We start from the raw sequence: 72,089 nt of genomic DNA on the forward strand, positions 1-72,089 counted from the left end.
AGGCTAAGGATCTACACAGTCGCCCCCCTCCCCCTCCACCCACTATAAAGGGAAAGAATTCAAGGCAAGCAGTCTCCCCAACCTTTTTGTTTCCCAGGGCTCAGTTCTACTTACATAGCAAGCCTCAATTTACGGTTCAGGAAAGCCAGTTGCATCTCAGGACACTCTGGAAAGGTAGGGCAGGGGTCTGGTACCAGGTACTTGAATCTCAAAGATGGCCTCCCACTCTAAACCATAGGACCCAGTCCGCTTTGAGTCCCTCCTAGAAATAGACAGCTCCACCCAGATGCACTCTCAGCAATCTCCTCTGGTGTCTCTTTACAGCTGTCAGATGGTAAGTTTCAGCAGCCTTCCTGATGGTCTGTCTCTTCACTCTGTCCTCCTGTATTTCTCCTTTTTCTGTCTCTCTCTCTCCTAGTGCAGTTACCCTTATATAGCAGGGATGAAACCACCAATTTCACAATCTTGGGGAATCACCCTGCCATAATCCCTGCCACTAGGATGGTCAATTACCCATCTCTCTTCTCCCAAACCCAGCCCCCAAGTCATGATTGGTTTAGGGGTCTGGAGCAACATATGGCAATTCCCACCACTTGTAAATGTCATTTGTTCTCTTCTCAGCTCCTTGGTAAAATCTAGTTATGTATCACAGCTTCATAATTCTACTAGCAACTGCCATAAACATGTTTTCTGTTTCAGCTAATCATGGGGAATTAGATAAACCGACCACTGAATCCGTATTATGTAACTCAGCCATGTGGCCCGTTTCTGCTGTTTCCATAAAAAAGCCCAACAGTTATGAATATGTACATCATTAAGCATATCCCTAATTTCATTTTTCACCCGCTCACCAACTCTCACATTTAGAACATGTTCAGATCAGCCAGAAACCTAGTTCTACTGCCCATTGCAGTTCTCACAGTCCCAAGTAGATATATTTTATATCCCCAAAATTGCTTGGAAATTACAAAAATTGGTACATAGATAATATCCATCCACCTTGTGATGGCTGAGAAAAAGGCCTAAATGATAATAGTCCTTTTACATTAATTGTGAATCTTCATGTGGAACAAATGGCCCTCCTCCTGCCTTTCCAGGCCATTTGTTTTCACTGGGTCAGCCTGTGCCCACAGTTTTTTTTTCCAATCTCCTTTGTGTTGGAAGCTTGCTCTTTAAAGTGAGTGCCCCCATTTGCACACATATTAGCCATGCTCCAGCCAAGGGTAACTTTTGATTTCAGAGCCAGCCAGTCTGGGGAACACTGAATTTAAACGCCTTTAGCAGGACATTGATATGGTGGTTGGTCATTAGATGGGAGATGTGACATCCAGGCTGGGAGTGGGACTTTTCCTTGTGAAGTTTTGCCCACAGCCAGCAAAAGGGTCTGCTTTGGGCTGACATTTTTGTCATGAAGACAAAAGTGGCTCTTCAAATGTCACTGGAATTTTGTGGGTGAAACATAATATACATTGCTCTTTGTCAACCCACACACCATGTTTTGTTTTTCTGACATTGTTCTGTGAGCAGTGTAATTTCTTTCACTTTTACTTTTTCAAATCATGTTTATTTCCACACACATGTGCAAGCCATTTTTGTGTTCAATGTTTAAAAATCCTGTTTTCCATGCGACAGGGATCTTTGATTCCTCCTTCTTTTGTAAATTAACACGCTGCTTATCCATTGGTAATGACTGGCAGGCCCCTTTCCACATGGCTCCTTAATTTTACTTGAAAAACAAAATCAAAGGCCAGGCCATTTTTGTTTCAGTTTTCAAAATCCTGCCATTCATGTGAAAGGGACTTCTATTTGGGGCCTTTAAATGCACACCACACAGACATAAGATCACTGTACATATTTTCACATATTTAGACCACACTTACGATTACACAAAGGTGATATTAGCATTTCTGAATTATTCATAACTGACAGACTCAGAGGGAAGAAAAGAAAAGACACTGGGGAACGGCAGCCGCTCTAGCCCCCATTGATAACATCATGGATGCCCCAGACCAGCCTTGTGTGGAACGTTCTGATATGTAAATAGATAACAAAAAACTGGATGAAATGATGGCCACACCTGGTAGGAAAGCAGGTATTAAGGGCATAAACACCTGGATCAATAACTGTAAGGCAGCAAGAGGCTGCTTAGTGCATTCTTGATTTCCCAGCATGCATTGTGATGGGCAAGCAATGCTTCAACCTACTTTGGGATTTTAAGCGTCTTGCCCAGCTTCTGATTGGTTTTAAGTTCTAGGCTTTAACACTTACTGTCTTAGCATGCTGTGTTTTTGTCACAAACATCCAATGTGGATGGCAGCAGTCACCTATTGTGGACTAGGTGGGGCTCGCACTTTGCCACAATTCATGCTGAACTACATACATTCGTAGTTCTGACCTTACATTCCCTCTGAGAGTCATTAGAAACTTTCTATTTACACTGCACAAACTACATGTGCCATAATGCACTTATTGGTAGTTCGGGAAACTTGGCTATTGTTAGGTAGGATTCTGAGAACTACAATCTCCAGAAGCCCTATAGGTCTACACTGCTTACACTTCCCTGGGTCCAGAGCAGGAGCCAGATTGCTTTCAGGTGTGGTGCTCCAGGCGCTGCTATCAAGCCTGCTTCTGCCCAGGGGGTCTCAGTAATTAAGCGGCTGCCTACAGGAGCATTTTGTATTTGCACTGAGTTTGTGTCCACACCTACTTGCAGTGAACTGGGGCTCAGTGGTGTCCTATTGCTGCTGTTTCCAGACCCGGCTCCTGTTCCAGGGTTGCGCTTTGTGCCCTGGAGGCCTGCACTCTCTGCCCTGGAAGCCTGTGTTCTCTGTCTGCAGTTCCCCAACTGCTCTGCCTGTAGCCCCTTAGTCTTTGTCACCATTTCCCGTATTCTCTGCCTACAGTTTACTGTTTCGGAGCCCATAGTCCATGATCACTGCCCGTAGTCCTTACTTGATGCTCTCTGACTTGAACCTTGCTTACTTCGACCTCCTCTTCATCTGCTCTGTATATTTCTGTGAAGGTTTGTGTAACTCTTCTTGCCCTCACTTGTGCCTTTGTAATCCCTTTGCCCAAAGTTTGGATGCTGGATTATCCAGCATCGTGTCTCATTATCTTCTATCGTCCTGTATTTGTTAAATGTGTGCTGGTTCCTGTTTCAGGGGACTGTCCCTGTTCTGTTCCGGCTGCACCCATACAGGCTTCGGTCTTGTGAATGGCGCTTCCATATTCGTGCCTTAGGGTCCAGACACAGAAGCCACCCCTGCTGCTCATTTCCATGAGTATTCAGAGTGGGCCACTGCAATAAACTGCCCGGGTAGCTAGAGTTTCCCCCGACACTGTGGACATTCCGGCAACCCTTCTGGGTACACCCCAAGCAGGAGCAAAGCACGTTTGTCTTAGTTGTAGTCCCTGCACTTTTCTGTTCACTGCCTATGTTGCTCGTCTATAGTTGTGGCCTATCGTATTGTGTCTACAGGCCGATTCCCCATTTAACTTTGTGAGCACTGCACCCCCTTCAAGCCCCTGCCATCTCTTGCCTGGCATGATACCGGTTCTGGCATTTAAGACTCTCTTTAAAAGCATGAAACAATTTTAAACCAACATCAGTTCTGGGCTTTTGCCACCTCTTCCGACCATGCACGTTCTCAGCCAAACAGCAGCTAAAGCCACTCTGGGCATTAAGACTTTCTTTCCCAGCATGCAGTCTTTTGGGACACTGCTATTTCAGTTCACTCCAGGCTTTGAAGATTCTCTTCCCTGGCATGCAGTGCTTTTAGAAAAAGGACAGGTCTCTTTTTTTTGGTAAAATCATTGGCCCCATTTTTTGGAGCAAATAGGCAGGTGCACAACTTAGCTGAAATCCTTAAACGGGTACCAGACTTAGGAAAGGACACCCGCTGAGATAGCTCAACGAATTGAGTGATTGCTGCAGAAATGTTTGTGCAGCCTGCAGTTGCAGGCTAGAATGCTGTAAATGCCAATGGACTCTTTCATCCTCAATGAGTGCTGATAAATTGGTTAATATCAACACCTTATTAAAGTACTTAGAAGGGGGTGGGGTTCCATGAAACGCTATCTTACCGCACTGTTTGAAAGCAGCACATCTTTGTACTATGTTTGAGCTCCTAGTAGCAAATAATATTGTGGTGTGCTGAAAAGAAGAAATTCCACACAACGCATCATCAGGTAGTTAAAACGAGCAGGAGAAAGCAAAGGTGCTTTAAAGGTAAAAAAAAGAACATTCAAATAGAAAAAAGTGTTGGCATAACCATCGGTGCCTGAGTCCGCATTTACGCGAGGGCGCAGGTTTATTGTCCACCCTGCCCAGTCTTATTCCCATATTATTCAAAGGGACCTACTGCACGTGACACATCTTATGCATTTCTAAAATGTCCCATCAGTGTAGCAACCCCGCGTGGACCCATAGTTCCAGGCCACCGGCATTACTCTCCATCAATATGCTAATCGCGCAGTCTGCGCGAGGCTCTTGCTGGCCATTACGTTCCTATTGCAAAACCAATCCATTCATGCCATGTCACTGGTATCGTCTGGGATTGAAAGAAGGCGTGTGAGCGACTTGCGCGCCTCCTTGGGATGCAGGAACTGCGTGCGCAGCGGCCTCAACCCTCCCAGTGGGTAAGCTTCATGAGTAGGGTCAAAGGGCAGCATTTAATTCATCGGGTAATGATCGTCCTAATCCATATCTGAAGAGGAAGTGGCTGTCGCTTTTGATGAGGCACTGGAAGGACGCCCTACTTCCTTCAATCGAAAATTCACAAAATAAAACTGCGATTTTACCTTCAGGCAATGATCTAATCTAGTGGCCAAGTTGTCGGATGTGAAAGTAATGATATCATACTTGTATATAGCATTTAATGCCCGACTCCGACTCCTCCCAATAGCTAACTATAGGAACTATTACAACACACTTTGATTTCACTCAATTCACGGAAAGATGTAAGGCTGAGCTGCCCTACTAGGGTTTGAACTTCAGAAGTGCATACTGACACCCCATTAGATGAGCACTTATCTGGAAGAGCAATCCATTCAAGCTAGTTTAAGAGACATGAGTTCAAGGCAGAGGTTGCGCATTGCCACAAAATGTGAAAAGTGCAGTTCTTCTCCTGATGAAGTGTTGATTTCTCGGTTTATTTTTCAGACCCCCGTTCGCTTTGGTCTATGGTGGGAAGTCAGACAGAAAAATTGGAATGATTTGGGGAATTTTGGATTTCAGACCCACTTACTGAAAGGCCTGTGTTGGGGTCAGCTGGACAACAATTAATGTATAGGCTATAGTTTACAGCACACACTGGGAATTGAGCTTTGTTAATTTTGAATTTTATCAAAATTCACCCCGTCGTGTTCTTCCAAATGGGGAATTAATTAAATTAATATTGTTGGTTACATAGGCTAAGGATCTACACAGTTGTCTCTCCTCCTCCCCCCCACCCACTATAAAGGGAAAGGATTCAAGGAAAGCAGACTCCCGAACCTTTTTGTTTCCCAGGGATCAGTTCTACTTATATAGCAAGTCTCTGTTTAAGGTTCAGGAAAGCCAGCTGCATCTCAGGACACTCTGGAATGGTAGGGCAGGGGTCTGGTCACTCCACTCTCAAAGATGGCCTCCCACCCTCCACCATAGGACCCAGTCAGCTTTGAGTCCCTCCTAGAAATAGACAGCTCCACCCAGATGCACTCTCAGCAATCTCCTCTGGTGTCTCTTTACAGCTGTCAGATGATACGTTTCAGCAGCCTTCCTGATGGTGTGTCTCTTCAGTCTGTCCTCCTGTATTTTTCATTTTCTGTCTCTCTCTCCTAGTACAGTTCCCCTTAACTAGCAGCGATGACAAAACCACCAATTTTACAATCTTGGGGAATCACCCTGCCATAATCCCTGCCACTAGGATTGTCAATTACCCATCTCTCTTCTCCCAAACCCAGCCACCAAGTCAGGATTGGTTTAGGGGTCTGGAGCAACATATAGCAATTCCCACCACTTGTAAATGTCATTTGTTCTCCTCTCAGCTCCCTGGAAAAATCTAGTTATGTATCACAGCTTCATAATTCTACTAGCAACTGCCATAAACATGTTTTCTGTTTCAGCTAATCATTGGGAATTAGATAAGCCAACCACTTAATCCGTATTATGTAACACAGCTATGTGGCCCGTTTCTGCTGTTTCCATAAAAAAGCACAACAGTTATGAATATGTACATCATTAAGCATATCCCTAATTTCATTTTTCACCCGCTCACCAACTCTCACATTTGGAACATGTTCAGATCAGCCAGAAACCTAGTTTAACTGGCCATTACAGTTCACAGAGTCACAGGTAGATATATTTTATATCCCCAAAATCGCCTGGAAATTACATAAAAAATGGTACATAGATGAAATCCATCCACCTAGTGATGGCTGAGAAAAAGGCCTAAATGATAATAGTCCTTTTAAATTAATTGTGAATCTTCAGGTGGAACAAATGGCCCAACTCCTGCCTCTCCGGGCCATTTGTTTTCACTGGGTCAGCTTGTGTGCACAGTTTTTTTCTAATCTCCTTTGTGTTGGAAGCTTGCTCTTTGAAGTGAGTGCCCCCATTTGCACACATATTAGTCATGCTCCAGCCAAGGGTAACTTCTGCTTTCAGAGCCAGCCAGTCTGGAGAACACTGAATTTCAATGCCTTTAGCAAGACATTATTATTGCGGTTTGTCTTTAGATGGGAGATGTGACATCCAGGCTGGGAGTGGGACTTTTCCTTGTGAAGTTTTGCCCATAGCCAGCAAAAGGGTCTGCTTTGGGCTGACATTTTTTTCATGAAGACAAAAGTGGCTCTTCAAATGTCACTGGAATTTTGTGGGTGAAACATAATATACATTGATCTTTGTCAACCCACACATCATGTTTTGTTTTTCTGACATTTTTCTGTGAGTAGTGTTATTTTTTCACTTTTACTTTTCCAAACCGTTTTTATTTGCACACACATGTGCAGGCCATTTTTGTTTTCAATGTTTAAAAATCCTGTTTTCCATGCGACATGGATCTTTGATTCCTCCTTCTTTTGTAAATTAACATGCTGCTTATCCATTGGTAATGACTGGCAGGCCCCTTTCCAGATGGCTCCTTAATTTTACTTGAAAAACAAAATCAAAGGCCAGGCCATTTTTGTTTCAGTGTTTAAAATCCTGCCATTCATGTCAAAGAGACTTCTATTTGGGCCTTTCAATGCACACCACACAGATATAAGATCACTGTGCATATTTTCCCATATTTAGACCACACTTACGATTCTACAAAGGTGATATTAGCATTTCTGAATAATTCATAACTGACAGACTCGGAGGGAAGAAAAGACAAGACACTGGGGAACAGCAGCTCCTCTAGCCCCCATTGATAACATCTTGGATGCCTCAGACCCGCCTTGTGCGGAACGTTCTGATATGTAAATAAATAACACAAAACTGGATGAAATGATGGCCACACCAGATAGGAAGGTAGGTATTAAGGGCATAAACACCTGGAACAATAATTGTAAGGCAGCAAGAGGCTTTCTAGTGCATTCTTGATTTCCCAGCATGCACTGTGATGGGCAAGCAATGCTCCAACCTACTTTGGGATTTTAAGAGTCTTGCCCAGCATCCGATTGGTTTTAAATTTTAGGCTTTAACACCAACTCTCTTAGCATGCTGTTTTTTTGTCACGACCATCCAACGTGGACAGCAGCAGTCACGCAATGGGGACTAGGTGGGGCTTGCACTTCGTCACAAAACATGCTGAACTATATCCATTCGTAGTTCTGACCTTACATTCCCTCTAGAGCCATTAGAAACTTTCTATTTACACTGCACAAACTGCATGTTCCATAGTTCGGGAAACCTGGCTATTGTTAGGTAAGATTCTGAGAACTACAATCACCAGAAGCCCTTCTAAATGCATTTCTAAAATGTCCCATCAGTGTAGCAACCCCGCGTGGACCCATAGTTCCAGGCCACCGGCATTACTCTCCATCAATATGCTAATCGCGCAGTCTGCGCGAGGCTCTTGCTGGCCATTACGTTCCTATTGCAAAACCAATCCATTCATGCCATGTCACTGGTATCGTCTGGGATTGAAAGAAGGCATGTGAGCGACTTGCGCGCCTCCTTTGGATGCAGGTCTCTACCCTCCCAGTGGGTAAGCTTCCTGAGTAGGGTCAAAGGGCAGCATTTAATTCATCCGGTAATGATCGTCCTAATCCATATCTAAAGAGGAGGTGTCTGTCGCTTTTGATGAGGCACTGGAAGGACACCCTACTTCCTTCAATCGAAAATGCACAAACAAAAACTGTGATTTTACCTTCAGGCAATGATCTAATCTAGTGGCCAAGTTGTCGGATGTGAAAGTAATGATATCATATTTGTATATTGCATTTAATGCCCGACTCCAAATCCTTCCAAGCGCTAACTATAGGAACTATTACAACACACTTTGATTTCACTCTATTCACGGAAAGATGTAAGGCTGAGCTGCCCTACTGGAGTTTGAACTTCTGAAGTGCATACTGACACCCCATTAGGCGAGCACTTAACTGGAAGAGCTATCCATTCAAGCTAGTGTAAGAGACATGAGTTCAAGGCAGAGGTTGCGCATTACCACAAAATGTGAAAAGTGCAGTTCTTCTCCTGATGGAGTGTTGATTTCTCGGTTTGTTTTTCGGACCCCCGCTCGCTTTGGTCTATGGTGGGAAGTCAAACAGAAAAATTTGAATGTTTTGGGGAATTTTGGATTTCAGACCCACTTACTGAAAGGCCTGTGTTGGGGTCAGCTGGACACACTGGGAATTGAGCTTTGTTCATTTAGAATTTTATCCAAATTCACCCCGTCGTGTTCTGCCCAATGGGGAATTAATTAAATTAATATTGTTGGTTACATAGGCTAAGGATCTACACAGTCGCCCCCCTCCCCCTCCACCCACTATAAAGGGAAAGAATTCAAGGCAAGCAGTCTCCCCAACCTTTTTGTTTCCCAGGGCTCAGTTCTACTTACATAGCAAGCCTCAATTTACGGTTCAGGAAAGCCAGTTGCATCTCAGGACACTCTGGAAAGGTAGGGCAGGGGTCTGGTACCAGGTACTTGAATCTCAAAGATGGCCTCCCACTCTAAACCATAGGACCCAGTCCGCTTTGAGTCCCTCCTAGAAATAGACAGCTCCACCCAGATGCACTCTCAGCAATCTCCTCTGGTGTCTCTTTACAGCTGTCAGATGGTAAGTTTCAGCAGCCTTCCTGATGGTCTGTCTCTTCACTCTGTCCTCCTGTATTTCTCCTTTTTCTGTCTCTCTCTCTCCTAGTGCAGTTACCCTTATATAGCAGGGATGAAACCACCAATTTCACAATCTTGGGGAATCACCCTGCCATAATCCCTGCCACTAGGATGGTCAATTACCCATCTCTCTTCTCCCAAACCCAGCCCCCAAGTCATGATTGGTTTAGGGGTCTGGAGCAACATATGGCAATTCCCACCACTTGTAAATGTCATTTGTTCTCTTCTCAGCTCCTTGGTAAAATCTAGTTATGTATCACAGCTTCATAATTCTACTAGCAACTGCCATAAACATGTTTTCTGTTTCAGCTAATCATGGGGAATTAGATAAACCGACCACTGAATCCGTATTATGTAACTCAGCCATGTGGCCCGTTTCTGCTGTTTCCATAAAAAAGCCCAACAGTTATGAATATGTACATCATTAAGCATATCCCTAATTTCATTTTTCACCCGCTCACCAACTCTCACATTTAGAACATGTTCAGATCAGCCAGAAACCTAGTTCTACTGCCCATTGCAGTTCTCACAGTCCCAAGTAGATATATTTTATATCCCCAAAATTGCTTGGAAATTACAAAAATTGGTACATAGATAATATCCATCCACCTTGTGATGGCTGAGAAAAAGGCCTAAATGATAATAGTCCTTTTACATTAATTGTGAATCTTCATGTGGAACAAATGGCCCTCCTCCTGCCTTTCCAGGCCATTTGTTTTCACTGGGTCAGCCTGTGCCCACAGTTTTTTTTTCCAATCTCCTTTGTGTTGGAAGCTTGCTCTTTAAAGTGAGTGCCCCCATTTGCACACATATTAGCCATGCTCCAGCCAAGGGTAACTTTTGATTTCAGAGCCAGCCAGTCTGGGGAACACTGAATTTAAACGCCTTTAGCAGGACATTGATATGGTGGTTGGTCATTAGATGGGAGATGTGACATCCAGGCTGGGAGTGGGACTTTTCCTTGTGAAGTTTTGCCCACAGCCAGCAAAAGGGTCTGCTTTGGGCTGACATTTTTGTCATGAAGACAAAAGTGGCTCTTCAAATGTCACTGGAATTTTGTGGGTGAAACATAATATACATTGCTCTTTGTCAACCCACACACCATGTTTTGTTTTTCTGACATTGTTCTGTGAGCAGTGTAATTTCTTTCACTTTTACTTTTTCAAATCATGTTTATTTCCACACACATGTGCAAGCCATTTTTGTGTTCAATGTTTAAAAATCCTGTTTTCCATGCGACAGGGATCTTTGATTCCTCCTTCTTTTGTAAATTAACACGCTGCTTATCCATTGGTAATGACTGGCAGGCCCCTTTCCACATGGCTCCTTAATTTTACTTGAAAAACAAAATCAAAGGCCAGGCCATTTTTGTTTCAGTTTTCAAAATCCTGCCATTCATGTGAAAGGGACTTCTATTTGGGGCCTTTAAATGCACACCACACAGACATAAGATCACTGTACATATTTTCACATATTTAGACCACACTTACGATTACACAAAGGTGATATTAGCATTTCTGAATTATTCATAACTGACAGACTCAGAGGGAAGAAAAGAAAAGACACTGGGGAACGGCAGCCGCTCTAGCCCCCATTGATAACATCATGGATGCCCCAGACCAGCCTTGTGTGGAACGTTCTGATATGTAAATAGATAACAAAAAACTGGATGAAATGATGGCCACACCTGGTAGGAAAGCAGGTATTAAGGGCATAAACACCTGGATCAATAACTGTAAGGCAGCAAGAGGCTGCTTAGTGCATTCTTGATTTCCCAGCATGCATTGTGATGGGCAAGCAATGCTTCAACCTACTTTGGGATTTTAAGCGTCTTGCCCAGCTTCTGATTGGTTTTAAGTTCTAGGCTTTAACACTTACTGTCTTAGCATGCTGTGTTTTTGTCACAAACATCCAATGTGGATGGCAGCAGTCACCTATTGTGGACTAGGTGGGGCTCGCACTTTGCCACAATTCATGCTGAACTACATACATTCGTAGTTCTGACCTTACATTCCCTCTGAGAGTCATTAGAAACTTTCTATTTACACTGCACAAACTACATGTGCCATAATGCACTTATTGGTAGTTCGGGAAACTTGGCTATTGTTAGGTAGGATTCTGAGAACTACAATCTCCAGAAGCCCTATAGGTCTACACTGCTTACACTTCCCTGGGTCCAGAGCAGGAGCCAGATTGCTTTCAGGTGTGGTGCTCCAGGCGCTGCTATCAAGCCTGCTTCTGCCCAGGGGGTCTCAGTAATTAAGCGGCTGCCTACAGGAGCATTTTGTATTTGCACTGAGTTTGTGTCCACACCTACTTGCAGTGAACTGGGGCTCAGTGGTGTCCTATTGCTGCTGTTTCCAGACCCGGCTCCTGTTCCAGGGTTGCGCTTTGTGCCCTGGAGGCCTGCACTCTCTGCCCTGGAAGCCTGTGTTCTCTGTCTGCAGTTCCCCAACTTCTCTGCCTGTAGCCCCTTAGTCCTTGTCACCATTTCCCGTATTCTCTGCCTACAGTTTACTGTTTCGAATCCCGTATTCCATGATCACTGCCCGTAGTCCTTACTTGCTGCTCTCTGACTTGAACCTTGCTTACTTCGACCTCCTCTTCTTCTGCTCTGTATATTTCTCTGAAGGTTTGTGTAACTCTTCTTGCCCTCACTTGTGCCTTTGTAATCCCTTTGTCCAAAGTTTGGATGCTGGATTGTCCAGCATCGTGTCTCATTATCTTCTATCGTCCTGTATGTGTTAACCGTGTCCCGGTTCCTGTTTCAGGGGACAGTCCCAGTTCTGTTCCGGCTGCACCCGTACAGGCTTCGGTCTTATGAGTAGCGTTTCCATATTCGTGCCTTAGGGTCCAGACACAGAAGCCACCCCTGCTGCTCATTTCCATGTGTATTCAGAGTGGGCCACTGTAATAAACTGCCCAGGTGGCTAGAGTTTCCCCAGACACTGTGGGAGACCCAGCATCCATTCTGGGTACACCCAAAGCAGGAGCGAAGCACGTTTGTCTTAGTTGTAGTCCCTTCACTTTTCTGTTCACTGCCTTTGTTGCTTGTCTGTAGTTGTGGCCTATCGTCTCGTGTCTACAGGACGGATCTCCATTTAATTTTGGGAGCACCGCACCACCTTCAAGCCCCTGCCATCTCTTGCCTGGCATGATACCGGTTCTGGCATTTAAGACTCTCTTTAACAGCATGCAACAATTTTAGACCAATATCAGTTCTGGGGTTTATGACTTCCTCTGACCATGCAAGTTCTCAGCCAAACAGTCGTTGAAGCCGCTCTGGGCGTTAAGACTTTCTTCCCAGTGTAGAGGAGGTCCCAGATATGGCCTGCACCCCTGCCCCCCATTGCGAGTTGCCAGTAAAATACTCTCCAAGGTATGTGACGTATGAGGAGCAACTGAACCAACAGAGAGCCGCATTGGGCCTCTGTCCTGTTTACAGTAGAAGATCTGTACCTGTCGAGGCACCCGTAACCAGACAGCCCTGGTCAGCATGGTACCCAATCAGACAACCCTACCAGCCGCTGATGCAAAACGATGAGTACTTACAGACTGTCCATGAGGAGACACAAAGGGCCCTAAGGGAAGGTAAATGGTAACGAAATGTGGGCCTGGACAAACTTGAACAATGGACTAAGGCGACTCGCCAACGCAAGTAACCAAGAAAACAGGTACATGAGACACGAAAGACAATACGATGTTGAAATATAAAGAAACATTATAACTGAGAACCAAGATGGAAGAAGAAAACCAGCTGATGTGTGTATATAGGCTTGAAACACAAGAAGCTAACAAATCGAAACTGCTTGCATACTTAGTAGAAGAATAGAGCGGCAAGCGCCAGCTATGTATCTACCTCAAGAAAGCATAATGTATACGTGCAACTCCATTTTGGAAAGCAGAAATACACCCAGGCAGCCAAGGCCTGACTGGCTGAGTTTCATATCCAAGCCCAAGCCAAGGAAAAGAGCGGAATCGAAACTTAACAAAGGATGGCTCAGGCCTGGGAAATCGAGGTCAACCCAAGAGGGTAGGCGAGCTTCAGCAGTATACAACCGAAAATCAGAGCATACCAGCCTGCCCCGCGAAGGTCAAGATAAGGAGGCCCAGGCAGGTGGTGGAGCTACATGGAGAATTAAATACACAAAAAGCCGGAAACTGAAGCAGATTCACGGTGAACCAACACGTGACCAGCCAGGCGCGAAGATGTACCACCGTCTGATGTCACCCAGATCCAAGGGTGCCATAACTTTTCCTGATAAGAGACTACAGTTTCGAGGCTTTCCTTAGCCAACTAATTGACACATCGCCCTAAAACACTGATTGATGGAAGGGAGGCAGGGTGAATCCTGGGACACCAGGCACCTGGGTGTCTATTATGCATGCTGCTAATTAAAGTGGAGATTTATGTTTAGGGGTGTAACTTACCCAATCACAAGGGACCATGTAATCAAGGGTCCTATAGACACTGGAACCAATAGGACGTCGTACTTGTAGTGACGTCAATCACGTGTGATGTAGAGGGATGGGCGTAGACGCCCACCTGATAAGAGTTAACCAATCCGGATGCGCTATTGTCATATACAGATATAGCACCTATACTTAAGTTACCTTTCCTAACCAATTATATTGCATGATGATTTTTTATGGAATTAGACATCAATGATGATGAGTTTAGCCTATAAAAACGGATGTTTGACTGCAGTTCGAGGAAGTCGGAGCGAGACAGGTGTTCGCGATGCTGCTGATTTCCATATGCTGATGTATGTATCATTAAACGGACTTCCCTTTGCCAACTTATTGAGTCCTGGTTATTGAGTTGTGCTGGAGTATGTGAATCCTGCACCCTGTCCTCACATGGTGCAGCTATCTTGTATTACAAGTTCTCGAGGGTGAGTACTGACCAATGGGCCCGTCAGTAATTTCCTCCCCTCCAGAACACTTGGTAGCAGAGGATGGTTTCGGCCATCGATTATTGATAATCGATTGATATAGTTATAAAACACCCTTAGACCGACGGCACGAAGTAACTCTGGGCCTTCGGTTACATCACAAGTCCTTTCGCCATTCAGGCTGAGTAGGCTGAGAAGTTCCCTGTGAACAATGATAGTGTAAAATTCCAAAGAATCTGCAGTGGGTCTGAAGGAACCCGCTTTCCAAGCATAACCCTTCTCATTCCCACAGGCAGCGATTCGGACGAAAATGTTAAAAGCAGGAAGAGGAAGGGGCGGTGATCCCGAAGTTCCAGAGAGGAAAAGAGGCGATCGGTGAGTGAAACAACGAAACTCGTTACCTTGGCAAATGTTTCATAGGCCTTAGAGTAAGAAGGGGAAAGGTAATGGATGGTGGCGGAGAAAAAATAAAGTAGCTAGAAGCAATGTTCCCTCTAAGCTGTGCGCTTGTGCGCTTGCCCAGCTTCCCTCTGGGTGCCGCTCAGAAGATCTTTAGCAGCGCACACAGACAATTCTCACCTATTCATAAAGATTTAATAAGGCACAAGCCACAGCAATTGGCAAATAAGCAACTAATCTTGACATTCTGCTCATTTACATTACACTACTATGCACCTAAAATCCCTAACAGCAAAACACAACACAAGACGTTAAAATCTAATATGAAAAACAGGCTCCATGAACTGAAGAATCTAACCACAATATGACTTCACACATTAACCAAACATTTTCCCTCCCACTCATGACTCCTAAACCTGACTCCACCACACTTTTACCATACGACTCTTCTTCCCCAAAGTACATTAAGATACTACCAGACAACCTTGACTCTTCCTCTCTTGGCTCTGCGAAAGGTTAGCAGACGTGTACCTACATCCAATTGTTTTATGTTTTTTGTAACATGAATAACTTTCACGCACCACAATTTTGGTTACTCATTGTGCCTTACCAAGAGCGTCACCCACACTATTTAATAGAACTACCAGCTCAAATATCGGAAACTGACTGTAAGTAAGCAAGCTACTTGGATGTGTAACCAAATCCCATACTTCCTCTTCTTTGTACATATGTCACACGTGTGCTTTGAAGCGGCCCCTTGTAAGTTAATGCATTATAAAACTCAAATATTAATTTGCCCTCTAAAGATTTTGAAAAGACAAATGTAATGCTCAGCGTCTCCTACTTTAGCATTACTAACATTACTCTATAAGTAGAGAGCAACATTGCAATATCATTTACTTAGCCTAAAAGGCATAATGGGTATGGACTATGCCTGGGATTACTGGTCCATAGTATCAGGGCACCGGATATACAGATAGGAGGATGCTTTTCACACAATCTGCATGGTTTCCACATATTCAGAGTTCCTTTGGGCATAGACCTTCACACATTATATGGTAACTCGCTTCTATACAAAAACAGTATCACTGAGCACTTGTGTAATCCTACCAAATGATATAAGGTGGGGTATGTTGCAAACAATCTTCTATGCACTGCAAAAGAATTGTGTACATGCAGAGTCATGACATTCTTAAAATGCACATCATATGTTGAGGCATTTAAATATGCCATGCTTGCAAAGAATTGTGTGTCTGCAAATATCCCAGTGAGTGTTTACTGCTACAATCCCTCACTTTTTTCAGTGCTTTATCAACTAGTATTGGCGGCAAGCACAGGGGCTGGGGAAGGGCATGGGTGGAAGCATCGCTCCGTGCGAGTGATGAACAAAGCAGCAAATTTCAAAGACCAAGTCAGATGTTTTAGCAGTACACGGAAGGAAATGTGTTGTGGGTTTGCTAAAGGATAGGAAATTCTAGTACCCATCTAGACAACAGCGCCTTCTTTTCTTTCTGTGCTCAACTGCGGAGGGCTTTGCATTACAACCATGTGTTCTTTGTGTGCAGACTCTAGCATCTCCCTGCATCTTATTTAACTGACCACAAATAATTACAGAAGAGGGATCCATAGTTACAGAAGTAGGCACATCAGTTGTATCTCTGATGACTTGATGCAATTAACTTAAAAGGCTAATCAGGTTTTACTCCCATCTTGGAGTCAAATGGTTTTTCAGGGAGTGAAAAAGTAATTAGCTTTGCCAATAGGGATACTTTCTGCTTGTTAAAAGATGTTCTTTCCCCATAAAATTCCTTTTGAGATTGGACATTAATATTATTAGAGTTCCTTCCTTCCTATGCCACTGCTCTACTGGTCACTAATTCAAAAAAAATATCAGTGGAGCTTTGTGGGTTGAATTTTTGTTAGGCACATTTTCCTTTTTTAGGGAGTAAAAATGCATGGTGCATATGTCTCTTAGCTCTAAGGCTGGTTTTATCCCTACCCAGAGGAGAACGTAATGTGGATAGTAAGGAGAGGCACAGGAATCTTTGATCATCATATTCTAAGGTGCAATTATTGTGATGCAATTATCATCCTTACGCAAATTCTTAGAAGCATGTTCTCCTGGCCCTTGAATTACTTCATTAAAGTGGAACTTGAACTCCTTTCAGCAGTTTTTTTGACAGCCACATCAGTTATGACAAGAGATACTTGTGTTTTGTAAATACCAATGAGTGATTTTCCAGTGGCATAAAACATGTGGGCCTCATTATGACTTGGGGCTGTATCCTGGCATAAATCTGCCAGAATACCAACCAAACGAATTACTGTTACCGCCACTTGGTCCGGAGGAATTTCCGCCGGATTACAACTGGTGGTGGAGGTGTAATTCCCCCTTCATATTGAGTCCACTGGACTCAATGTGGCTTTTTTGGCAGAATTACCGCAGCGGAAACTCTGACGATTTTGGCGTTCAGTTGGAGGATATACCTCCAGGTTTTTCCTGGAGGTAAATCCCCCACTCCAGGCCCAGAATCGTAATTTGGCATAGTGGTAAAGTTGGTGGTAATGGAGTTACCGCCAACTTTACCACTTACTGCCAAACTCGTAATGAGGCCAACATTTTTCTCTACGCAGAAGTACATTTGTAAAGGTACTGTGGCAGATTTTGAAGTCTTGGGCTGGTTGATGAGTTTTCTGTATAATCACATAGGACATATTTTATTTTAGCCTATGTGTTTGGAAAAAGTGCTGTAAGATTTTTTAAGAAATGCAGTGGCAGGGAAGAGGAAATTCCTTTCCAAACTCTCTTCTGCGACGGTAGCTCACAGAGTGGCTTATGTCATTAGTCAATTGCACCCTGGAAAATAATGTGCACACAACAGCCAACCGGTTCCGCACATAGAGAAAAATTATTAGAGGGAACATTGGCTAGAAGTAGAGAAGACAGCATATATTTAGAGGGTTAATGACTCGAGTATAAACAGAAAATATATAAAACTTAAAGGATACCAGGGGGGCACCTGTGCTAAAACGCAAAGAATACCAGGGGGGCACCTTAGGTAAAACGTAAAAGAATACGAGGGGGGCACCTGGAAGAAAATGTAAGGATTAGCGGGTGGGGTGGACACCCGAGAGAAAAACGAGAATTTGCCTTGTTCCTGCACTTTAAAGTGTGGTCAGAAGGAACGTGAACCCAGAGCCCACAGAGGGGGGACAATAGGCTACGGTGACGTTTAAAGACGTCATAAACGGGTTTGTTCAAATCCCATGGTGGGGTATCAATTAGAAGGCAGGTATATGTATGGCCAGCTGGTGTCTGTTTAGTCTGTCAAGTGTCTGTCACATGTGTCTTGCTATATGTTAAATGTACAATAACTGTATTGATGATTGATTGAAATGCATTTTGGCTTTACGCGATTCTCTAACCAAGAGGGAATCACCAGCGAATTGATGGTTTCTTTTGAGTAAATTGATTGAGTAAATCTTGGCGGGAAAAGTTGGATTGGAGCTTGCGGTTGTAGTGCTCCCTCATACTAGTGGGAAGATTGAAAAATTGTGTAAACATTGTTGGTGTCGAAATTAAGAATGGAGGAAGTTACCCCACTTGCGCATCTGTGTAAGCAATTGCCTAAGCATGCAGTACAATTGAAGAGATATAGCCAGGAGTGGGTTAAGGGTACCGCCAATAAGATGTTTATGCTGCGGCCCCAAAACGGGTCATTGTCTAAGGCTGCTTTACAGCACATGACAACATACCTGCATGCCACGTATGCCGGCAAAAAGCTCGAGAAACGCCTTGCCGTTCTCGAACTTTGGAAAATGTTCGAGCAAACAAAGCAAAGGAGGAAGAACCACCTGCAGACTGGATATTAAATGTATGCACAGAGGGGGGTGAGACGCCTACCACACCACCAGCCCTGCCGGAACCAGTCATTGAAGGAAGCAAGTCAGAGGGTCTTTACCCGCTACGAGAACTCAAAGCAGCCACAGGGTACAGTAACCCTGCATTTGAGTCACCTTCATGTAGTAGTGATGAAACTAAAGAACAGGAGCAGGAAATTGATTTGGCCTCCACAGTCCCGAGGGACAAGGAGAGGCGCAGCGATGGTAGTAAGGATCAGGCACAGGCTAGTGCACCTCTGGATAAAGAGAGAGAGGGAAAGAAGTGGAAAGGAAGTGATGAGACAGCATTCGCGAAAGACGAATGGATGGGAGGACAGATACTATTAAAGCTAGATGGAAAGGGAAGTGATGATGTAAGGACGAGAGGAAGGAATGATAAAGAGCAAAGAAAGGAGAAAGAAGCAGGGGATGAAAGGACGAGAAAGAAGGATAGATTAAGGCGAGAACAACTAGATCGCGAAGAGCAAGGAATACCGCTCAGTCGCACACAGTATGCAGCCTATGAAAAATACAGGCTGAACATGTTAAAGTTGGAGGAAGAAAGGAGAGTGCATGAAAGGAAGGTAAAAAAGCGGGAAGACGAGGAGAGTAGGAGGGCAAAGGAACGTAGAAATGAACGAATGAGAGAAGTAGATAAGGCTAGAGTAGAAGGGAAAAAGCGAAAGGAGATAGACGAGGAATTGGAACGAAAACGCAGACAAAGGGCACGAGATCTTGAGTATTTGGAGCGGGTAGTCGTTAAACCCAATCCTACAGTAGAATGGGAAGACATAGAAGAATTCTTTCCTGCAAGCGATGCCGTACCAGGTACAAGCGGGACAAATATTTACGATGACTTCGATACCAGAAGCATCGGGGAAACGATTGATAAAATATATGATGAGATGGGACTGGAACTAGGTTACGAAGGGAGAAGGGAAGATGAGCGCTTAGAGAGCACTCAGCTATATGAACTGAGGATACCACCCAAGGTAGTGGTTGCAGGGGATTGTCCCTTGACAGACTGGAGATCAGGCAAAACAAAGAGGATGCAAGGAGTTGCGTAAACTGGGATCATTCAGGATCCGGCGGGGATACAGAGAATGAGGCACATGAGGAAGGGAGGCGATGCGAAAACCTGCTTCCTCGAGGCCAAGGGGTACGATGGTCCAACGCAAGTGAATCTGAACCTAGGACATCGAAGCCTACCAAAGCACATGGAAAACGTGAGGGAGCACCCTGCGATCAGAGGGGGGAGACAGTATCCCCTATACAGGCAAACTAAGGGCATTGCCGGGTAGACGGCAAGGCAGTAATATTGCCCCACCAGTTGACAGAAGCGCGGGGGGGGGGGTAAGAAAAGGAAGATTGTGCATTTCAGTTCCCACCGCTAGAAAGAGGGGAGTAAGACCGCAATATATTCCATGGCCACACATGGACCGAGAAAACTTAAAAAATAAGCTTCCAATGCTGACATCGGGGGCTGGGAAATGGATACACGAGCTAGAAAAGATGACCGGCGGAGTCACCTTAACCATAGGGGACATTAAAGGCCTCTTGATTGCCATACTTGGTGAAAGGGCTGACGATGTGTGGAAACAGGCTGGGTATCCAAGGGTAACAATAACTAACACTACCCATGACGGAGCTCTGTTTAATAATTGTAGAGCAGCAGTGTGGAAAGCACTGCGAACGCTATACCCAGACACATCAGACATGGGAGCTATAATGACTCGTAAAATGAAAGAGTCAGAGGATCCGTTGATTTATATCCAAACTTTTCAAGACGCGTGGGTGCTCGAAACGCATGAGTCTTGGTCAAAGTCTATCCCGGTCTTTTACCACATACTGTGTCAAGGGTTGCCCGAACCGGTGCAAAAACAGCTCAAGAAATTGGTAGGGATAGAAGCCAAACCGTGGGGCGAAATTCAATTGACAATTGCACACTACTGCAGATTGTTACAAGAAAAGAATCGAAAAAAGGAAGCAAATCGTAAGGGGGAGGAAGCAAAGCTGGTACAAAAGAAGTTCTTGAAGTATACCCTCGAGGGAGCAATGTTGACCAGCACGCAGCAAGTAAATAACCAAGCTAATACAGGATATTATCCGAGGGGCAGAGGATTTAGAGGAAGAGGATGGCAAGGTGTCCAGGGAGGTTTCCATGGTAATCCGGGAGGCTTTCAAAATAGCCAAGGCGGATTTCAAAATAAACAAATGGGCGGTCAAGCCATGCCGGATGAGCAGATGGTCCGACCACCACCAGTATGTTGGTTGTGCAGAATGACAGGACATGGGGCGCGCATGTGCAGAAACCAAGGCATGTGGCAAAATGGCCAAGGAATGGGAACAGGTTTGTTGAATCAGCCTACCTTCCCACAACAAGGCGGTGCACAGGGTTACACAGTGCAACAGCAGGCTGCAGGCTTGCCGCAGGGTGCACAACAAGGGTTCCAAACTTTGAACATGGGGAATTTGCAACAGGGGCAGCCCCAACAGGCACCACCGCTGGTGCCTCAAGGAATGAACTCTGGACGGGGAGCCAACCCCGGAACGGGGGTATGCCACAAACTTACAGTGGGCCGAACCTATACATAAAATAGGACATCTCATGGGAAACTCTGATGCGCTCTATCCTATCCGTGACACCAGACCCTAACAGGGAATCAAGGGTAAATGTCACCATAGGGGGTAAAGAATATTCCTTCTAAGTTGACACGGGTGCGACACGTTTGTGCATAAGAGAAGGCAAGTTTTCCTTGTCCGGCGAGGCAATAGATACTCAGAGTTTCACTGGAGCTCATAGCAGAGTTCCCTTCACAGACACACTCCCAGTCTCAGTGGGAGAGCTTGAAATGAATGTGCCTTTATTGTACTCACGTCAGTCCCCAGTAAACATCATGGGTGGAGACTTGATGGCAAAGTTGAATATGACAATCTCATTTACTGAGGATGGTATAGTGTGCTCCACACCAGGAATGCACTATTCAAATGTGTGCGAAATGATCAGAGCGTACTCTGGACGTGCAGCCATGAGAGCTCTACCACTGGAGCCAGAAGTTTTCGCTTATGGCGTGCAAGTGCTTATGGCGGGATTGCCAGGCCTCGCAGACAAAACAATGAGGACCCCTGACGAATTTCTATTTAGACCAAGAATACCCATGCATGAAGAAGAGGGACAAATATGTTCCTTGGAAATACAATCTGCCGCGGTAAGAGGGAAGGTGGTACTGGTAGAGGGATATGACGATGAAGGAAGGCAATGTTGTGCTATTATCGCCATTGAAGAAGGATATCGAGTGACTGACGTCACTGACGATGATCTGTTCGAAGAACACCCTGACCTAGAAGAGACAAGAGTGGAAGTAAGTCTCATATTCTGGGTCAAAATGATAAAACGAGAAGTGCCACAAAGAATGATGTTGGCGCTGGTACGTCCAGAATACTTTGAGGATGACATGGCCCAGGTGCCCGTCACAGTATGGACAACAGGGCCTTATGACGTAGGACTCCTGAAAGGGGCGGGAGAAGTAAAAATCAAGCTAAAGCCTGGAGCGATCCTACCAAGAGCGCAACAATATCCTATGTCCAGAGAAGCGGATGAAGGGATCGCGAAGACAATATCCGCCATGATGGAGCAGGGCATCCTAGTGACGTCAGAATCACCCTGTAACATGGTGATCTACCCCATCAAGAAATCAAAAGGGGGGTCTTGGCATTTAATCCAGGATTTAAAGGCATTGAACAATATTGTCGAAGCCGAGTTTGCTCTGGTCCCTAACCCGTCCACAATCCTATGCAATACCCACTGAGTCAAAATATTTCACGGTGATGGATTCGAAAAAAATGCTTTTTTCTCGATTCTGTTGCACCGTGACTCACAAGATTTGACATCATTTACTTTCAGGCAAATGCGCTTGAAAAGCACAAGACTGCCCCAGGGGTATTGTGAGTCCCCATCCATTTTTAATAGAGTCCTGCAAATGGACCTAAGCAATATTGCGGTGGACAGTGTTGTTTTGCAGTATGTAGATGACATTCTGATCTGCAACACCACTGAAGATTAATGCAGGCAAGATTTTGTCCAGTTACTAACAATACTGGCGGATAAAGGATACAAAGTTGACAAGGAAAAGCTGCAGTACTGTCAACAGGAAGTGTTGTACATAGGGCAACTAATCTTCAGAGAGGGCTGAAGCTATCATGAACACGGCCAAGCCACGCACGATAAAACAAATGCAAAGCTTTTTAGGCCTATGTAACTATGTCCGAGCCTGGGTCTTTGACTACAGCTCGTACACCAAGCCCTTGCTTCAGGCCCTGAAAAAAGCACAGGCAACAAAGGAAGAAATCGAATGGACTGAGGCAATGGAAAAGGGTTTTGTGAATAATTGGACTGTTTTATCATGCGAATTTGTTTGGTATTTTTTAAATCCATGTTTTGGTATTTTTATGCGTAAAGAAAAATGTACTTTGTATAAAATTTATTTTGTAAAGGTTTTTAACCAAATACAATAAAAAAATTTAAAAAAATGGAAAAGGGTTTTGCAGAGCTCAAGGGGGCAATTTGTAAGGCCCCAGTGCTCGGGATCCATAATTATGCAGAAGAATTCTACCTGTTCTCCCATACCGAAGGGAACTTTATGACGACGGTACTCGCTCAGCGAACATCGCTGGGGTGCAAGCCTCTGTCATATTACAGCGGGAGTCTGGACCTGGTCATGAGGGGCCACTTCCCATGCGAACAAAACCTAGCTGCCATTGTGATGAGATGCTCCATGACACTGTATGTTGAGCGCTCACTGTTCGCCATATTAGAGAAGCCAAAGGGCACATTGACATCACAGAGAGCATCCGCCTATGAGGTGATTATCTCTAATCCATCGATCAAAATAGTTCGATGTAAAACTGTAAACCCAGCAACGTTCATAATGGAACCTGTAGCCGAGGGTGAACCTGTCCATGACTGTGCAACCTATGAAGAATTCTATGATGAGATCCCGAGAGTAAAAGAAAATGCACTGCCAAGTGGGGAGGTCGTCTTCATTGACGGGTATTCGTGAATCGACCAAGAAGGCGGACAACGGTATACAGGCATGGCCGTGGTGAAACACCTGGCGAATGGAGAGTTTCAGGTACTCGTCAGCGCATGAATACCATCTCACTATTCAGCCCAAGCTGCAGAACTAGTGGCTCTGATACTTGCCATTGAAAATCATGCAGATCAGGAAGTGACAGTGTACAGTGACTCCGCCTATGTGACTTCCACATTGCATGCAGGCTTAGCACGATGGAAAAGGAGGGACTACCTCCGAGCAGATGGCACGCCAGTGCAACATGCAGCCTTGTTGGATAGGCTGATAAAAGCACTACAGCTCCCAATGGGCATAGCAGTTGTGAAATGCGCCGCACATACCAAGGGGACAGATTTTGTGTCACGTGGAAACCATGAAGTGGACACAGAAGCCAAGCGCATGGCATCCAGGAATGAGACAATCATGGACGTGGAGGTGGCACGTACCCATGATCGAATGATGGTAGCAAGCAGGAGCCACACCAGAAGCCTATAGCAATATGGGACAGACTCAGCTAATGGAGCTCCAAAGGGAGGCGCCTCAGGAGGAGAAAAATTTATGGAAGCGTCAAGGGTGTTCTTTAAACCCCTCTGACGGATTGTGGAGGCAAGACAGCACTGGTAAACCAGTAATGCCTGTCGCCCTTCTAAAGGTAGCGTTAGAACAGCTCCACTACCCCTTACACATGCAACGCTCGCAGAAGACGGGTTCACGCCGAATTTAGCGGAGCATGTTGCATTTTTTACGGTCAACTGCATAAAAAAGTAGCGAGAGGAATCATTCCCCGACCAAATGGACCTTTCCAGCACCTGCATATCTATTATGTCGATATGATTCAGGTATGTAATGGGTACAGGTATTTAATTGTGGTGGTGTGTCCTTTCTCAATATGGGTAGAAGCAGGTCCCTGTACACACCCCGATGCAGCCTGTGCCGCAAAGTTCCTGGTGAGGGAACTGTTCCCTAGGTGGGGGGTGTGCGAGGTAATGAGATCAGATAACGGGTCCCATTTTGTAAACACAGTGTTTGAACAGATTAGCTTGTTGCTTGGTATAAAGCACAAGTTCTCGTCGGCGTATCACCCAGAGGGAAATGGTATATGTGAGCGGATCAACGGCCTGTTAAAAGAGAGAATAGCCAAGTTGAAGCTCACATTAAAGAAGGGATGGTTGCACTGTCTACCACTGGCATTGTATGCTCTTCGGAACCAACTAGGCTCTGACCATCATCTCACGCCGCACGAAATAGTTACTGGTAGAAGGATGAGGACCCCTCTTACCCCCCGAGACAGAGCTAGATGTGATGCCCAGCCAACTAGGGAGGTTCTGGGAGCAGAGATGAAGGCTTATCTTGACTGTCTCACATCCAGCGCCTCTGTCATTTCAGGCCAGCTGCAGCGACGGCGTAAAGGGAACAGCACAGCACCAAAACACAACAGACAGTGCTGATACAGGGGCACCTTGCAGCCTTTGTGCGCCCCTTGTCTTCCCTGGTGACCGTGTCCTAGTAAGGAATTTTACAAGAAAGAGATGGGACGAGCCAAGGTTTAATGGCACGTTCATCGTAGAGAACTGTACCCCGTCCGCTGTCAAGCTCAAGGGCAGAAGGGCCTAGATCTTCCTGAATGACATCAAGCCATTTATAGGAGAGAGCACTCCTACTGCATCCACCTCCGAAGAATCTACAGACAACGGGGAAGGACCTCAGCACGTGCAGACAAGATCTATGGCGAGGAAGAAGAACGCATGAGCAGAAAAGACAAACGAAAGAACTCATCGTGAAAATTGAGGCTATACATTGAACATTTCCTCTAAGCATGAAAAAGGAGTGCAAGATATCTAACGAACACTCTGTGCAGCTAAAATTGCAGGGTGAAGAAGAGAATCACATATTCCTAAACCGCAGTGACACTGATAACTTGAACACGTTGAGCCGCACAAAGCCTTGAACATGAACTCTAAGACTCTGATAAGCAGCAAAATAAGACATTTCTGAGAACCAAAAAACGTTATCCTGAAGCATCCAGTAACAAGACTTTTTTCACAGAATTTATGGTGCATCCCAGCAGAAGTCTCAAGTGGGATGTACTCACCTACTTTCAACTCGTGGTGCTAACATATCTGTCACTCATAGGGAGAGGAACAAGTGTCACCAAATTCATTCAAGATCCAGAGAACAAGGAAGTAATTAAGCAACTGCTGACTGTCATCACAGAGGTCTTCGCCGAGTTGCCCGAGCACAGCGAACAAAAGACAAATGTTACCACCTCATGTGATCATAGATGAATTGACTTACACCCTATTCTTCCGGATCATAGAGGAGTGCCCAGGAGCTGTTGGGAGAACCACAGACACCCTAACCTTCATCAGAGATCCCAGAAATAATGATTTTTTTAACCAAGTGTGGTATAAGCTCCACTACGTTATAGTGATACACGCAGCAGGAAAGTGTAAAAACTGTTCACGACAAAAGAAAGGCTTGTGATCGGGACTCAGCAAAACAAAGCAAATGTCCCTGTCCCCCGCAGACACGCAGCTAGCCCACAATGTCCTGATTAGACTAGTCACAGACTATCCAGAAATGGTGGGAAGGCCTGCTGATGTTGACGTTGCCACCTTCCTCAGAGACCTAGTCAATTTCATACACATGAAGACCCTTCTCCATGGCATCATGCTCCCGGTGGAGCTGTCCAACTTTCAGCGAGAATTCCTAAGGAGATTCTTGTGAGACTGTTCGCCGAGGGACAGATCGAGCAAACGATCAAAGACTGTTCATGGCACAAAAAAGGGCCTGCGTTCTAGAGGCCAGCAAGTAACAACGAATGTCGTTGTCACCTGAATACAGCCAATACGCCTACCAAGTCTTCTTCCACCTCACTGAGAACTTTCCAGAACTAGTGGGTAGACCCATCAATGTCGACGTACCCACGTTTCTCAGGTACCCAGCAAAGAACACCCAGTTAAACAGACTCCTGAGAGCGATCATATCGCAACTGAGAAGTAATTACGGACATCCACTGCTGAGGAGAGCCTTAGAAGGAGGAGATCTGCAATAGAACTGTTCATCATCCTTCCGCCGGGAACAGAGCAAGGAAACAAAGACACAGTTCTTCATGCTTCTAACGTAGGACAGACCAAGAAAAGCAGAAACGAGGATAACAACATCTTGTTCTTATTTTATTTTTATTTTTTCTTCCATTTTTTCATCATCTTTCGCCGTGGAGCAGACCAAGGAGAGGGACACTGTCCTTCAAGCTGTCACTGAAGGACCAAGAGAAGGGAGCAGATCCAAGAACTTCACCATCCTATTTTCCTTTTTCTTCATTTTTCTCATTTGTGCCTATTTTTTCATATGTTCACTTTTATTTTAATTTTTTGTTTTTATTTTTACAACATTCTATTTTTGTGTCATTTCCACCCTTGCAGCCTGTTGCTGCGAACAGATTCCTGCATATCCTCAGGGCCGAGGCAAGTTGGAAGAGTGTTCTGGGACTGTGATTAATATCAAAATGCAGGATGAATGTGCTATGCCAAAGACGGTAGTCTAACCTTTCTCCATAGTCTAGCTAAAAGGTGCTGTGACGCATATCCAGAGACTACTGTTTACACCCGTAAAAGGGACATTTCAATAGCACTCATCACTTTAGTATTTACTGAACTTTGGAGCGACGAGATCAGAGCAAGAAGAGAAATAATGGGCTTGGTTGAAATGGGGGCCCAGAACAGTAACTTAGTTTTGCCACCCGCGGAGGGGTGCCCCCGCTTCCCTGGAAGGAAATGCTGCAAATTATCATTCAAAACTATTATATGTATTTTCATTGTGATTATTGTTGTGTTTTTGTCCCTAACTATCAGAACTGCATTTTTTATTGGTGCACGAAGTGTCCCAAAGTCAGTACACCCATCAGGTAATGACCGTCTGGGTCCTACAAAAGCACCCAGACCATATATAGTAATCCCTGTTCCAAGAAAAACTGATGATATAGCAAATGATTTACAGTTGAATGTAATTAGCAGTAATATGTATACACTTGAAGTAATGAATGGAGAGAAAAGCTGGAGACAGGGTCAGCACGGAATGAATGATAATGTAGCACTGTCCACAGCAGGCACCCACACACTGAGTGCACACGAACAAGGGCAAGTGTCAACGGCTACGAGACCACAGACCAAAACAAACGAAAAAGAAAAGTCACCTGTGGAACGAACAGCTCCAGAAAACGGGGAACCAAGTGAGAAACCGAACAGAGGTGGCATAGCAAAATCCCTCAATAGAACAGAGGAAGCCGCGAAAGAACTCACTGAGAAAAAACATGCGATAGGCGAGTATGTGTTCCCGCTCATATTTAGAGCAAAGAAGCTGCATGAGGAGCTGATCAAGAAAACCACAGAAACTGTAATAACGAGCACGCCTGCTCCAACGCCAGAAATAAGCATCAGGCCTACAATGATGCCACACGTTGAGAAGATGACGAGCCAATGGTGGTGGGAGGAGTTCTACAATAAAGTGCATGAGGGAAGGAAAAGAAATTCAAGCCCTTCCTCTACTACTGCAGTGCAGGAAGTGAGACCTGCCCAACCAAGGATAGTACCTGAGAGACTACCTGAACGAAAGAGCAGTACAGACGCATTCAGAGATATAGTGATAGCCAACTATAGAAAAACGCTAAGAATCAAGAGAAGCCCATATGAAATCGACAATGGGCTAAACAATTACTTGGACAGCACAGCCCATCTAGGAACAACATTTGGTACCAACACATGAAGGAAGTTGGAAGGAGACAATCAGAAGGGGAGTGTTTCATGTGTGCACTCCTGCCGTACAGCATGGGCAAGTCCAAAATCTTCGTGGCAGTAGAAATTGATGTCCCCACGGCATACTGTATGTCACACGTAGCAATGTACAACACCAGAGGCCAGTTTATGGGAAGAGACGCCTCACTGATATGGGCCAACGAAAAGATTACCCTGATGAAGACGGTTTTGTTCAGGACATCAATACAAAAAACAGGGCGCACACCAAGAATCATGTGATCAGATATGAGAACCCTGATGTCAAAGGATCAGGAATAAGATGGGAAATAAACCCGAGACTGAATGTGCAAGGGAAAACAGGTGAAGAAGCTCAAATCTGGAAGAACCGAGGCCAGATGCAAATCTGGGAGTCAGTAGTGTCCCCAAACAGATGGTAAAGAAGGGGTCGTGATATGCCAAGCCTGGATGGTCCTTGGAGCCTGCCAAGAAGCAATAGAAAATTCACAAAGACTATGCAAACCATTGTGGCCAAAATTGGTAAAACTGTTAACGTGGGTCGAAGACAGAGGAGGCCCCCTGCAAATAGTACCACTGGAAAACCCGAAACTGTGCTTAAGAAGTAATGGCACAAGGAAGATGCGGGAGAACCAAAACTGCGGACAAGTATATGAAACCCCAGGAATGTTGCAAGGAACCGCAGTCCTGATGGGCCATTACTGGGCATGTGGATCCAAGGCACACATAAGGCTACCAAGGAACTGGGGAGGCATATGCGCACTGGTGAACGTCCACGTTCCGGCACTGGTGATTCCAAAAAATGAACTGAATTTGGACAGCTTCCCAAAAGCAGATGCTCACCTGAGGAAACGGAGGTCTGTGAAGTTAATGTCGAGGATGAAGAGAGAAAATTACTTCTCCGCCAAATCAGAGGATGCATTTCATGCCATTCCCTATGAACACAGGCTGTTTACAGAACAGATATGTGCTTGACATGATTACAGAGATGGATGGAGGTGTTTGTGCAAAAATCGGAGAATCTTGTTGCCCATTTATACTATCGCACGATGAGGAAAATTGAACCCTCACCGAGGCCATAGGCATGCTGACAAGCCTAAAGAACCAGATGACTGAAGAAACAGATGAAGTGGACGATGCCAGCTGGTTTGGTAACTTATTCTCCTGGGTCCCGCGATGGATGGCTGACATATTCAAGTTTCTGGGAGCCTTACTAGCTATGGTGCTGCTAGGATTCTGTGTTATCAAGATAATGATCACACAGTGCCAGAAAACTGCAAAGAAGGCCATTGGGATGAAAATGATGGTTGATGTCGGGCCAGGTTGGAAGCCCAGAGACCTGACAGATGAAGAGATAAAGGACTTTGTGAAGGCCAGTGAATTTGTACCAGAGGGAACAAAATTCATTTATCCCAAGAAACGAAGAAGGTATGAAAGAAAATGGATTTATTGCAGTCCAAATGGACAATGCCAGCTGATGACCTGGAACAAAGATGAGCATGTGAAAACAGCAGAAAGCTTGAAAGGGGTGATAAAGATATGGACACCAAAATTGCATACATCCATGCCATCTTGTGTAAACCGCAGAAGACGATGAACAAGACATTGAAGAAACAAAGAAACTAAATATAAAGGAGGAAGCAGAAGTGGTTGATGAACCGACCAGAGGGGGGAGTGTAGAGGAGGTCCCAGATATGGCATGCACCCCTGCCCGCCATTGCGAGTTGCCAGTAAAATACTCGCCAAGGTGTGTGACGTATGAGGAGCAACTGAACCAACAAAGAGCGGCATTGGGCCTCTGCCCTGTTTACAGTAGAAGATCTGTACCTCTCGAGGCGCCCGTAACCAGACAGCCCTGGGCAGCACGGTACCCAATCAGACAACCCTACCAGCCGCTGATGCGAAGCGATGATTACTTACAGACTGTCCACGAGGAGACACAAAGGGCCCTAAGGGAAGGTAAATGGTAACGAAATGTGGGCCTGGCCAAACTTGCACAATGGACTAAGGCGACTCGCCAACGCAAGTAACCAAGAAAACAGGTACATGAGACACGAAAGACAACACGATGTTGAAACATAAAGAAACGTTATAACTGAGAACCAAGATGGAAGAAGAAAACCAGCTGATGTGTGTAAATAGGCTTGAAACACAAGAAGCTAAGAAATTGACACTGCTTGCATGCTTAGTAGAAGAATAGAGTGGCAAGCGCCAGCTATGTATCTACCTCAAGAAAGCACAATGTGCACGTGTGACTCCATTTTGTAAAGCAGAAATACACCCAGGCGGCCAAGGCCTGACTGGCCGAGTTTCATATCCAAGCTCAAGCCAAGGAAAAGAGTGGAATTGAAACTTAACAAAGGATGAATCAGGCCTGGGAAATCGAGGTCAACCCAAGAGGGGAGGCGACCTTCAGCAGTAGAGAGCTGAAACTTCAGAGCATACCAGCCTGCCCCGCGAAGGTCAAGATAAGGAGGCCCAGGCAGATGGTGGAGCTACATGGAGAATTAAATACACAAAAAGCTGGAAACTGAAGCAGATTCACGGTGAACCAACACGTGACCAGCCAGGCGCAAAGATGTCACCCAGATCCAAGGGTGCCATAACTTTTCCTGATAAGAGACTACAGTTTCGAGGCTTTCCTTAGCCAACTAATTGACACATCGCCCTAAAACATTGATTGATGGAAAGGAGGGAGGTTGAATCTTGGGACACTAGGCACCTGGGTGTCCAGCCTGCTAGCTGCTAATTAAAGTGGAGATTTATTTTTAGGGGTGTAACTTACCCAATCACAAGGGACCATGTAATCTAGGGTCCTATAGACACTGTAACCAATAGGACGTAGTACTTGTAGTGACGTCAGTCAAGTGTGATATAGAGGGATGGGCGTAGACGCCCACCTGATAAGAGTTAACCAATCCGCATGCGCTATTGTCATATATAGATATAGCACCTATACTTAAGTTCCCTTTCCTAACCAATTATATTGCGTGACGATTTTTTATGGAATTAGACGTCAATGATGATCAGTTTAGCCTATAAAAGGCTGTTTGACTGCAGTTCGAGGAAGTCGGAGCGAGACAGGTGTTCGCAATGCTGCTGATTTCCATATGCTGAGGTATGTATCATTAAACGGACTTCCCTTTGCCAACTTATTGAGTCCTGGTTATTGAGTTGTGCTGGAGTATGTGAATCCTGCACCCTGTTCTCACATGGTGCAGCTATCTTGTATGCAGCAAAACAGAAAGGTGATGGCTGGAAGGTTTTGAATTAATCATAACCACGGGCAAAGCTCTGGGCAACCCTCCAGACCATCGTTTTTCAGCCTGCCAAGCCATTACAGAAGGGGAAAAACAATATGCAAATCAGGCTTGGTCCTACCCAAAAAGGGGCAGTCCAGCCCGAAGTGCTAGGTCACATCCCTTCTGCACGAGACCACAAGCATCCCCAGACATATTTCAGCCTTGTTGGGCGTCATCAGTGAGGAGTAGCTTGGGTCTCTAGGCCCGGCAGACTCGGGACCCACGTCTGGGCATACCCGTCCCACTCAGGGTGACTTTAGCAAAACAGAAAGGTGATGGCTGGAAGGTTTTGAATTAATCATAACCACGGGCAAAGCTCTGGGCAACCCTCCAGACCATCGTTTTTCAGCCTGCCAAGCCATTACAGAAGGGGGAAAACCATATGCAAATCAGGCTTGGGTCCTACCCCAAAAGGGGCAGTCCAGCTCGAACTGCTAGGTCACATCCCTTCTGCACGAGACCACAAGCATCCCCAGACATGTTTCAGCCTTGTTGGGCGTCATCAGTGAGGAGTAGCTTGGGTCTCTAGGCCCGGCAGACTCGGGAGCCACGTCTGGGTATACTCGTCCCACTCAGGGTGACTTTAGCAATACAGAAAGGTGATGGCTGGAAGGTTTTGAATTAATCATAACCACGGGCAGAGCTCTGGGCAACGCTCCAGACCATCGTTTTTAAGCCTGCCAAGCCATTACAGAAGGGGAAAAACCATACGCAAATCAGGCTTGGTCCTACCCCAAAAGGGGCAGTCCAGCTCGAACTGCTAGGTCACATCCCTTCTGCACAAGACCACAAGCATCCCCAGACATGTTTCAGACTTGTTTCTTGTCCACCCTGCGCAGTCTTATTCCCACATTATCCGAGGTGACCTACTGCATGTGACACATCTGGTACACGTTTCTGAAAGGTCCCATCAGTGTAGCAACCCCACGCGGGCCTACACGCTCTCTGCAGACCCGTGCTTCCGGGCAGCGCAGCATTAAGCTGCATCAATATGGTAATCGCGCAGTCTGCGCGCGGGGCTTGCTGGCCATTACGTTCCTATTGCAAACGTAATGCATTCATGTCATGTCACTGGTATCGTCTGTGATTGAAAGAAGGCGCGTGAGTGATTTACGCGCCTCCTTGTGAGACAGGAACTGCACACGCTCTTTTCCAAAGATGGCGGCGCTGCGGTCTCTGCCCTCCCAGCGAGTAAGCTTCTTGTAGGGTCAAAGGGCAGCATTTCACTCCTCAGGTAATGATCGTCCTAGTCCACATCTCAAGATGAGGTGGGGCGCTGGAAGGACACCCTACTTCCTTTACCCGAAAACGCAACACAAAAACCCTGTGAGTTTACAATCAGGAAATGATCTGATCTAGTGGCCAAGTGGTCGAATGTGAAAGTAATAATAATGATATCATATTTGTACATAGCATTTAATCCCTGACTCCTCCTCCTCCTTCTTAGCGCTAAAACTATAGGAACTATTACAACCCACTTTGATTTCACTCAATTCATATAAAGATGTGAGGCTGAGCTGCCCTACTGGGGTTTGGACTTGTGAAGTGCATACAGACACCCCATGTGTTAGGCGAGCTATCCATTCAAGCTAGTGTGAGAGACATGAGTTCAAGGCACAGGTTGCACATTACCACAAAACGTGAAAAGTGCAGTTCCTCTCCTGATGGAGTGTTGAGAAAGAGGTGAAGCGCAGTATTCTGCAAACCCAAAAGCGTTTGCCAACTACCTGGGATTAGACAAGTATGAATTAAAATCAACTCAGATGAACACCGAATGATAATGTTGTGTTATTTGCATAGCGTTTTCACCAAATAGCTTCACAGACAACATGTTTACATACAGTATCATGCCACCAAAGTTGGTACTCATTTATCGACTTCGGAAGAATGAAAGTTGGCCATGCCGGGATTCGAACCTACTGTGATCACACACAGATCACAGCAGTGAGCGCTGAACCTGCAGAGCTATCTTACAGGTGAACGCTTGAAATGATCCGCATAGCATGCTTGTCTGTACTGCACAGGGCCTCAGCCCTTTCTGACCACAGACGTGGGAGGTTGACTGGTGCAGTGAGGCGCCAGCTGTAGTAGGTGGCAGGCCACGCACCTAATCTGCTAGAATAGGGAAGGAACTATTGCCAAAGAGTGGGTGTTGGACAGAAAGGCGGGCATAGTTTCTGGCACTACTGATCGGCTGCCGGGTTATTCCTCTGTCAAACGTCATAGCTGGTGGTGGTGGCAGACAGACCATTTCAGGTAAGAACAGAAATCTGCACCACCTTAAAGTAGGTGGGGACGGTGGTGGTCACGCGGCCCGCCTCACTGGTGCTGAGGGGACCAGCACCATGTTGGCGTGCTCGGGTCATCCGGACTTACTTGGTTGCAGGGTAGGACCCTGTGAGGCCGTGGAGACAGTCTGCGTGCCGGAGCACCAGGGATGCCTGGAGCATCCTGGATGGTGAGTGCCTGAGGTGGACCCAAGGCACCAGGCTGGTCTGGGGGGCCCAAACCAGCAGGTTCCACACAGTGTGGGCCTGCAGGCCCAGAATGAGAGACAGAGACAACAGATGTTCCATAGTCAGAGTCTGAAGCCGTTCTGCTGCACGTGCCTGCAGGGGCTCCTTTTATTGGCTTGGGCCATGACATAGTCATGGCCCATCTTAAAAGGGCAATACACTTGGGTGACACATCCCACTCCTCCGTTTTCATAACGAACAAAAGAAACGTTGCTGAAACATTAATGATCCCTCCGTTACAGAACGACAATACGTATATCACTTGGGAATTATGGGGTAGGCAGATAGTAGGATATGCCACTGACACATACATAGGGACTCCGGTTGTTGCAGATATAGAACACATATCGAACACTCTAAACATATTCAGCGGGTGACCGTCGTAGTTGGCGAACTGCTGGTGGTATGTTGGCAGTTCTACCACATTTTACAAGACCCTTTATCTACCTGGGGTAAGTGGAACTTCAACCACTGAATGACGCCATTGTTAGCTGCTGTCACCATTTAGGGCATGCCTACAAAACTACGGATGGGAGCACGCCATCACATCCATTTAACTGGGACCACTTTAAGAATATGATCTACATGCAGGCCCCCAGCATCTAAACACATGCCTGATGAGTCTCTTCCAAGCACCTGCAGGATTGCAGGAGACCAGTGCACATGCTTCAGGGGCCGTTCAGGATAGTCACTACCACGGGTCCAGGTCTGTTGATGGTACAGTTCAAAGGCCGGCAAAGCCACACCTGGGGGCACCCGGGGCCACATCGGCTTTGTCCCTTGATGTTGGGGCAGGCAGCGAGACGCGGGTAGCAGGGCATCTGGGCTACGCCACACGATGTTGACAGGGAAGGGGTGGCAGCATGTTACTCACTCCCCTTTTCCTTGGCTACGCTTCCCCAGGCAGGAGTGCCACTTAGCTGCAGTGGCACAGGAGGGCACACAAGCACTCATGCAGTGCTGCAACCCTCAATTGCCCATTGCACCACCTCTTGGTGGCAGGTATCAGGGCTGCATGTGTTTGTTGGTCGGACACAGGCGACAGGGTGTCTGGGCCACCTTTTCCCCTCCCGCAGGCGGGAGTGCTGCTGTCTCTTCTTTTTCCCCGCAACCACTGTGGCAGGGTGTCACTGGGGGCAGGGTGTCGCTGGTGGCCGGGTGTTAGGGCCACTTTCTGTGCAGGCAGTGCGACACTAGTGGCAGGGTGCCAGGGCCACTTGCAGGCGGGGCAACACAAGCGGTGGGGCGTTGAGGCCACTTGCAGCTTCGTTCTCTCCCCCAGGCAGGAGCTGCATCCATTTGTTGCTGGCTCTTTGATCAGCAGAGGTCCTTTGTTTCAGCGCTACAGTTCTGTTGCTGTGTCATGACGTGTAGCTCTGAGACACTCATCACTGGGTTGGTCAGAATTGCTGGCTCAGGATTTCCAAGGGGTGGGGCCTCTCCTTCAGTCTCTGACGTGGAATGCCTTGAAATTCACCGCTGGGCGGCCCTGGTTGTTTTACTGTGGACTTGGTCTGCCGACATGGAGTGCTGCACTATTCATCGCCTCATGACCCCGGGTCTTTTGAGGGCCTTGTCCTTTCCTTCCTTCATGCTCCGACCCCCACCCTGGCCGCACGGCACCCTCCTCTCAGAAGGCCATGGCCAGGGAGGATCCGCCGATAGGGCGCCAGGCATGGAATCCACCCCCCTCTTCCAGGGCGGTGGATGCCGTTCCTCCTCCTTTTTTCTTTTTACAAAATTAAATGAGAGTCAGCAGGGACGGGCACATCGCAGGGCTCTACCTCCTCTTCGTTGCCATTATTGTGGGGCTGGCGGTGGTCATGCAGCCAGGCTCACTGGTGCTGGGAGGCCCAGCACCGTGCCGGGGTCATCTGGACTTACTTGGTTGCAGGGTAGGATGCTGTGAGGCCGTGGAGACAGCCTGGGTGCCGAAGCATCTCAGATGTTGGCCGCATCCTGGATGGTGGGTGCCTGGGCTGGACCCAGGGCACCCGGCTGATCTGCGGGGCTCAGACCAGCAGGGACCTGCAGGGCTGTGATCACACGGCGTGGGACTGCAGGCCAGGGCTGCAGGACCGTGATCACATGGTGTAGGCCTGCAGGCCCACAATGAGAGACAGAGACAACAGATGTTCCATGTTTGGAGTCTTCAAAGGGCAATACACTGGGAGGTGCACATGACATTAAAAGGTCAATACACTTCGGAGGGTCACACATCACACCCCAGCAAGACCCTCTCCATGTAATTAAACGCACTGGCCCAAATTGCAGCCTGACGAGAAGAGCGGACTTGCTCTGCGAACGAAAACAAACCTCCTACAACAGAATACATGAGGATGAATTGCGATGACGCCCTTATGCAAAGAATGACATTGAAAGGGAAGAGGAGGGAAGGAGAAACACGAAGAAAAATGAGGGAAAAGGAAAATTAAGGAAAGAAAATATCAACTGTTAAAAAAGAAAATGGTTGATGGCATTGGGAGGGTGGGAGTAGCCCTCCAAGTCTAGCAACAAAGAGGATGCCATGATCGCTAAAAATACAATTGTCAAAATCATCAATTCCAGCAACTCAGCCTTTTCACATACAACCAAACCATTCATCAATGGGCATGAGTTAAGGCATTGAGTCGGTGCTGCATTAGCGTGAAAGAGAAATGGCGAGCGGTCTTGCTGTGTAATATAGGCCAGCTGACCCTCGGAGACTAGCAACCCCATGGCAGAGCCAAAATGTGATCCCTGACCCATAAAGGTGTGTCCTAGCTTATTCCTTAAAACTAGCCCCAGGGACCCTTCTCCCACCCAAGTAATGTAAACTAGACATCTCTCTAACAGGGAGATAGAGCGCCATAAACCAATGACACTGTGCGGGTCGCGGGCTGTGTGGTAGATATTTATGCAGCAGCCTAAATATTATCCTCCCAAATCAAAAGTGGCACACTAATTACTCAATTTATCAGTTATTTCACTACCACTTCCCCCAACTCTTTCACACCACTATCAGCCCTCACACAAGTGCAATAGATAAGCCAAGAATCAGGCCAGTGTGCAGAAAGAATATATATTTATTTATAAATAGGAACATTAATATTTACACAAAATCACACAACACACCACCACGCTCTGTGCTCAAAATGATTTCCTGACAATTCACTTTTCACACAAATTGAAAACACCAGGTGGTTTAGCATAGCACATATCTCAGACTCTTTAACCCCACAACATGTACAGTTTTCCTTCTTTGGTTATTTCCAACCTGCTTACATAGAAACACAGGTCTATGGAATACTTCAGATAGCTGGGTCACTCACAACATACTCTTAATGTACAGAATTGGACAGCACACTGGACATAACGGAACACATTCAACTTCACCATATACTTTGCATGAGGTTTACTTTATAACATGCAACACTTTTCCATCGGAAAAAGCAATTTCATACATGGAGCACACTTTATTTATAATCTCCCTGCACACTTAGCAATGCTAACATTATTGGAGCACAACAGACTATAAACAACAAAACACTTATATATAAATATATACATGGAACTCTTCTTCCTTCACCACTACGCAATGAAGAATATCTCTTCTACCAAGAGTCACTTTCTCACCCTCTGTAGAGTGTATGCTTTTAATTGGGGACTTCACTCTTATTTAATTTGGCAAGACACTTTTCTACCCCAGGACAAACTTATAAATTCTGTTTACATTTAACACCCCTTTGCTTTAAGGCAGGGTCTGAGGGATGGTGAGCAGTTAGGAATTTTGTTTTTATAAGTGCACCACTTCTCTTTAGGGGATTTTGGAGTTTGTCACAATAAGGTAAGGCCCCCCAATTATTTTAAATGACTGTAACTTTAATCATCGCTAGAAGAGAGATCAGAGGTTTCGAACTCCCCCGACCCCCCCACGTCCTTTGACTATATGAACGTTAATTAAATTATGACTTAATAAAAATGCTAAGGATCTACTAAGTCGGCCCACCCAATCAAGAAGGGGAGCATATTAAATCAAACAGACCCCCACAAGTCTTGTTTCTTTGGGTCTCTTACATAGAATATCTCTGGGGTTTGTGCTCAGGAAAAGACACCACATCCTGGATCATCTCATGGGGGAAAGGACAGGGATCTGGTCAGACTCCAACTTCAGTCATGGATAGCCTCCAGCATCAACTCCCCTCAATTTGCCTCTCCTTGTAAGGATCTCAGCTTCTGGGTGCAGTATAGGAGAACTGGAACCCCATGTCTTTTTTTTATTCAATGTAAAAGTGATATCCAGCTCTTTGTGTACATTTCTTTGTTCCTCATTTATCGTGAGGCCACCGTCTGACGAAGTGCACTCCCGGACTTCTAAAGCTATGGAACGACCACCCTAGCATAATATTTTCAGTCAGTCCAATAGTGGAAAGTATCACAACTTTTTTGTTTGCTGCAGATAAAAAAAGAGTGAATTGAGAAGGAATTATAAAAAAATGCTTGTCTTTGACAACTGGAGGGCAGAATAACTTAGGAGCCCAAGGGCCACTCTGAGTTCCTTAAATACAATGATCACCAGGAAGCAGATCTCCAAATGGTTAATTAACTAATGATTGATTCAATATACTCCTCCTATCCTTAAAATAAGGTCTTAATACCAAAAGAGGAACATTACCAGTAGATGGGATACAAAAACTACTGGTGTAATAGCTCAGAGAGTTGATGCAAATACCGTAGAGATTTCTTTGCAACATGCAAGCCACAGGACTGTCTCAACTGTCCACTTTTTCTAGGTTGATAAAATAAGTGGCACGCGTCTTTTGTAATAGCGGTCTGGTACAAAATATAAAAACCTCAACACTCTTGAGCAGAGGTCTGCAAACTTTAGCTTCCAGATGTTTTGGACTATAGCTCTCTTCAGCCCTACCTGGCAAAGTCAATGGTGAGGTATTATGGGAGGTGTAGTCCCAAAGTGAGTAGGACGTGTCTTATAAACACAGCTATTGTTGATAAATTGTTTGTGAGTTATCCATTCCCCTTATCCCTGCCCCATCTGGATATACCATGGGCCCTGGCACCTGCAGACTGACTGAGTAGCAACAGTTATCTATGTAACCCTCGACCCAAATAGTCACCGGCTCGGTGGAGGAGGTTGGGGGGGCTACACTACAAATTATATATGTGGTAGATATACATATATATATTTACATATATATTCAATGAAAGCAACTTTAGTTAATGATCAGTTAAGGTAAAAAACGTATTTCAACAAACCCCTGGAAATTCCGCTAAAGCCACCTTAATTTCGCGCCCTCTGTTGCGCAGCCTATGACCACAGTGATGACATCACAGAACACTTCACTGATGACATCAGCTCTCCACTCCCCAGCGGTCAGTGTAGAACCCCTGCACACAGACACAGTTTATTCCAGTTTATAGATGGTCCTTCAATCGCAGACCCTGCCCTTGGACAGCTGGTGCTGTCTCTGTGCTGCACTCTATGTTTCTCTCCACGATGCCTCTGCACCCTTCTTCTGCCCCTGCTGTGGAACTCACTTTGTCCTCTTTTACCATTTAACGCTCATACTCCCTTTAATCTCGCCCCGGGTGGTGGGACTCCTCCATCTCTCACTCCTTCATACTTATAATTCAGATATCATCTTTTACCAAACTACTAGAAAGGAAGGCTTCACAAGTAGTGATATGATGCATGAGTAGCTGATGGCTATTGTTCACAATGTACTCATTGTTATGCACTATTCTCAAATGCTGAATCATTTATGTAAAAACGTATGCATGGCTTAAATATGTGCAAATACCTTGAGTGATCTTATGTCTGAAGCCATCATTTAATCACTGTTGTCATGTATGATGTTTTTAGTGATTGCACCCCTATGTCATCAGTGAAGTAATGCATGATGGTATTAGTGATGTAATCAGTGATGTAATCAGTGAAGTCATCTGTGATGTCCTCATTGTGGTCATAGGCTGAGCAGCAGGGGGTGTGAAGTTAAGGTGGCTTTAGCTGAATTTCCAGGATTTTTTTGCAATATGTTTTTTACCTTAACTGATTATTAACAAACTTTTTTTCATTGAATTTCAGGGGTTTTGACTGTGCCCACTGTATTTTTTAAATCACTCACAGACGACAAGCCATGGCCAGTGGGCACAGATGTCCATTTTAGAACACTACCAGACCACTAGCCATGGCCATTGGCCATGCCCAGTGGGCACTGTATTTTTTAAATCACTACCGGACTGCTAGCCATGGCCTGTGCCAAGGACAGTGGGAACAGCCTTCAGCCGTGCCCAATGTCCCTTTGAGAACACTACCAGACCACTAGCAATGGCCTTCGGCCCTGGCCAGTGAGCATTGTATTTTAAAAATCACTACCAGACCACTAGCCATTGGGCACTGATATTATAAAACACGTTTGCATTCCCATTGAGCTCCCCTATAATACTATACCCTCCATAATGATATTTACTATGCCATTGTGACTCCCTTCTAATAAATATTTCTTTTTGGGGTTTGCAACAGGAACGCGCCAAGTTAAACTGGTCCCAAGTTCCCCAATGCGTTGAATTTCAGGGGTTTTGTTGTGATACGTTTCTTACCTGAACTGATCATTAACTAAAGTTTTTTCATTGAATTTCAAGGGTTTTGTTATTTGTCATTCGCTCTGCCCACTGCTTATTTTGGAACACTACCAGACAACTAGCCATGTCCTTCGGCCATGGCCAGCGGGCCGTGCCCACTCTATTTTTAAAACACTTGCAACCCATTGCTCAAAGACATTCATCAATCACAGACTGATTTTGACCTATTTTGATAGTGGTATGTTTATGTATAAAAGATGGCAGGCTTTGAAATCTTAATATTTTAGGTAATGTATAGTTAGATTACGTTATTTGCCAGGAATCACATACTTTGGTTAACCAGCGTGCTACAAGCCTCTTGTTTTATGGCCGGGCTCTTGGTGACTGTGTTGATACATTGTACAACTACAACCAACTATATTTAAGCAGCACTGAAAAGGTAAAAAAAATGACCGGCTGTAAGAATAACATATGCCTAGGAACATTTCAAAAGCTGGCACCCATGAATGTACACACAGTAAGTGAACATATATATTAAAGTGAAATATACAAATCTAATTCAATTGACCATGCCCTTATAAGAAAGTGTGCTAGACAAATAGCATTGAACTTTTTAAAGAACACCAAAAAAAACGACTTGAGGAAGGAAATATCCCAATAAATATGCTGGCAAAGTATAAAAGGTGCTCACCTTTTAAACCCAGCAATCAGTAGTGCAATATTCCCTGGAAAGAAAATCCCAATATGAGACAAGTGCTTCTGGTCTTATGTCTAAGCGTCTGCACTGGGAAAATGACAACCTGAGTAAATTCCTGGTAGCCAAATACTTGAGCAAGCTAGACAACATCAAAAAAACATAGGGTTGCTTCCACCCTCTTAAAAAATGTTACGCTGTAATGACATCATTGACATCACAAATGTCATTGATGACATCACTGATGGCATCACATATCTAGGCCATCACATAGCTAGGCCACTTGATTTTGTTCACTGATATATCTAGGCCAGGTGTTTTGTTCACTGAAAGTCAGAATATCAAAATTCAAAAGGTACTATATATCTAGACGTTAACCTTGTTGTATGTTCGTAAAGTAATTTTCTTAGGGTTTTGTATGAGCTTATGATGCACATACACGGGGCAATACGCAGGCCTCAAACACACAATTCATTTGTATACATGAAAATGAACTTGAATATTATTAACATTTTCTGGTGATGTTTTTTCTTTCTTCCTTACTTTAGTTTCCCTGTATATGCCTCTGATTTGTATGCATTGTGGGTCTTCATATGTATTGTTTGTACTAATACAGGTGTGCAGTAAGTCTTGAATTGTGAGCTATTTACTCCATGTTTAACATTACTCAAAACTGTGATACGGTAGCATTCATTATTTTTACTATTGAAAATTACCAGATTAAAAATATTCTACTTCTATGGTGCATGCTGCTGCCTTTGCCTATGTGTATATATAATGATGTTCCTGTGTTAAGAGCAACACTCTAATATGATATTTTGTTTAGATGAGTACATTCTTTAATACATGAGGTACTTCATTATAGGTCTCCTAATCACCTCTAACTGGTTGCTACCAACATTGTTAACACAACCCTTTGTAGGAACTTTTCATGCCAATTAATTTAATATGTGATGGCATCAGTGATGTCATAAATGACATTTGTGATGTTCATCATTGATGTCCTGGTTGTTAGTGTTAGCAGTCCACGGTGGTGGTGCAAGTTGATTAGTTTACCATAACTGGCGAATTTCTGGGGGTTTTTGGTTTTACTTGTAACCTTAACATCCCTTTAACAAAGTTTTTTCACTAAATTTCATAGGTTTGTATTATTGCAACTTAACCATAACGTCCCTTTAACAACGTTTTTTTCACTGAATTTCATGGATTTTTAACAGTGCACCCTAACTTGCCACAACTTCCTAATTTAATACTTAGTCCCAATATAGCCACATTTTCGACCGATGTACAACGTTTTAACTTAAAACTGTGGCATTCCCCAACTTCTGGCAACATTTTGAAAACTTCTATACACTGTTTGCAACTTGTTCCACTGTTTTTGTGGTCGCTGATGTTCATGAATGTCTGACGTCACTGCGGACAGTGTCACGTGACCTTGCAGGGGCACAGCATGATGACATGTTCACAAACGCGTCCTCAGTTCGTGAACTGGTCCGTGCTTTACGAATATTTTAAAACCACATTTCAATCTGATCTAGGATGTTTTAAACAGAAAATGTACCCTTGTACAGCTCCTAAACCTACTTCTTACTGATTATCCATTTGCAATCCTAGGACACAGCACATACTTGGAAGGATGTTAGCAGAACAGCTATTTATCTTCACAAATGGTATCAGCTATTGCCATCCCTCCTCCCCAGGAGCCACCACTACCACTTGCTGGAGTGCCTAGACAACGGAAGAAGCACAATAATTCAGAAAACAATCAAGAGGACCAGGAAGATGAGGTAGAGGAAAAGGTATTAGAATAATTGTTTGTTTTTATTTGATCGAATGATATATTTGACCGAATTTGGTGAAGTACCATTCGATCGAATAAAAACAAACAATTAGGCTGATACATACCGAACATGTGGAGCGGGGGTTGCTGGGGTGCCCCCTACTCCCTATGATCGGTATGTATTAGCCTTGGGGAGCTGCGGGGGTGTCCCCCGCTTCCTCAATATTGGAGGTGGGGGATGGATAAAAATTAAAAAAGGGACCCTCCGGCATCAGATCTGACCTGCGTTAGAGGGACGGATCTGACGCTGCAGGGCTGAAGTGGACCAGGCAGCCAGTAAACAGGTAAGTAGGGAGGGGCTGAGGTGTGAGGGTGGTGGTGTTTGATCATCTGATAATTGATCATATGCGGGCTGTTTTTTTTTTAGCAGTTTGCCGCGATCAATTCTCAGACGACCAAACACCACAAAACCGAGGAAATGCCTACCTCTAGCACCCAGAGAGAATCATTTGCCTTTGGTACACCGTTGGCGGTGTACCAAAGGCTAAAGATACCAAGGTAAAATGCACTGAGACAGTCGCGGGAAACCTGGACAGTAGTCCTATGGGACCACCTTCATGCACCATCACACCAAGTCAAACCACCACGATCCCCGGAGAAAGGCTGTTCCTTTGTTAGGAAGTAGTAGGCTGTCTTCCTGTACCTCATCTTCCTCAACCAATACTGTCACCACAAAGGCTACTCCTGTGGGGCAGCACAAGACCCCACCAGCTACTTTGCAAGCTATAAAAGAGGCTGTTGATTCATATCTTTCAAAGACAAATGTACTTTGTATATACTGCAACACCCCAGTCTGTAGGGGGGAGCAGATTCGAAGTGCTTTCAAGGCTGCGGTCAAGGAGCATGAGAAACACTGCCCTCTACCTTAGATTTAATGCACACCCAACCTCCTCCCCTGTTCACCTGCCCCTCCATAGCTGTCCTTGCTGCCCCTTCCCTTAGTTCCCTACCCACCTTACTTCTGGCCCCTACAAACAAAAACAAAAAAAGGGTTCCTTTAGGAACCACGTTTTACACTTAAAAATAGAAGTAAAAAATCTTATAGACTCCATCTACTTTCCATTTTTCAGTAAAGTAGTTAGACTCAATTAGATTCTCCAGCATTCCCCTTAGCATGTTGTACTATGCTAATGGGAATACTGGAGAAGAGTATACTAGAGATAAAGAAACATTTTCTGTTCCAAATACCTTTCTCTAGCATATAATAAAGACCATAATCCATGGGCCTTTTTTTCTATAACTACAAATACTCTTGGTTGTTATTTTATAGTCCTTATACCCACGGCTGTCGGGAAAACAGCAACACCCTAAATGCTTCCCTGCCCTGCCAGACCCTCAACAAGTGCCCACCTCATGTGTGCCTGCTCCCCCATTCCCCTGCCCTCACCTATTGGCCCGACCGCACTCACTGTAACTGTGACGCAGTTTGTTATGAAATGTCGGCTATTCACAGCTATTCTGTCTGATAGCAGAGGTTACAGAAAAGCTTTGTGTTGCAAACTTAGTACCTACACCCCCTCCACCTCCCAACATTCATTTGGTGTCCTATTACCTTCCCCCGACCACCTCTACCCTAAAGGAATTTCCCTGATTTTTTCACCTGGAAAAAAAAGAAGAAGAAGAAGAAGAGGAAGAGGAAGAGGAAGAGGAAGAGGAAGAAGAAGAAGAAGAAGAAGGAGAAGAAGTAGAAGAAGAAGGAGAAGAAGGAGAAGAGGAAGAAGTAGAAGAAGTAGAAGAAGAAGAAGAAGAAGAGGAAGAAGTAGAAGAAGAAGAAGAGGAAGAAGAAGAAGAAAAGAAGAAGGAGAAGAAGGAGAAGAAGAGGAAGAAGTAGAAGAAGAGGAAGAAGAAGAAGAAGAAGGAGAAGAAGGAGAAGAGGAAGAAGAAGAAGAAGAAGAAGACGAAGAAGAAGAAGAAGAAGAAGAAGAAGAAGAAGAAGAAGAAGAAGAAGAAGAAGAATTTAGCATTCATATAGCGCTTCGAACCCTCAGGAATCTGAACGCTGCTTATTATTACCCACGGTGTGTGGTGCTCATTTATCGACCTCGGAAGGATGAAAGGCTGAGTTTGCCCCTGCCGGGATTCGAACCTGCGTCAGCAGGCTCTGCACGGATGTCAAAGCGAGCGCTCTACTCGCTGTGCTGTAGGGCCGGCATTTTTTTTTTCAAAATGACCTTTTCCTGCTTTTTTGTTTTCGGCTAACTGAGGTTATAGCCCAGGCTATGTATGCATTGAGAAAAAAAAAAGATGGTGGCCTTTTCATTTATAATCACCCGGTTTCACCGTGATATAGCTATCTATTTTATAGAAAACAGTGCTGGACAGAATACCCCCAAAACCTAAAGTCAATGCTTCGTGCCCGAGTTGTTTCGGACATGATCCAAATCTGTCCAGCGGTTTTGGCTGTGCGTTCCAGCAAAAATTGACCTTTTTTGTCTATGGGAAATGAATGGAAACTTAGCCGAACTGCTTTTTTTGGTTTCCTTAATACATTTTAATCTTTCCAAAACTTTCCAGTCTGGGGGCAGAGAAGGCTGTGAATTCTTTTTTTTGTGCAATACTTCAGCCAAATCCGTCGCACCAATATAAAGTAATTAGAAATTCATTTTTTTCAACTTTCTATGTAACTCCGTTTTACCTTAACTATAGGGTGGAAACTACCACCCTATAATCTATCCCCTTGTTCCCTTATGAAAGAAAGAAAAAATAAAACACACACAGTGCAGGGTTACTAACAGTTTATTAAGTATGTATATGTCTTTTACTCTAACTCTTGCCTTGCTCACCAACTGAAGGAATTACCAATTTCCCTGAGGATGACTCCAAAGAATGTTGGAAAATCTTTCCTGTGCAGCGACTATAGACTGGTCTAAAGAGAGAAAAGTGACAAAAGGAGCAGAGGAACTGTGGTGCGGCTCCTTGGGGGATGGGGAGAATACTTAAGCAGTGATATGCAATGCCACCATATTTAGAATCATGAAAATGCAATTTGGATCCGCTTTGTCAGTAGACCCCGGAGGAACTTCCAGATGGCCAGTTACAAATGATTCCTACTGGATCTAGTTGAGATTTTGGACATTACACTATATATGGCGAGTAGAAAAGAAAAAGAAAACAGGTTAAATGAATGTAGCACCCGCTTTCCCATCTTCTTATCTTCGCCAGGTTTATTCTTTTTCCTCCAGCAGACTGAGGCTGTGATTCCCTAGACGGGGTCATAGTGTGCCACTCTATGGACAAGTCTAGGTGCACAGAGGTGAGTTGGTGCTCTATAAGCAGAATAGCATAATATAGCATAACCTAGCACATCATTGCATAACATAGCACAGCCTAAAATGGCAGAGCATAGCATTTGCATATGTGTGTCGTTATCTTGTGGCAAAGTGCCTATTAGACAATTTCAGATTAAAATGGATGACTGCCAATATACCCTCAAGGAAAAAAAGATAATAAGATCTCTGTCGTCAAGATTTCAAAATAGTTTATTGTTTTTGAATCAATGTCTTTTTTGTGAAGTTGCTTATGCTTCAAAATAAACATACATGTTTTAAAGTGTATTACTCCAAAATAACCTTTACAATGTCTTTGTAGTATCAGATAATTCTTCAATAAATGTCTTTATAATGTCAGACTCTTCCAAATGTTTTCATCGTTCAAAATACAATGTTCTCTTTTATTGACCTCTTCCAAATTCCTTCATATTTCAAAATATGGTATTTACAATTTTGGTATTTAAAATCCTTTTCAATTACAGTTTTGGTATCAAATTCCTGTTCTGTTAACCTTTTTTTCTTTTTTTGTTAACCTCTTCCAACTTTCATCATGATAAAAAAATATGGTTTTCAAATTCCTCTTGTGCAGACATCAAGTGTCAAGGGATGGTAGGGGACTGTAAGGATACAGAAACAGCCCCCAAGTTCAGGGGTTGCCCAGGAGGCAGTGCAGGTGTGCAACTGGCAGGGGAGGGGACATGGGCCCGAGATCAGAGGGTAACCAGGTGACAAGTGCAGTTTCAGTCAGGAGTTCAGCAGGGGAGAAGAGGAGAGAAAGCAGAAGCAAAGAGGAGGGTCATGAGGTGCTTCCGGAACCAGAGATGGTTCTCCTCAAGATGAATGTGATAGTCCATCCGACTGTTACCTTGCAGCAAAATCGGCTGATTATAGGTGCCGGCGAGGGTAAGTAATTCCATTGCCGGTATTACCGGCACTGGTAATATTGGTGCCGGTAATACCGGCTGTTTATTGCCAGTGGGGTGCCTGAGTTACCTACAGCCTTTAAGTGGTGGTATTTCAGGCCACCCCACTGTCAAACATATAGTTTGCCGGTCTGGAAAAGTACCAGTAAATGTTATTACCGGCACTCATTTTCCAAACTGCCAAACTTGCAATGAGCCCTCACTTGGATGGATGTTAGAGATTTTGAATTTCCTCCAAATTACTGCAGTGTCTATTGACTATGTGGGAATTAATTAAATTATCAATTAATAAGAAAATGCTGGGGATCTACTTATGGATGCCCACTGCAAGAATGTCTATATAGGAGAAGACATTAATTCAAATAGAACCCTACAAAGAGTTTGTTCTGGTGGAGTAATGGACTTAATTCAGAATCTCTCTGGGTCCTGCACAGGTGCATCAGGCCTCCTGGGTAATCTCATGGGAAGTATAGGGACCTGGTTGGACTGCCTCTCCACACTCCATTATGGATGGCCTCCAGCGTCAGCCCTTCTGCCTCTGGTTAAGGATGGTGCCAGTCTCAGCTCTGTCCTCCTTGTCTTTTCTGAAGATCTCCAAAGTGCTGTTTTAACCCTGCTAACCACAACCCAAAATATCTAAATTAATATGGACTGGCTCATTGGCTAATTATCCTAATTTGACAGTGTTTGCTGTTCCCCCTACTCAAGGCCCAGCTTATCCCACCCATCTGAAATGGCATTACTAAACAACTCGGATCTGAATTTAAATATCTCCAACATGACACTTTTCCTTAATTTACAGAAAAGGGTTGCATTTCATATATTTCTAGATTGGTCTGATCATGCTGATCGCAATGAACTGTGTCTGGTGTCGGCAGTGGTTTGCATGTGCAAATGGCAGATTTTTGTGATTCCTATGGAGACAATTAATGTTAAAACCATGACATTTTTCAGACAGGTATCTGATTTCATTAGCTACCATATACATGTCTCCGATCTATAACTTATTCTGTAGAGCTGCAATCAGATTTGAGCTTATAACTCTGGTTCACAAGGTCAAATCTTGAGGAGAGTTGTATCATCAGGTGAGGCTTATCATAAGTGGTTCAGAAATATTTGAGCCATGTCTGTGGCTGTCACGGTTCCCTGTGTTATGGGCAGAATTTGATTCTCCATATAATCCTATGTTGTATATAAAGAGATGCATACTTTCCACTTAGATTAATAAAATTTCTCTTCTTCCGAAAATCTTGAGGTTGGCTTGGGCATCTGCTCTGTGTTGACCTAGTCTGCAATCAAACCTTTCAATATTCTTTCTCCCAGGGCTGATTGACCATCTTTTTCTTTATCTCCTGGTTGCATGTCATCGATCAGCAGATCAGAACACCAAGCTGCATTTTAATTCTGAGTATTTTAGAAATGTCACAATCCATTAGCTGCATTTTTATCTACTCAGCAATGGTCATTCCACCTCCAATAAACCTCCTTCCATGCACAAGCTCGGATCCCTTGCTGGCTCTGTTGAGCTTCAAAGAATGAACCGACTGGAGAGGTGAAGGAATTTTGACCTCTGACCTGATGGGGGAAAATCACTGGGCAGAGCACGACTTTTAGTTCAGTTCCTATGAACAGCAAAATGAATGATGCTTTTGAATTCTGCATTTTTCTACATGGGACTTGCATTGGTGCTTCCCTTTGGAACAGCCTCCTGCCCCTCTCAGATTTGAGTGGGTCCTCCTTAAATTCCAGACAAACTGCTCAAAACTCTGCTCTTCTCTACCTCCTTCCCTCTATCCCTTCCTTGCTAATCACCCCCCTGCTGCTGTGACCGGTGGCCTGATCTTCATGAACCTCACAGGCTCTCAGGCCCTTCCCCCACGTCATTGGTAGCACCCCACCTCCCTCTGCATTGACTCCACATACCACCCTTGAGAGCTGCCTGTACTAGCACTTAGCCTGAGGTGTCCTCCTGGCTCCCCTTAGCATTTCCCTCTTGAGCCCTCCTCCAGGACTTGTCCACTCCTCTGCTCCCCCTTTCGATCATCCTCCCCTGAAGTTCTTATCAATGCACTTGCACAGCCGAATGCCACATGGCCTAGTAGGACCACAACTGTATATATACATATATGATATGTATATCTTGATTTTCTGTTTTATTTGTTTTCTTTGTTTGAATGTTATATGTGTAAAGTTTTTTACGTATGTTTAAAACTGTACCACATTAATAAATATATATATTATATATATTTGTTGCTTTTTGTTTCTTGACAGTTATTATCTCCCCTGTTCCCATCCCATTTAGCCTTGTTGCGCTTTGAAACACAATTCTGTTGTATAAAGCACCTTACAAATGAGCAATCAATCAATCAATAAATATATGCCTCAAAATACAACATGTACATTTTGCTCCTGCCGCATGCCATAGGTGTCTAACTTTACATTATAAAATACAAATTTGAATTACTCTGGCAATTGAGTTTTGTTTTTCATGTGTTCATAGTTCCATCCAAGCTATGCATAGATATCCCCATGGCAGCTCTCTGTTTTAGCAAGCTGCACTTTAAGCATCAATCACATGTAGTTGGGAATAAGCCTCAGGCTTTTCGGCCTTGTTACTTGAACACAGGGCACACTGAATATTTGTTGTTTTCGTTTTCCGAAAGACAGTATTTAGTTGTTTGACAGTTGAAAGACCAAAGCTGGCATTTTGTCTTCCATTGTACGGACAGTTCACTTTCCATATGTCAGCACCTCTCGACCCAACATTAGCCAGATGCAGCTCACTTTGTTTTTCTGGTGTTGAAATTATGCCACAAGAGTCAGGCAGCACAGTCCGCCATGCAAATAAGCACACAGGCGACTGTGATGACTGGTGCTCAGGTGACATGGAGGCCTGCTGCTCAGGAAGGAGGGAGGTGGCTCCCTCCACCCAAAGTGGCAGGCCACCACTGCTGAGATCAATAATTCAAGTACTATTCAAATGGGATACTGATAACACCTATAATTACATGGCTTAGAAGCTGGAGGAGTCTGTCAATAAGCACTGTGTAAGAGCACAAATGATTGTTATGCTTAGAAGCTGCTTTGTGTGATGGGTTAAGCACTGATAAAAGATGTTACTTGATCATGCAGTGCTCATTGTCAGATGGAAATCTTTGCGCCACTGGTAACCAACAGTGTGCCAAATGAGACTGGAATGGTCACTTTGTTTAACGCAGGCGTGATCAATTCGGTTGCCGGTACGGGGCTGTGTGGGTCTTTCAAAGTAACTTAACCCTAAGACTCATGTGCATGCCATTGCAAAAATCTAACTTAGGCATTACTACATCCATCACCAAAAAGTAGCCACGATAGGGTCTTTCAAAGTGTGATTGAATATGATCTCAATTATTTATTTTGCATCCTCCCCAGGCAGGTTTTTAGAGGTCAGGACCCTAACAGGAGAGAAAGGAAGCCCCTGTGCTTGGAAAGCAGTGTTTTGTTTGTTGTTTAAAAATGGCTGCAAAATAATTATAAAGGGAAAATGCATTCCTACGGGGTAAGATACTGTACTTAAAAAAGTTCAGTCTAGCATAATGCTTTTTAAGAGGTACAGTATGCACACCCTAGTCAACTTGAGAAAGCTCAGTATGTGCATACTAGTGAATTTGAGAAAGTTCAGTGTGTGCATAATAGGGATTTTTAAGAGGTACAGTATGTGCATACTAGTTTACTTGAAGAAATTGAAGGTGTTCAGTATGCGCATACGAGTGAACTTGAAGAAGTTCAGTATGCACCTACGAGTGAAAATGAAGAAGTTCAGTATGCGCATACAAGCAAACTTGAAGAAGTTCAGTATGCGCATACAAGTGAACTTGAAGTTCAGTATGTGCCTACGAGTGAAAATGAAGAAGTTCAGTATGCGCATACAAGCAAACTTGAAGAAGTTCAGAATGCGCATACGAGTGAAAATGAAGAAGTTCAGAATGCGCCTACGAGTGAAAATGAAGAAGTTCAGTATGCGCATACAAGCAAACTTGAAGAAGTTCAGTATGCGCATACAAGTGAACTTGAAGTTCAGTATGTGCCTACGAGTGAAAATGAAGAAGTTCAGTATGCGCATACAAGCAAACTTGAAGAAGTTCAGAATGCGCATACGAGTGAAAATGAAGAAGTTCAGAATGCGCCTACGAGTGAAAATGAAGAAGTTCAGTATGCGCATACAAGCAAACTTGAAGAAGTTCAGTATGCGCATACGAGTGAAATTGAAGAAGTTCAGTATGCGCATACTGATCTTGAAGAAGTTCAGTATGCGCATACAAGCAAACTTGAAGAAGTTCAGTATGCGCATACGAGTGAAATTGAAGAAGTTCAGTATGGACATACTGATCTTGAAGAAGTTCAGTATGCGCATACAAGCAAACTTGAAGAAGTTCAGTATGCGCATATGAGTGAACTTGAAGAAGTTCAGTATGCGCATACGAGTGAAATTGAAGAAGTTCAGTATGCGCATACAAGCAAACTTGAAGAAGTTCAGTATGCTCATACGAGTGAAATTGAAGAAGTTCAGTATGCGCATACTGATCTTGAAGAAGTTCAGTATGCGCATACAAGCAAACTTGAAGAAGTTCAGTATGCGCATACGAGTGAAATTGAAGAAGTTCAGTATGCGCATACTAATCTTGAAGAAGTTCAGTATGCGCATACAAGCAAACTTGAAGAAGTTCAGTATGCGCATAAAAGTGAACTTGAAGTTCAGTATGCGCCTACGAGTGAAAATGAAGAAGTTCAGTATGCGCATACAAGCAAACTTGAAGAAGTTCAGTAAGCGCATACAAGTGAACTTGAAGTTCAGTTTCCGCCTACGAGTGAAAATGAAGTTCAGTATGCGCCTACGAGTGAAAATGAAGAAGTTCAGTATGCGCCTACGAGTGAAAATGAAGAAGTTCAGTATGCGCATACGAGTGAACTTGAAGAAGTTCAGTATGCGCATACGAGTGAAATTGAAGAAGTTCAGTATGCGCATACAAGCAAACTTGAAGAAGTTCAGTATGCGCATACGAGTGAAATTGAAGTTCAGTATGCGCATACTGATCTTGAAGAAGTTCAGTATGCGCATACAAGCAAACTTGAAGAAGTTCAGTATGCGCATACGAGTGAACTTGAAGAAGTTCAGTATGCGCATACGAGTGAAATTGACGAAGTTCAGTATGCGCATACGAGTGAAATTGAAGAAGTTCAGTATGCGCATACTGATCTTGAAGAAGTTCAGTATGCGCATACAAGCAAACTTGAAGAAGTTCAGTATGCGCATACGAGTGAAATTGAAGAAGTTCAGTATGCACATACTGATCTTGAAGAAGTTCAGTATGCGCATACGAGTGAACTTGAAGAAGTTCAGTATGCGCATACAAGCAAACTTGAAGAAGTTCAGTATGCGCATACAAGCAAACTTGAAGAAGTTCAGTATGCGCATACGAGTGAAATTGAAGAAGTTCAGTATGCACATACTGATCTTGAAAAAGTTCAGTATGCGCATACTGATCTTGAAGAAGATCACAATGCACATACTGAACTTTTTACGTTCGTATTTTTTGCACACTCTTCTCTGCTGAGCCCAAACAAGCCAATTAAACTGCTCTATGTCGTGGTGCCCACCCATGGGGATGTGGTGGGTGTCAGTAATCATGTTTTAGTTTGTTTTAGGGCAAAATTACATGCACAACAGGAAATTGGTATTCGCGTGTATGCATTGAGAAAACCAGTCTCGGGCTACTACCAGTTTCAACTAACTCCCACAACTACTAGAATCTAAGAAAACTCATAACACACAGCTATTCTTGTGTTGCCTGGGGTGGGCTATGACTTCGGCTCAAAGTCACAAGAAATATCAAAGAACACCCAGGCTACCTGCGCCCATACATATCACTTGAATCAATATTCAGTTGTAATTGACTGTCTAACACTCTTGTGTTTTTCTTTAAAAGAAAAGTGTATATATTCATCTGTTATTAAAAAAATCCACAACAGCCAACAGATGTTTTGGCCACTTCTTGGCCTTCCTCAGGGCTTCCGTTCACCGTGATCCTATTCACTTGGTTCAGCTGGTTGAAATCCAATGGGATTTCAAAATTCTTCACAATCTAATGACTCCTGGATTTTACACTATATTTAATTTTTGATAGCCACTCTTTGTTATTTGATAGATTAATGAACACCTACTGCTGCAGGATACTCTGAATCGGTTTCGTTTACTGGGTGGTTTAATCCCTGCTCCCTGTTGGGACAGACGCGGCGTTCCATGTGGTAAATCAAAGGAGCCCCTCTGATTGTGATTCAGAGTATCCCGCAGCAGTAGGTGTTCATTAATGGCTTTTAAGAGTTGAGGAATACCATGCCTCGAAGTTGTGTTCACCTTTTACTAATTTGAGCTATAAAGGGGCAACTGTGTTAACAAGATTACAGATGGTATTGTTGTAGTGCATTATTAATTTGGGTTATACCAGGGGCTGGTCAATGTGTTGACTCAGATTGTTAAACTCTGGAAGCACTTTTTCTCAAGCCAAAGTTGAAACATCCTGTGAGGTCGATATTTATATCCTGTTTTCCTGATTAGATATAACTTAGGTGTGGAGAAAAATAAAATGTTATAATTTGACTAATCTAGATCCATGTTGCTGATGCTACAAATGTATAGGTTCTTGAGTAAAATCCAATCTAGGCTACGGCCCTTGTTGTGGTTGCTTTTATCTCTGTCCTGCCTGATGCCTGGGCCATTAAGGATGGTCTGAAGATTTTCGTCCTGATCATCTTCAGGGTAATTATACAATGAGATGAAATCTCCTAGTGTAAGTCACAGATTTTTGTACGAAAGTAGTAGAGTTGTATCTTCCAATTGGATCTCATGATGTAAACAGAACTGTCCACACCTTCTGATTGCCAGAGTGCTGAGGTCCATTATAAGGTAGGTGGGCCTTCCTGGGCAACTTCTTCTCCTTCGACACACATGGTGGTTGTGCGTCCTGGGGTAATAGGATGCAGAATGTATTAAGTCTTGGAGGCCAGTGAGTCTCAAACGTATCTATTGACACGTTTGTACTTTACAGCAGCAGCCCCAGGCCCCTCTCCACTCAGCTGCTTCACTTTTTCAACCTCCCTTTCCTTTTTGAAACACAGCAATCTACTCCTAAACATTGACCTCACTTGAATTTCACTCAATAACAGCCACTACTATAGTATTCATAATTAACCACTCACATATACAACACAACTACTTCCCTTTAATGCATTATCCTTCCCTTTACTGCATTATTTGGACACCCTATCTATACCCTCCCTGTTCCACCTCTCATGCCCCACTATCCCTTAAGCTTTTCACTTACCTCCTCCCTAGGCCGCCATTAAATACAAATTGTACCACTGTCGTAAATGTCTCATTCCCTTCACAACTGCCCACCCACATCTCCTCATTGATCACGTTAGAATTCACAAAAAACCTCACCATCATCAGCTTCACGATTACCCTTGACTATATCATTAGTTCCACACAAATTCCTGGAAAATTCATCAGCCACCACATTCTGTCCACCCTTTATGCATTCCATTTAAAAAACAGACCTTTCATTCCAGTTATCCACCAAACAATTATTTTTGATATACCATCAAGTGCCTTCTTGCAAAATATGGACACCAACGGTTTGCGATCCGTGATTCTTGTAAATGGTCTACCCCATACATAATGTTTATGATGTTCAACTCTGTGCATGCAAGCTAGTGCCTCTCTTTCTAAAATTGAATATCTCTTTTCCGCATCTCTAAGCATGGGAGACGCAAACGCCACAGTTCCCATTTCCTGGCTCACTCGGTTGCATCAACACGCATCCTGTCCCGTTCTCGCTGGCATCAGTATATAAGTATACTTGCAATTCATCCCTGAAACCTGTCAATACTGGAGCCTCCACCAGACTCTGTTTAACGCTCCTAAAATCACTCTCTTGTCTGCTAAATTCTTAATTAACTTTCCATAATATTCAACTGACCCCAGAATAGACGCCACTTCCACCTTGTTTGCTGAATCTTTCATCTTTGCTACTGTCACAATTGCATCGTGCTAAGGCCGCACACCTCCTCCAGACAATTCATGTCTCAGATAATCCACAGATTACCTCAAAAACTTGCATTTCTCCAATGAAATATTAAACATGCTTTGCAAAGAATCCTCAGCACTTCCTTCAATCTCGCATCATGCTGTTTGTTTCCTTCCCCAGATCAATATGTCATCTTGGTAACTCATTACCCCTTTCTTCCTACCTAGTAACGTATCCATCACCCTCTGAAATACACTTGATACCGATATTAAACCAAATGGTATTCTTCTGCATCTATATAAACCAAATGGTGTAACAAATGTAGTTAGATCAACTGAACTCTCATGTAACCGAAATTGGTGATAGGCTGACCTCAAGTCAATCACAGAAAACATTTTAGCTCATTAATCGTAGGCAATGGGAAACTGTCTTATTAACCCCAATTAGGTCTATGCACACCCTTACCTCACCACTACTCTTTCACACCACCACTATTGGACTTATCCATTCTGCCACTTCTGTCTCTTCAATCATACCCCCTCTTTCCAATCTCTTCAACTCACTCATCTTCTGTGTTCAAGGCCACCTCACCATTAATCTTTATGCAGTGTATAAACCCCAGACATCCAGTTTTATTTTTAAACATATCTGAGTACCAAATTTCAACCTCCCCGTAATTACTTTCACTGCCTACACTCTCAGCCACCACAGTCAAACCTAGCTCTGGATGGTCTGGATCCAACATTATCCCCAGGTCAGCCTGTGTGTCCCAAGACAGGATATCACCCCCTTTCCTAGTCACTTGCACCAATCCTGTTGTTCTGCAGTTTTTTAACTGCAATTGTGATTCAAACTCTCCCAGTATGTTTACTGGTGCCTCTCCATACACGTGTGCTGATACTTCTGCCTCTTGTAGAGTACAGCTATTAATTTTCTGCATCCACGAGTCCACACTCATCAACATATAGTCCGCCCCACTGTCTAACAGCATCTTGATTCCAATAAATTCACACCAATGATGGATCAGGGCTTCATTCTCTTTGGTCGAGCATCACCTGCATTCACCACACAGCTCCCATCCTCCTCCTCACATCTGGCTAGTCCCATGTGTCTCAAGGCAGAAGTAACTTCTTGCACCGATCTGCTCTATCCAGACTATTGTCTATAGCACCTTGCAATGTGTCCCTTCCTTCCACTTTCTCTGCAGACTATATGTATCGCAAAACATTCCTTGTTGCTTGCCACATGGTCTGGGCTTCCACATCTGTAGCATTTTTTGTGCCAACAAATGTTCCCTCTTACCTGGGTTTTTGTTCCATCTTTTTCTTCTTCGAATTGGGTGTGTTGGGATCCTTTTCACCCTTTTTGTAAGTCACTGCCATCTTCTCCACCACTTTGAGATTATCTGTCTGTACTTTGTATCGCTGTCCAGCTCCTTCGTGCAGGATTCATTATGTTCCACTATCTTGGCAATCTCTGTTGCCCTTTCCAAAGTTATGTCTCCTTCCCTCCACAACGCCTCTCTGATCTTGTGATTACTACACTTGATCATCATCTGATCCCTTTAGTGTGCTTCTCCGCAGTGTTCAAAACCATAGTTTATCGCTAAGCCACGCAACGGCATAACAAACACTTCAATCGTCTCATTTCGTTTATGCTCCCTCATGGAAAAAATTGCATCTGTTGAGTATTTTATTCTCCTTGACAACAAAGTGCTTGTATAGTTTCAATAAGCCCATATGGAAAGGGGTGCAATCTCCTCATTCTCCATCAGTGAGCTCAGGCAATCTCTTATATATTATTTGTCCTTCATGTCCCAGGCAGTGATATAGCAAGGAATCCTTTCTGTCTGCTGCAAAAATGGCCCGCAAACCCCATGAAGGTATTGCAAGTGTTAATGGAGACGCAGACACCATACAAAGAACGCAACACCAGAGGGATCAAATGCACATCCTCTTTATACGCATCACAAACTCCAACTGCCTTTCTCTCTCCTGGCTCCGCCCCTTCATTTCCCCGCTCCTGCTTCCCACCTGAATCCTGTCTCTCCCTTAAAGGTGCAGAGACCTCTAACATCACTACCGGACAAATGTTCTGACACTGGGCTTAACAATCTTCCACCAGGCATTCTGGTCTCCTGGTTATACGCTGGGGGCATACACTCTTTCCACTGTTTCCTGATGGTTCCAATGTGTCAGATGGATCTTGTATCAGATGTCAATCCCCTTCAGAGGGAATCCACGTGTCGTATCGCGGCTCTCTGGGTTCAGGGTCCGGTTCCGGTGGGAGCAGTTCAGGTTCCTCTCTCTTAATGAGATGTTTGAACCGTGAGCTGTTCCTTATAATTTCATGCTCTGAGTTCTGGGCTGTCACCATGGTTCCTTTGAAAGCAATTACTCCCAGCAGTCGTTGTGAGTATGTTGCATTAGTTTTCCTTGTCACGGCTTGTTGGACGATGACTTCATCTCCGACTTGGAAGTCTTTGGGCACTGCCCTTCTTCTCATGTCTGTGTCTCTTCTTACACGTTCCTTTCTCTCAGTGTCACTCCTGATGATTTCTACACCTGCTTCCTCTTGCCCACTGGTGTTTCTCACAAGGCGGGTGTGGACTTGATGGCGCATAAATATTTTGGTGGGTATCTTGTTGGTGGCTTCATGGGTCGTGTTGCGATAATCAAGTAGTAGCCTACAGAGTGCTTGATGTGGATTGGTGGCTTTTATGCAAGCTCTTTGGACTGTATTTTTAATTGGAGCCATGAAACGTTTGCCCATTCCGTTGGCTTGTGAGCACCTGGGGGGGTGATCTTTTGGTGCGTAAATACCCTGTGCTTTGCAAATGCAGCAAACTCGTGGCTGTTGAATGGGGGTCCGTTGTCCTACTTGATGAATCGTGGGATGCCCCACTCACTGAGTACCTCGTCGAAGGTCGTGGCCACTTGGGGGTTTGCTGTTGTTGGCATCTTCATAACGATGGAAAATTTCGAGTATTCATCAATGAATAGTAAAAGGTATTCGCCAGACTCCATTGGACCATAGAAATCTACAGCTACCCTGTCCGATGGTTGGTCTGGTATGTGTGTCGGCTGTAGCGGGATGGGGGCTTCCGCTCGCTGTGCATTGACCTGGCAGGCAGTTACTTGACCCAACGGTCTACTAGTGTGTCCAAAAATGGGAACCATACGTGGCACCTCAGTTGTCTTTTCGTGTTGTTGGCTCCTCTGTGTTCTTCATGTGCTGTTTTTATGACCTCAGCACTGAGTGTTGCGGGAATGATTAGTCGACATCCCCTTAATAGAATGGAGTGGTGCTTGACTGCTAATTCTGTATGCACTCCCACTAGTCTCTCTAGTTCCTCCTTGCACACTCCCGGGTGGTTTTGGATTGCACGGCAGTAGTCCTTCCATTTATTGTTGCGTGAGAGGCTGATGGCCAATGCCATGGATGGGTCAGGTGCGGATGCAGCCGCAATGGCCTCTAGTGATTTTGTGGGTGGCAGGGTGTTGGCAGCCACATAGTTAATTTATTCAGCATCACCTTTGCAGGTAGTCGGCGCCCCTGCTGGGTGGCGGGAAAGGTAGTCTACCGGATTTTGAATCCCTCCTGGCCTATGAATGATGGTGTTATCAGATTCTTGTATACTGATGCCCCATCTTTCTATCCTGGGTGGCATCTTCGTGAGAGGGTTGCCAAAGAGGGACAGCAGTGCCTGATGGTCCGTGATCAGCGTGAATCTTTTTCCGATGCCACATTGTGGAAATGTTTGCAAGCCCACACCGCCACTAGGCTCACCTTTTCAGCTTGTGAGTAGGCTGATTCTGTGGCCGACAAGGCTCGGCTCACGTAGGCAATGATGTGTCTGGGGTGCGTGTCAGCTCTGCATGTCTGAGCCAAAATGGCACCAAGTACCACTGGGCTGGCGTCAACTGTTATCTCTGTGTGCCAATTAGGGTCAAAGTATGCCAGACGACGTGCCTCAGCTAGGACCGTCTTGATGCTGTCAAATGCTGCCTGCCAATTCTTCGACCAGTCGAATGTTGAGTCCTTTTGCAGCAATATTCTCAGGGTGTCAGTGAGAGAAGCATAGTGCGGGATGTATCATGCGTAGTATCCGGCCATACCGAGGAATGATTGCACAACTGCCACTACCACCTGTGCCGGTTCCTGCAAGTTGGTTATTGTGCTGACTTTGTGCAGGTTTGGTGTCATGGCGCCGTCGAGAAGATGTGACCAAAAAATGTCAGTTTACTTTTGCTGAACTACATTTTTGTAGGTTGAGTGTCAGGCCTGCCTCATGTAGTGCTGCACATGTTACTAGTAGTGCTGTGTCATGGTCTACCTGTGATGTGACAAATACGAGGATGTCATCGCTGTAGTTTAGCGCACCCTTGATTGGTCGAATTATTTGCCTTATGGCCACTTGAAAAATGTCTGCAGCGGAGGAGATGCCGAAGTTTAGGCCCCTGTAGCGGAATAATCCTTCATGGGTGGCGAAGGTAGTGAAGCTTCTTGAATCTGGGTGAAGTTCTAGCTGATGGTAGCCTTGATTTAGATCAAGTTTTGAGAACATTGTCAATTTATTTAATAGCACGATCATGCACTCAATGCATGGGCCAGGGTGGCACTCCCTTTGTATGGCAGTGTTGGCCATCCTCATGTCGATGCATAGGCGTAGGTGTCCTCCTTCCTTGGGTATGATGACTAATGGGGATACCCATGGAGTGGGGCCCGTTGCTGGCTCAATGATGCCATCGCGGAGGAGTTGGTTGAGTTCCTTCGAGACGGCTGCCTGGAGGAGGAAATCTACCCATCTGGGGTGTTGAGGGATGGGTAGGATGGATTTGTTGATATGTAGTCTGACGGGTGCCCCCTTGAGTTTCCCTAGCCCCTTATAAAACTGCGAGAATCTGAGTAGAATTGTCTCCTTTGTGATGTGGTTAAGTCGTTTTGGGTCGATTGAATCACCTCGCACTCTTGGAAGTGCATATCAGTGAGGCTCAGACAGCATGCCATGTGGTAGCTGAGGAGGCAGCAACCTTTTGTCGGGCTCCGGATTACATGAATGGTAGTGTCTAGCGTTAGTCCTTTATGCATCAGGCGCTTTTTAAATCGTCCGATCGAATGTAGAGGTAGCGCTGCTCCCATTTGAAAAATTCTTGAATTGGCTCTTTCGAGTTCCGGCCTCTCGGGCATATGCAGGAATTGTTGTTCCCCCATGATGTTGACTATCTCCCCCGAGTCGACGAGAAAACAGAATTGTTTATTCCCTAAATTGACTGCTACTCTGGGCACCTCTCTCGCTTCATGGTCGTCCTGGATGAGGTTGACATAATCATCCAAACAGCTCTGGTCATAGTCATCTCATCCTCGATATTGGGGGTTGAGTTGGTGATCACCGTAGTCCTGATGTGTATTTGGGGGTTCATCATATTCATCCCCGAAACGGGAGTATTGGTCGTATTGGTCGTAATTCTGGTCATAGTCTTGTGTGTGGGCCTCCTCTATTGCCCTAATGTGCCATCATTGCCCATGGTAATAGGGCCTGTTCTGGTAGGCCATGGACTGGGGAGGGCGGTTGTATGTCCTGCTTTGTGGCTGCAAGTCCATTCGGGGGTTGGGGAATGGTCTCCCTTCCCTGCAGACTGACTGGAAATGGCCTTCTCTGCCACAGTTGGCGCATCTTTGTGACAGTGCTGGGCAGGTCCTTGAATGCAGGAAGTTCTTGCCACACCGGTAGAATTGCCTCTGTGACCTGAACCCTATTTGGTTGGTCGCCCTGTTAGGCGTGGCACCCCGGTCCATGGGCCATTGAGGTATTGGTTGGATGGCAGCGATAGTTTCTCCCTTCTCATGTTTTTCATTTGGGTTTCCCTCAATGGAGGCTGCTTTTGCGCCCACCCTCTCAAAAATTCTCGCCAACTCACTCACTTCGTCAGTGGAGAGGGGTTTCTTCAGCAGTTGTTTCTCTAGGGCAGGCAGCAGGCATCCTTCTATCATGCGCAATCTGATCGCTTCATCCGTGGAGAATGCGTGAAACTGGCAATGTGCGCTCTTCACTCAGAGGCGTGTGATACATTTGTCAATGGTTTCCTCGGTTTTCTTGCGTGCACTGGTTAAATATGTACCTTTCATAGTCTCTGTTAAGTTTGATGATGAGTTTCCTGTTAAGGGAGGTTATTAGCGTGGTGAAATCCGTTTGGTCCTCTGGGCGAGGGTCTTGACGATGGTCTTTATTTTGCCGCCCACCAGATTGATGTACATGTCATGTAAGTTTGGAGATTTTTCCTCTCCCGCTGCTTTCACAAAGTGGTTGAAAGCTTCCACCCATTCGATCCACCAAGGGCCCTTGTCAGCCTGGGGTGTCAGGGTGAATGGGAGTGGCTTGCACAGTAGGGCTGTGTTGGACGTGGTGGCGGGTGGTGGTACCTCTGGATTGCTCATGCTGGCAGGGTGTTGAGTTGTGGTGTGTGCCGCAACCACAGACTGGCTGCGTGGAATGGCTAGTGGGACTGCACCTGTGGTGGTGTTGTGCGTCTCACTTATTTTGCTATGGTGGTGCCTTTTTGCAGAGCACTGTTCCTGGCGCTTTCAGGGGCCAGGTGTCGATGTTGTGGCTACTGCACCTTTCGTGGGGTATGCTCCTCCCTGTGGCTCCTTTATGGAATGGGCCGTGGGTCCTTGTGTAGAGGGAAGGCTGTCGTAGTCTTTATATGTCAATATACACTTATTTTGTTTGATTTATAGGTGGAATCGCCGAGAGGTGGTAGCAAAGGCTGCCGTGTGAAAATGTTGGTGGGATCGCCATCTGCCCCCGATTGTCGGGGTCGCTGTGTCATTGAAATGAATGCTGGGGTGCACCAGCGGGAATGCTTGCATTTACTGTGTGTCCTTTCCTGTTTTTGAATGCAGCGTCTTTAGCTGCCACATGTCCTGTATTGTGTGGGCCGCTGGTGGGCTGCTGCACGGTGAAGTGGCGGACTGCCAGGTAGGTGTGCCTCGGCGGGATCGCCAGGCACTGCAGGGATGCCAAAGGAGGAGCACCGCGTGGGTGTGGAGTAACGGATGGCACAGGATCGGGCATGTCACGGGGCTGCTCCGCATCCCAGTGCGCCGTAATGGAGGCAGATCCCCTCTGGAGGGAGTGGCGGACTGCCACTGGAAGGCGGGCGTGTCGCTGGATCGCTGGGCACCCCGGCGTTCAACGGTGGAGGTGGGATCACCTCTGGAGGGACGGACAGACGCAGTGGGATCACTGGGTCAACTCAGAGGACTCTGGTGTGCGGGAAACAACCTTGTCGCCAGTTGTTAATGGAGACGCAGACACCATACAAAGGACGCAACACCAGAGGGATCAAATGCACGTCCTTTTTATCTGCATCACAAACTCTGAGAGCCTTTCTCTCACCTGGCTCCACCCCTTCCATTCCCCGCTCCCGCTTTCTGCCTGAATCCTGTCTCACCCTTAAAGGTGCATAGACCTCTAACAGCAAGAAGCCGATTTTCCAGTCATTCACTTTATGTAGGGCTCAACAGGTGCAGGCAAGAACAGAGGTCCTGGTATGTTAGCCATCTTTTTTCTCTAGATTTAACTTTAAACTGCACCTGTGTAAAGATGTTTAATGTCTGTTGGAGTTGTAGGGTGTACAAGGAACCAGACCTCTCTATATTCAATCCTAGCTCTCCACATCTTACAATTAACACTTACTGTGTCTCTACATCCAGAGGCTGTACGGAGCGTCCAGTTGCCAGTTAACGGTGCTCAATGACAGAGATGCTCGATGTAAGGCAATGGCGCTGTGCCATGCGGGCTCACAGCCACAACGAGTGTTCACTTGGTTGCTTGGGGGCCGGCCAGGGTTCCCCCCTCAATGCACCTTGCCGTATTGCTGATTGAAACTTCCCAGAGGCTCACAGTGGCTCTCAAGCCCCGCGCATAGTTCAGGGCCACCCGCTCTCTGCCCCTCATAGTAGGACTGGCGGCCTTTGTGCCTTACCACATTGCTGGCGGAGCACTTCCCGCAACGCAGACAAAAGCCTCACTGTTTTCTTTCTTCCACTCGTTCCACTGCGACAGGGGTGCTCACTCCTGTTACCCACGGGCTTCAGACAGAACCAGGGCTGCTGCTGCCTTTTGGTGTGGGTCTCTTAAAGGAATAGTGCGCTCTAAAATATTATTGGCTAAAAAGATGGCCAATAATCAAAAATATATCTAAAAAATATAATTTTTTAAAGTCCCTATGTAAAGTATTGAGCAAATGAAGCTCAAACTTAAAAATGTGAAGCACTAGGAGGCATCCATTTTGTGAAATGGATGCCTCCTCTGCTTGCCCTTGCGGCACTAATGAAGCAAAAGCCAGGCAGCTGTAATAGACAAAAGCTACCACTGGGTGGCTTTTGCTTCATTGGTGCTGGAGGACAGAGACCAGAGACTGCAGGCACAAAAGCTGCATCTGGGTAAGTGCTCATTTCTTTTTTTAAATAAGCACTAGCTGCGTTTTTTTCCCTAAGTTTTCCAGGCTGGAAGAGCCCAGAAAAATTAGAAAGAAAACCGTAGCTTTTAAAACGTTGTATTTTTGTTTACGGTAGCTTCAGCTTGGAGCTTCAGTTTGGAGGTTTTCTTTCTAAGTTTTCTTTCTAAGAAACTTAGAAAGAAAAAACGCTTCGTTTTTTAATACAACCGCATTGTGTTTCTGCCTGCCGTGGCTATCACTTTGAGTCTCCTGGGTTCCCCCGATGGAGCTCAGGAGACTCAAAGTGAAAGCCGCTGCAGGCAGAAACACAACGTGGTTGTGTTTCAAAATGCAGCGGTGTTTCTGCCTGCGGCAGCTTTCACTTTGAGACTCAGGAGCCCAGGAGACACAAAGTGAAAGCTGCTGCAGGCAGAAACACAACATGGGTGTGTTTTGAAATGCTGCAGTGTTTCTCACTATGGCGGCTTTCGCGTGGAGTCTCCTGGGCTCTCCCAACCCCGAGGGAGCCCAGGAGACTCCAATCGAAAGCTGCCGCAGTGAGAACTACAACATTGTTGTATTTGTAAATGCTGCAGTATTTACAAATAAAACATCATTGTTATTCTGACCTCGGGTTGGGGGAGCCCAGGAGACGCCACGCGAAAGCCGCTGAAGTCAGAATAACAACGTTGTTGTATTTATTATTTACATTGTATTTGTAATTGCTGCGCCTCTGCTTTTTGCCTTCATTTTACGTTTTCTGTGCTTCCCTGGGCTTGGGGAGCACCGAAAACGTAAAATGAAAGTGAAGGCAGCCCCCTCAGCTCTGCTCTGGCTGCAGTAAGCAAAAGCTCCCAGTAGGGGTCTTTTGCTGCTTGTTTAGTGCTGCCAGGCCAGAGCTGAGGAGGCTGCCTGAAATGGCAAAATGGATGCTCCCATGTAAATGCTTTGAGCCTCGTTTGCTCAAAGCGTTTACATAGGAACATTCATTCAAAAATATGTTTAAAGTATGTTTTAGACTATTGCCCATCTTTTTAGCCAATAATATTTTAGAGCGCACTATTCCTTTAAGCTCCTCATCGCCAGTATTAAGTCTTGGAGGCCGATGAGTCACAAATCTATTTTTTGACATGTTTGTACTTTACAGCAGCAACCCCCCACCCCCATCTCTCCTCGGTTAGTTCACATCTGCAGCCTCCCCTTCATCTTTGGAACACAACATTCTACTGCTAAATAGTCTGCTCGCAATCATTATGACCTCACTTGAATTCCACTAAATAACAGCACCAACTAGAATATTAATCATTAACACTTTGTACATGTATACGCTCACATATACAACAGAATGCCTGTGAGGACAGCTTTTCACTACAAGGACACAATGGCACTTCACTTTTGTGAGTTGTTTTTCTTTCTAGTATGAATGCATTGGGTCTCCATGAATTGTCTATCATAGTATCCTGCTTAGTTGTGGTTGTGGTCCATGGATCAACACCTACTTTATGGCATATAGTTAGGCTTTATGCATGCCAATGAAGATTACCCAGGTTTATTAGCTAGGGCAGTCTTAATTCTATTAAAGATACGGACGCGAGCATTATGCTTCAACTTCTTTAATTCAGTCTTTAGCAGTTTCAACACTTAAAACAGAAAATAAACAAATTAATATGTTCTTGTTTTTATTTTTTTAAAACTACTTTTCCCTATCCTTTTCTTCCTTTCTGTGGTCCTTTCCCCTTCCTGTCTCTGCAGCTCTTAGCCACACCCTGTCTGCAAATCCTCCTCTTCTTGGGATACTCTGAACTGATCCATTAATGTCCCAACTGTAGTAACGCAACTCGAAAGTTTACAGTGACCCTGATAAACCGCCTCAGGCTCAAACCTTCCTATGGGAATAACTTCTTCCTCAGGTGAACAAATCCCAGACTGACCTCATATATGGCACTGCTCAGCTTTTCTCCTGCCAATCAGAAAGAACATTGTTAGGGAGGGTGAATGCACTGCTCCATTCACCGCAGAAGGAAATCGCATCATTAAAGCAATTAAATATTACACTGCATGCGATGAACGGGAAAGTAATGCTTGCCTCTGTGTCTTTAATAGAATGAAGACTCCACTAGCTAATAAGCCTGGGTAATCCTTCATTCTATGTCAAGACAGGATGCAAGCATTATGCTTATTCAAAGCTCTGTACCGCCATAGCTGAGACTGGCTTGAAATAAAAAGCCTTAAACACACTGTCACTCGACCAGTCTGCCGCTCGCAATATGTCTATGAGTGACACCCCCACCAACAAAGCCTTGGATACCATCACGACCCTTACCGAGGCTCCAAACTGCAATAGGTAAACCCCTGCCTGCAGTTCTGGACATTAGGGGTTGTGTGTAGCTCCCCATTCCATAATGGAAGACCCTATCATCGGGATATGGCTTATGAAAGATTTTCTCTATTTGGATATTCCACACAAATTTCCTGATTTCAACACATTCACCTAATCCAGGAATTTACTATGGAATCAATTTCTACCTGGAACTAAGGAGCGACCTTCTTCGGGGCCTTAATGATCTCGCGAATCCACCTAGCTATCATGGCTGAAGCCACCGTCTTGAAAGGTTTCCTGTGGGCGATAAGCAGCTGTGTCACTCCTGCTGGCCGTCATTCCGCTCTTCTGGCTTCATACTCTTGTATACATGCAGCCATGCACAGCTTCGGCTGCCCGTGCAGGTAAGGGTACAAGATTGAAGAGAAGTTAGTCTAGTCCTTTTCGTTGTCATGAAAGTCACGTCCTCCGGTCATAACATCTTCCTATCTACTTTCAGTGCCCTGATGTCTGAGACCCTTCGACAAGATACCAAACACAGGAGCATGGCTAGTTTCCCAACAGCGAAGTCATCGAAATTTATTCGCCGGCCAGTCCGCAAGGAACCACAGCACAACGTTCACATCCCATAGATGCGTGTATGTTGGTACCAGGGGAACACAGTATTTCGCTCCCTTCATGAGCCTGACCACTGAAGGATGGTTCCCCAATGGTGTGTCTCCCATCACTGAGTGCCCCGCTGAGATCGCTGATGTATAGACACCAACTGTCCGGAAAGCCCAGCCGTCTTCTAGGAGAGAGGACAGAAAAATTAGGATGGATACTACAGGGGCAGCAACAGGATGAATATTTCTCCTTTTTCACCATATCTCCCACTTACTCCATGCCGCGTTATAGTTCCTGCGAGTGGACAGGGCCTATGAGTCAGAGATAAGTTGGGCAGCTTGGCTCAAAATACCTGGCATCGCCCATCTTCTCCTTACACCCTGCAAGCCATCAATGGCAGTTCTCCTTTCACTTCCAGGGGATGAAATGATCTAACTGGGTCCGTGAGCAGGTGTGTCTCTGAAGGTAGGATCCTCAGGAAAACCAAAGAAAGTTCCATCAGAGCTGGAAATCAGGCTTATGGTTTCCACTTGGGCGTCACTACTTGGATCGTTTCCTTCTGCCTGTGAACATTCGCCAGAACTCTGCTTAGCATCAAGAAAGGCTGAAATACATAGTGCGTTCCTCCGCTCCAGTTCTGCATGAACGCAACCATCCCTAGAGCACATGGGTCCAGTCTCCTGCTAAAGAACGTGGTCCATTTGCGCGTTCAGTCTGGATACAAAGATGTCCGTATTAATCGGCCCCCATAACTGTTCCAGCCGCTGGAAGACTCCCCGTCGATCTTCCAGTCGCTGGAGTCCGTCAGGTATCTGGAATTCCAGTGCGCCACGATGTTGAGGGATCCCAGCAGAGCACCTGCCATCACTGATATTCCGGCCTGCAAGCAGTAGTGCCAGAATTTGTTTGCCAGTTCTGCTAGGAGTCTGGACTTCATCCCACCTTAATTGGTTTAATGTATCTGGCTGCCGAGATGATGTCCATCCTTAGCAGAATGCAGCAGGTCGCTCTGTCTCACATAAAGGATTTGATTGCGAAGGACCCAGCTAACCATTCTAGACAGTTTATATGCAGTTTATATGGCTCCCTAGCCTGCCCTGTTAGCATCTGACTCTACTACCATGTCTGGACTGGCTCTGAAAAAAGCACCTCCGTTCCACGCTTCCATGTTCTGTAGCCACCATTGTAACTCTGTTCGATTATTGACAACCTCATTTCTCTCTTGATATCCCTCATCATCGCTGGGAGTTCCATAGTTGCTTTCCTCATGTCTACCACAAAGTCCAAGAAGTCTAGCCTCTTGGACAGGGCCATATCCGACTTTTCCTAATTGATAAGGAAACCCAGCGATGACAGGAGGTTTCTCACCACTGTGTCTGATACACAAGCTTCTCCTTGTTGTCTGCCAGGAGCAGGATATTGTTGAGATATATGATTATGCTGATGCCCTTTTCCCTGATGGCCGCTGCCACCTGTCTCATCTGCTTGGTGAATGCCCACAGGGTTTTGAATTGCCATAACTGACCTTCCCACCTGAATGCTAGGAAGGGCCAGTATGCCTCTGCTATCGAGATCGTCAGGGGTGCGTCTTTCAGATCTATTCTTGCAAGCCAGTCGTCCTTACTGAGGATGTCTCTGAGCAAATGGATGCCTTCCATTTTGAAGTGCCTGTATGTCACCCAGCCATTTAACTCTTTCAAGTTTATGGGCGGACTGACTTTATTCTTTCTGTGAACTAGAAACATGTTGCTCACAAACTTGTTGGGACCCGCGCAAGGTTCTATGGCTACCTTGGACTTCAGGTGTTTGAGCGTGTCCACCCCAAAGAGGAGGCCTTGTACCGCCTCCCCTGCCTCACAGTAGGCGAGAGCGCTTAACTTGGCGTCAATCTTTAGGAGCAGTCCCCTTCTTCTTTTCCGAGTAGATAGCACTATTAGCGTTGCCCAGAAAGCATGCCGCCTGTTCTGCCCAGCTTGCTAGGGTGTCAGGATTCACTTCTTCTCCTGTGTCCCTGGCGCATTTGGCCAGGTCCATGATCTTTGGTATGGGCGCAGTGAGATCCAGCAACTTCTCCTGCCAACTTCTCCCGGATCTGTCCATACCTTTTCTCAGGTCCTTCAAACTTTTGGTGACGAAGGTGGTCCTTTTAGGGTCTAACTCAGGTGCCTCGGCCAGCTTTCCTGCCAGATACGGGAAAAGACATTCCGCCCTCATGCGCATCCGCGTGTTCTTGTCCAACGGCTTCCTGATTCTCTGAGCCATATACTTTGCCACCCTTCTGGATCAAGCATGTCAGATATTGTTGTGTCTGTAGTCCCCAGGTGTCTCTCTTTCCTGGCTTTCTTACGGCCTGCCGGTGCCGTAATCTCTTCCGTCAGCTTATTGTCTTCCTCTTGCGAGGACGCCGCTGCCTCATGGGACCCTCTTTCAGAGTCCTCGTCTGTGTTACCCATATTATTGTCCCATGGGGTGGGGGTCTGGAGGCTTGGCACTGCTGATCTCTGGAGGAACGCCTACTTCAGCTTTCCAAAGGCAGCAGAAGCCTCTGGGGCATGGTGTTCGACCCCGTCATGCTAGCCCGGGGGAGTAGAAGAGGCTTTTCTCTTCCGAGCCGTTTTATGCCCCTGAAGGCTCTTGAGCTGAGAGGCGGCCTTTAAGGAACGTGCTAAATTTCTCTTTATGGGTGCCCTTGCTCCTCTTCCCCAACATTGCATCCAGGGTGGCCAATCTCTCCTGTATGGGTCTGACCCCCTCTGCCACTGTCTCCACTAATGAAGTCCCAAGCACTTGCTTAAAGCTGAGTGCCAGATTGCTCTCTCGCTGTTCTTCCTCCCTCTATTCAGATTCAGACATGTTAGCTGCATCGGTAGATCACACTGCAAGGGCTGTGTCAATGCCTGGACTTGGCAGGCTGAATAGCACGTCCGCTGGGACTTGCTCTGATGAGGCTGGTGGTACTACTTGCACCCACAGTATGGGTACGGCTTTCCCTCTGCTCAAGCAGCTACGCTCTGAGGGATGTCCCTGCTGCTATCATCTTTGCACTGTACTGCAGCTTTATATACAGCTTTCACACACTTGGGCTACTATTACTTTCACCAGCCCCTTTGCTCATTTGTCATGTGCTCAGGTGTACTTTGTCGCGGCCGTGTGACGTGGAGCTTCAGACCCTTTCTCTTGATGAGCGCATGACTCGTGCTCCAATGCAGACTGTGTTGCGCTCACACCATGAGCGCTGGGCTTCCCCCACGTTGCTCGAGCCGGTGCCAGAGTGGCTTTCCCTGTGTGGGTCTGCTAAGCGGAACAGGCCGGAGACTCCTCCTACCTGAAGGAGAGGGCCCCGGTCACTCTGCGCTTTGCTCCCCGCCTTTGCCGAGCGTGACCAATTGGGCCCCGGGATGCCTGATGTGAGGCACGGTTCCCGCTCGGCGCACCAGCACTTGAAATCTCTGCACTGGCTCCCAGTGGCTTTAAGGGTTAAGTTCAAGACCCTCTGCATTGTCCACAAGGCCTTCTGGGGCCTGGGTCCTCAATACTTCCAACTCTCTCTTCGTAAATACCTTCCTACTCAAGCACTTTGCTCCTCCACCTCCAACTCCCTTAGGGTCAGTCGCTTCTCCAAGCAACGAGTTGGTGGTAGATCTCTTTCTTCCGCTGGTGCCTCCCTCTGGAACAGCCTCCCTGTCTCTCTGAAACTTGAGGAGAACCATCTCCGGTTCCGGAAGCACCTCAAGACCTTCCTCTTTGCTTCTGCCTTCTCTCTTCCTCTCCACTGCTGATTTCCTGTCTGATACTGAAGTGGCCACCTGGCTACCCTCTGATTTCGGGCCCAGGTCCCTGCCCGCCCAGTTGCACACCCGCACTGCCTCCCGGCAACCCTTGCACTTGGGTCTGTATCTGTAACCCTACACTCCCCCTACCTGCACTTTTGGACACCTGCTGTCTGCACTTACCCTTGCACCTGCCACCTACTGGCCGCACTTCTTGTTATTGTTTTGATCCCATGTACAGCACTGCCCTCTCCCCTTCCCCCTGCACTTTTCCCCTCCCCTACTCTGCACTTGTGCGATCTCAATGTCACGTGGCCTAGTAAGATAGTTGTTTTGTCCTCCCTCTGTTCCCCTTCCCTTGCCTCGTCGCGCCTTGAAACACTTCTGTATAGGCGCGTTATAAATGCCTTATCATATCATATCCCTACAAAGTGCTTTCCCACACTGACTGGAGTATGAGAGGGCTCTTTCCAGGTACCTTTCTGACAGTTCAGTGTCTGGAGCTGTTCCACTGAAATGACCTATCACTGCAGCGAAAGGTCCGTTACTGAAAACATGTAAATATGTCAGTTACATCTATTCAAAGAAAGGGGCTCCTGAATAAAACGTCATTAAAAAAACAGAGTGATGTTTTTAATGGGCCTTCTTTCCTTATTTTAGTTCACTTCAGCTCATAATGTGATTGTTAGCATTCATAATCTAAAGTTTCATGGTTTCCTTCATCACAAGGGATGCATTCCCAAAAATGAATCATAAGCAAAGAGCTACTCTGTTTACTTTGTGCTTTTAACAGCTCCTCTGAGTCCAGTAAAAGAAAAATGGCGAGTCTCAGTGAAAGAGCAATTTAGCAACACACCGTCAAACCTAGAAGACAAGAGTGTGGGTAGCAAAGCAGAAGAGCAACACATTAATCATCGCACTATCAGTGGCCATGACACACAAACACACACACACCGCCCCCCCCGCGCCCCTATGAAGGTGAGTGCAGACTGCAAGTATCATGAACTGGCACGCTCTGTGACCATATATGGGCAATGGTTAGATGACAGCACCCCTTGTGCAAGCTGCTTTACTAATGAACACCCCAAAAAGGCCTGACTGCAGCCAATGTACAGGGGGTCCTCAGTGCTCGCCCGTCCTCTGGCAATGACCACGATGCGCTCAGTTGAAGCGATGAGAGCTTTAATCCCATGTGGCTGGCTTGTTATCTACAGACTGTGGCTTACTTTATTTGCATATGACTTCATGAACCCAGAATTGGGGGCGTTGGATGGGTTCTAACGGCAGATCAATCCTGGCCAACACTGTTGACTAATTAATACATAGGCCAACCATGGTCTGTTGCAACCAACAAGTAGTGGGGCCCTCTTGTTTCACACATGAATCCCAGGCCCACACTGGCCTCACGCCGCCATCCTTTTCAGATTTTAGGAAAGAGCTG

The sequence above is a fragment of the Ambystoma mexicanum genome, chromosome 4p (assembly GCF_040938575.1).
Source record: "Ambystoma mexicanum isolate Mex_15411 chromosome 4p, UKY_AmexF1_1, whole genome shotgun sequence".
NCBI lineage: Eukaryota > Metazoa > Chordata > Amphibia > Caudata > Ambystomatidae > Ambystoma > Ambystoma mexicanum.